This window comes from Corythoichthys intestinalis, chromosome 21 (genome assembly GCF_030265065.1).
Source record: "Corythoichthys intestinalis isolate RoL2023-P3 chromosome 21, ASM3026506v1, whole genome shotgun sequence".
Taxonomy (NCBI): Eukaryota; Metazoa; Chordata; class Actinopteri; order Syngnathiformes; family Syngnathidae; genus Corythoichthys; species Corythoichthys intestinalis.
Genome location: NC_080415.1, coordinates 30,488,994 through 30,560,293, shown reverse-complemented (window position 1 = coordinate 30,560,293; position 71,300 = coordinate 30,488,994). Strand labels below are relative to the sequence as shown.

At 39.5% G+C, this 71,300-nt stretch overlaps 4 protein-coding genes across 9 annotated transcripts; 2 read left to right on the top strand and 2 right to left on the bottom strand.

Annotated features, from left to right (window-relative positions):
• Positions 1-10,890: 10,890 nt before the first annotated feature.
• Positions 10,891-46,914, bottom strand: aldh18a1 (aldehyde dehydrogenase 18 family, member A1). 3 transcript variants are annotated; one of them, XM_057825805.1, is made up of 18 exons: positions 32,956-33,928; positions 32,761-32,876; positions 29,405-29,547; positions 26,460-26,609; positions 26,130-26,387; positions 25,740-25,830; positions 25,454-25,578; positions 23,491-23,635; positions 23,354-23,427; positions 23,070-23,169; positions 22,787-23,007; positions 22,562-22,699; positions 19,347-19,542; positions 19,158-19,279; positions 18,911-19,097; positions 16,239-16,334; positions 15,988-16,176; positions 10,891-11,325 (listed from the first exon to the last, which is right to left on the bottom strand). In XM_057825805.1, the coding sequence occupies exons 2-18, from the start codon at positions 32,840-32,842 to the stop codon at positions 11,294-11,296; spliced, it is 2,349 nt and encodes a 782-aa protein (XP_057681788.1). In that variant the 5' UTR covers positions 32,843-32,876; positions 32,956-33,928; the 3' UTR covers positions 10,891-11,293. The 3 variants fall into 3 exon arrangements, with proteins under 3 accessions (XP_057681788.1, XP_057681789.1, XP_057681791.1); XM_057825806.1 differs by lacking the exons at positions 29,405-29,547; positions 32,761-32,876; positions 32,956-33,928 and adding an exon at positions 46,783-46,914; XM_057825808.1 differs by lacking the exons at positions 29,405-29,547; positions 32,761-32,876; positions 32,956-33,928 and adding an exon at positions 41,085-41,146.
• Positions 41,398-45,356, top strand: LOC130909403 (phenylethanolamine N-methyltransferase). The gene is made up of 3 exons (XM_057825814.1): positions 41,398-41,569; positions 44,628-44,838; positions 44,912-45,356. The coding sequence occupies exons 1-3, from the start codon at positions 41,398-41,400 to the stop codon at positions 45,348-45,350; spliced, it is 822 nt and encodes a 273-aa protein (XP_057681797.1). The 3' UTR covers positions 45,351-45,356.
• Positions 45,955-66,695, bottom strand: LOC130909402 (protein phosphatase 1 regulatory subunit 1B-like). 3 transcript variants are annotated; one of them, XM_057825813.1, is made up of 6 exons: positions 66,677-66,695; positions 60,765-60,901; positions 53,592-53,675; positions 53,435-53,516; positions 52,852-52,968; positions 45,955-46,915 (listed from the first exon to the last, which is right to left on the bottom strand). In XM_057825813.1, exons 2-6 carry the CDS (start codon positions 60,882-60,884, stop codon positions 46,797-46,799), a joined length of 522 nt encoding a protein of 173 aa, XP_057681796.1. In that variant the 5' UTR covers positions 60,885-60,901; positions 66,677-66,695; the 3' UTR covers positions 45,955-46,796. The 3 variants fall into 3 exon arrangements, with proteins under 3 accessions (XP_057681796.1, XP_057681794.1, XP_057681795.1); XM_057825811.1 differs by lacking the exon at positions 66,677-66,695 and adding an exon at positions 62,209-62,270; XM_057825812.1 differs by lacking the exon at positions 66,677-66,695 and adding an exon at positions 62,076-62,212.
• LOC130909401 (neurogenic differentiation factor 2-like) lies at positions 61,452-70,514 on the top strand. 2 transcript variants are annotated; one of them, XM_057825809.1, is made up of 3 exons: positions 61,452-61,587; positions 66,701-67,053; positions 69,148-70,504. In XM_057825809.1, exon 3 carries the CDS (start codon positions 69,154-69,156, stop codon positions 70,240-70,242), a length of 1,089 nt encoding a protein of 362 aa, XP_057681792.1. In that variant the 5' UTR covers positions 61,452-61,587; positions 66,701-67,053; positions 69,148-69,153; the 3' UTR covers positions 70,243-70,504. The 2 variants fall into 2 exon arrangements, with proteins under 2 accessions (XP_057681792.1, XP_057681793.1); XM_057825810.1 differs by lacking the exon at positions 61,452-61,587 and having other exon boundaries at positions 67,033-67,053; positions 69,148-70,514.
• The last annotated feature ends 786 nt before the right edge of the window (positions 70,515-71,300 follow it).

Here is a 71,300-nt window from a genome sequence, read left to right as displayed (position 1 = left end):
GCTCATTTTCAACTTATTATTATAAATATTCTTGTAAGTTAATTTAATTGCTGACACTGCGTTTCAGGGTCATCAACATGTTGTGCCCCCCGTTGCCCCAAAAGTCAAACTCTGCCTATGTTAAATATGTGTACTTTTTTACAATGTGTGAATGTTCCAGTAGAGGTGGTCCATTCAAGCTGAAGCTGTAACCCGTCCGGACATGTCAGGCCAGGCCATGGAGCTGACGGACGACTGTCCCGACCTGTACGAGCGCTTCAACTACAGGGGGGCGTCAGTATTTCCTGCATCCGGGCGAGTACAGGGCTTGCAGCGACTGGGGTTGCCAGCAGCCAGTGGTGGGCTCACTGCGCAGGATGAGGACCCCACTATATCAAGCCAGATGAGCAATAACAACAGAACTTATTGCGCACCATAGATTTTGGTGGATTTTTGCATGAACTCTAAATGAAATGTCCTATCTCTGTGTTTTTACATCAAGTATGATACCAGACGTTTGCCAGTCTGACAACCCTACACACGTGCTCATCCACCTTTTCCAATAAAGGAATGTGTGGCAACCCCTATTGTGGCTCTTTTCCTGCAGCGGCACAGTATTTCACGCAGCGCTTAGCCGAGCAAAAGTAGCGACTGGGCAGGCTTGCTGACATGGCGCCGTTTTGTATGTGGAAACCGTGAAGACAGCGAGGTCTATAAAGAGGCCGCCAGAACCCATCCACCGACAATTCTCATCACTATCACAATGAGCAAGGTGAGAAGCTGATTAGTGAGTGATTTACATCGACACACACAAAAAAAAAAAAAAACATTTTAAAAACGGAAAAAAATAAATGGTGGAGAAAGTTTTTACTTAAAAACAAGTCAAAAGGGAAAATGTATATGCAAATGTTCCCACTGTTTAAAAAAAAAAGAAAAATCTTAAATAAATAAGTAAATACATGAATATATAAAAAACGGACTGTATTTTTCAGACTGTAAGTCGCACCTGAGAATAAGTCGCACAAGCCAAAATATCTGCAATGAAGAGGAAAAAAAACATACAGTGGTATGAAAAAGTATCTGAACCTTTTGGAATTTCTCATATTTCTGCATAAAATCACCATCAAATATGATCTGATCTTTGTCATAATCACACAGATGAAAAAACTGTTTGCTTTAACTAAAACCACCCAAACAGTTGCAGGTTTTCATATTTTAGTGAGGATAGTATGCAAACAATGACAGAAGGGGGGAAAATAAGTAAGTGAACCACACATTTCATCACATTTAATATTTTGTGCCCCTCCCCCACCCGCGGCAGTTAGGGTTAGCATTCCAGGGTCAATTCAAGCAATGGCTTCTTCTATAACATCATAGGTTAGTGAGTTCTTTCAACAGTATACACGCTTATAAGACACCAGTAGTTTTAAATAATAACGTGAATTTTTTTCCCCGCTGTATTCCCTTGTTTTTCGCGGATAAGCGGGGCAATAAGGTGAATTTTTTTTTTCGCTGTATTGCCCCTTTTTTTTAGGTTTTCGCAGTTTTTTTATTTTTTGTGGTTTTCGCGGATGAGCGGGGCAATTAGGTGACTTTTTTTTTTTTTGCTGCATTCCCTTGTTTTTCGCATTTTTCACTGATAAGCGGGGGAATAAGGTGAAATTTCTTTTCGCTGTATTCCTTCGTTTTTCGCGTATAAGCGGGGGAATAAGGTGAATTTTTTTTCTCTGTATTCCCTCGTTTCTCGTGGGTAAGCGGGGGAATAAGGTGATTTTTTTTCGCTGTATTCCCTCGTTTTTTGCAGTTGTCGCGTTTTATTTTTTTGTGGTTTTCGTGGATAAGCGGGGGATTGGGGGGAAAATTTATTTTTCCTGTTTTCCCTTGTTTTTCGCGTTTGTCACGGATAAGCGGGGGAATAAGTTGAAATTTCTTTTCATTGTATTTCCTCGTTTCTCGCGTATAAGCAGGGGAATAAGGAATTTTTTTCCGCTGTATTCCCTCGTTTTTCGCGGATAAGCGGAGGAATAAGGTGATATTTTTTTCGCTGTATTCTCTCGTTTTTTGCATTTTCATGGATAAGCAGGGGAGTTAAGTGAAAAAATGTTTTCGCTGTATGCCCTCGTTTTTCGCGGATAAGCGGGGAAATAAAGTGACTTTTTTTCGCTGTATTCCCTCGTTTTTCGCGGTTTTCGCTTTTTTCGTGGTTTTCGCGGATAATCGGCGGAATAAGGTGAATTTTTTCCCCCCGCTGTATTCCCTTGTTTTTCGCGGTTTTCGCAGTTTTATTTTGTTTTTTGTGGTTTTTGCGGATAAGCGGGGCAATAAGGTGATTTTTTTTTTTCGCTGCATTCCCTTGTTTTCGCATTTTTCACTGATAAGCGGAGGAATAAGGTGAAATTTCTTTTCGTTGTATTCCCTCGTTTTTCACGGATAAGTGGGGGAATAAGGTGAAATGTCTTTTCGCTGTGTTCCCTCGTTTTTCGCGGATAAGCGGAGGAATAAGGTGTTTTTTTTTTCACTGTATTCCCTCGTTTTTCACAGATAAGCAGGGGGATAAGGTGACTTTTTTCCCACTGTATTCCCTCATTTTTCGCGGAAAAGCGGGAAAGTTTAGTGAAAAAAATTTTCGCTGCGTTTCCTCGTTTTGCGCAGGTTTTCATAAAAACTGGTGTTTTAAAACTACTGGTTGTTTATAAGCGTGCATACTGTAGAAAGAATTCGCTAACCTATGTTGAGGGTGTGACTTGCCTGTCAAATCTGACAGTCGGTCACGCCTTCATCCATCAGCTGATAAAGAAGCGTCACAACAACATCAGTGACACTCTGATGAAGGTGGAGGTAGTCGCCGAAACATGTCAGGTAAATAAAACAACCTAAAACAATTGTCTGGGATAAAAGAAAAATTCAACTAATCTACTGAGTGTAGACAAAATTTACTCAATACAACTAAAAACAAAGTTGTTGTTGTTTAACATCTTCAAGACATACTGACCAGAAAAGCCAAGTGGCTCTGCTTTAGACTGACTTTTGTTTTAAGAGGACGCTCGTCATTCTGGAGCTAATGCTACGCTAATGCTAGGAGTTACATTTAGCATCTGATGATCACCCAGCACAGACCTTTTAAAGGCTAAAGTAACATTGCATATTCTCTCTTGCCAAGATAAGAAAATAAATCATTCTGTGCAAGCAAGCAAGAAGGAGTGCAGCCACGTTTTTAGCTCGTCAACGTCACGAAAAAATTGTTTGTCAACAAAATATTTTCATTATCGTCATTATTGACCAAAAACAATACTGGTTAAGAATGATGTAGTATACATGTTTTTTTTTTGTTGGTTTTTTTTTTTTTTTTTTTTGGGGGGGGGGGGGGGGGGGTTACTTTCCTTTTTTTTTAAAAGACAAATATTGCCTTATGACTGATTGTGATTGTTTTTTAAACTGATAAAAACTTTCAATTTTGAAACAAAAAATATATTTAAAAAATTGGGTTTCGTATGAAATATTTCATTTGTGAAAAATATGTATCTTAAAATTATGTGGGAACAAAGATGTATCGACTTTTTATAATGCCCCCCCCCCAAAAAAAAAAAAAAGTTTTTCCGATTTGTTTAAAAATATTTTTTAAATTTAATAATGTTTCTTTTGAAAGGGCAAAAAAAAAAAACTTTGAAATTTACCAAGTGAAAAACCCTCATTGCCAAATTTTGTGTAGATTTTTCATTTTTGTAAATTAAAAAAACTCTACTGTAATTGTTTTAAATCACATTCACTGCAATAGCACATATTTCTGATTCACACGGTACGATTTTCCTTCTTTCTTTTTTTTTTTTTTGTGTGGCGTTTGCTCCCACATTGGCAGCCATTATCATCAAGGCGAGCCGAGGCCTCCACTTTTCTTTTGTAGCATCGCTATTAAAGAGCACTAGAGGCTACGAGCGGATGTACAAGTAAGTGTCTTTAGCAGATCACATGGCGCCATGAAAGACGGCCGTGTTAGATCCACATCACAGACGCGCCGGCCGTCAAAGAGACCCAGTCAAAAGTGTCCTGCTATTAGCCCCAAGCGCCAAACTCTCAGAACCAACACGCACCCCAAAAAAAGAGAAAAATCCAAAACAAAACCCGCCGCTCATGCATTTTACATCAGCCCGAGATCCTCTTTCAGAAATAAATATCAATTATTGAAATTGTTAATTAGGCGCCGCGTAATTGGCCGAGAGACGCATGAATAAATAACTTTAACCATTAATTATTGATTTAGAATGAGAAGAGGAAAAGAATGGAACCCGGCGGGGAGCGCCTTTCGCGGTCTCTTAAGATCAACAGTGAGAGGAAATATGAGTTTTGGCCTCCAGTAATGTCCAATTAAGGGATTTCCGCCTTTTTTCACCGCACCAGTCAAGCGCTTTGACTCGTCGCGTGTGCGAACGATAATTCCCGTAAGACGACGGGGGGTGGCGTCAGATCAAGCGGAAGGTTAACATCCAAATGGCCACGTTCAGAAAATTTCAGGGCTCCGCTGTTTTGTTTTTAAAAATCGGTCGCTTCAAATACTTCAAATTCAAACCCTATTAGCATGTTAATAGCATTTTACATTGTTGGTTAGCATTAAGCTAAACAGACATTCCCAAGCTAGGTGGTTGTTTTATAGACACTTTGAGGGAATTCTTGCTCTAATTCATTGTTGTTTTCGTCAACCATTAAATTTCAGAGTTTGAGCGCCTCCGGTCTGCACGGTCCGCCCCGGAACAGACTGTAATCTATAATTTGGACTGGCATTGTGCTGATCCTGACCGCATCTGGTGCACTTACGTTAAGCGGGAGTCTGAGCCTGTCCAGTCTGCACGGTCTGCCGTGGAACAGTGCGTAACCTGTCATTTGGACTGTCATAGTGCTGATCCGTGCTGCATCTGGCGCACTGACATTAAGCGGGTGTGATTACTACGCGGATCTGGCGAGCTGAGGCCGGATCCGGCACGCAGTTGCCTGCTATTGGGGTAGTCATCAAAAACTCTTACTCAAGTACAAGTAAAAAAGTATTTGGTGAAAATAATAGTCAAGTAACATTGTGACTAACTGCTTACGACGTTTCTTTATATTTTTTTCTTCTTATTTTTACAACGGTATTTTTGTCAAATTTTCAATACAAACTCTCAATATTTATATTTTACAGTCCCTGAAAAACGTCTTGTCGTTTATCCATTTTGTAGAAAAAATTGCTAATAACCTGACTTTAAATTATTCAATTTCAGAAATGGCTCATTTGAAAGCTAAGACTCTCCCAAATGATGTTGAATGTACAAAGATATATATGTTTCACTGAAAAAAGATTGATCATTTAATGAAGACATAAAGGTCAAATTTTGTCAAGACAAAAGTTTTGTCGCCTACAGAAAGTAGTGTGAAAATTGAACAAAAAATGCACTTCAAATACAAAAATGTTACATAACATAAGCGAATTAAGTAGTAGTGCTGCGAGATCGAAATTTAATATTTTCTATGCCGTCCATGGGCTTCGGCAAGGATTCATACAATTTATTGATGAAGTCATCAGGAACATCAAAAAAAGCAGTCTTGCATGCCTCCTAGAGTTCATCAACATTCTTAGATTTCGTCTTCCATACTTCCTCTTTCATCCTACCCAAGACATGCTCAATGATGTTCATGTCTGGTGACTGGGCTGGCCAGTCCTGGAGGATATTGATCTTCTTTGCCCTTGAGAAACTTTGAGGCAGAGAATGAAGTATGCGATGGAGCACAATCCTGCTGTAGAATTTGTCCCTTTTTATGCTTAGGAACGTAAGAGGCAGCTAAGATTTGTTGTTATTTCAGACAATTTATGTTGGCTTCCACCCAGCAGATCTCTCGCACACCCCATACTGGATGCAACCCCAGACCATGATTTTGCCACCACCAAACTTCACAGTTTTCTGAGAGAATCTCGGATCCATGCGTGTTCCAGTAGGTCTCCTGCAATATTTGCAGCAACTGTGGTGTAATTCAATGGAAAATTAATCTAAAAAATCCATCTTTTGCCATTTTTCCGGTGTCCATCCTTTTGACAGGCTGTGGGCCTTGGCAAATGCCACACATTTTTTTTAATTGTCTGCACCCTGAGAGATAAATAGTCTGTTGGGCCGAAATTTGTAGTACATCTGGCCCATGTGCACTCCAGTTATATTTTGCTATTTGGATTAAGCTAAGCAGACATTCCAAACAAGGGCGTAGGTTTACATAGGGACGGTAGGGACATAACACTACCAATTTTCAGAATGCTCAAATTATCCCCACCGACTTTTAAGCAACCTTATTTGCATTATATAATGACTTCAGTTATATACAGTAGGTCATTTAGATTGTCTTCCTATATGTTGTAAGGATAGAATTGATGCTACCATTATTAAACCAATTACAGTACTTTCATTATCTTCACTTACACTGACCCCTTTTCACTTGTTGAAACCCCCCACACACACACCACTCACAGCCCGACAGAAATACAACATGCCGCCTCCCCCGCCTATTTACGAGGGATATTAGAAGTTTTTTTTCCGCCAGCAGCAGCCACTGTCAGTAATGTAAAAAGACGTCAATGTTGTGGAGGTGGGGAACACTCCACTTAATTTTTCTACTGCTACAGTGCTTCAAGTCGATTTTACTCACTGAGATTTCTTGAAATAAGAAAAACAGCAAGCTGAAAATAAGCTTAACAGACTTATTTTAAGCAAAACGTTCATATATTTAATCTTAAAAGGAAAACTTGTTCGTCAGAAATGTTTTTAATTCAAGAATATTGTTCAAAACATTATTTGACAGCAATTTTTTCTTGATTTAGGTGAAAAATGACCAACTTTTAGATGTATGGGCTCAATAAGAATAAATAGTAATATTTACTTAAAGCAAGTGGAAGAATCTGATGTTTCTAATCTGTTAACTAGCCTTTAACACTCAAAAAAGATGGAGAAAATTATTTGACTGGATTTTTAAAAAATTATCAGATTAAGACGTTATCAATTTGCAGTGTGAAAATTAGTATAGGTCAATACAGATTTATTTTTGTGTTAATCAATTAGCCTATCAATTAATTAGGTTCATATTGGTGAGAAATGTAGCTCTGACCCCCATTCACCAAATATGTTTGGTCTTATTAATGTCCCGTCCACAGCAAAAAGTGTTGTTATATCGTCCCTACTAATATTAGGACCAAACCTACGCCTTTGATTCCAAAGCTAGGTAGTAGTTGTTTTATAGACACATGGAGGGAATTGTAGCTCAAATTTTTGAACTATTTTCAATTTTCAAACAGTGATTAGTGTCTCGAAAAAACACGTAAGCTAAAACACTCCGTTTTAAAAATAGTTTGTAACTTACAAAAAATATTTAGTTGATACATATGCAGTGTTGGGAATAACGCCGTTATGTAACAGCGTTATTTTTTCAGTAACGGGGTAATCTAACTAATTATTTTTTTCCGCCGTTAAAGTTACTGACGGTCAAAAGCGGTGCGTTACTTACTCTGAATAAATTGAAGAAACTACCAGCCGTAGCGAGCCTACTCTGCTGTTTATTTTTCATCCAAGACTTGGGGTGCGTTCAAAGATATACCACACAGGACGTGCTGGCACTCTGTTTCTTTAGAGGCCTGGTCTCAACTCACTCCTGCAACATGTGAGCAAAACAATATTGGCGCCGTGTGCACTTTAGGGTGCCTCGGATAATTCTGTATCTGAATATTACAGCACGTACTTCTTATGATTCCAGGCTGTTTGTCCCTGCTCATTCAATTAGACGATGCTTTCCAAAGCTTGCTAACGTTTCTGTGTTTGCTACACCTGAATGCTAGCCTCGTTCCCATCCCCCACTGTCAGCCAGCAAGAATGCTGCTTCCATCTTGAGGACGGCAGACGCTTTGAGGGTGACGGCAGGAGTAGGGGGACGAGGCTACCTGAATGCACCCCCTGGATAGATGCGATGGAAGTGATTGTGATTGGCTGAGGGTTAGAGTCATGTGCAGGCATGCAAACTGGTTAGGGGTGAAAAAGGTGACAAAGTAACATGGACACACGGCATGCGCGGAAAAGTGCATTTCATAGTGCAACCAGAGACATCTCGAATTAAACACAGTACATAAAATTTTAACATATACAAGTCTAAATCTCTCATCCTGAAATCAGAACATATAAGACGCATTAAGTAGCAAATTATACAAAATCTAAATTATAAAATATACAGTATGTTCCATTTGCATTAAGCAGAGAACAGCTGTACAGCATAAAATATGAATTTACAGGTACAAATTCCATTCACTTAACTATTATGTGTGATTCAGATTCAGATTCAGAATATTTATTGTCATTGTTGCAAAAAGCACAACGAAACTTTGTTTGGAGCATCCATACAACTAAGTTGGTAAAGTGCAAAACCCATATAATAAATACCCTTAAGTACCAAGTGTAAACACTGACACAGTATTAGACATAAGTACAAAAAAAGATTCCACAGCAGCATAAAGTCATGTCATGTGAGGTCTGATGGATGGATGGATGGATGGATGGATGGATGGATGGATGGATGGATGGATGGATGGATGGATGGATGGATGGATGGATGGATGGATGGATGGATAGATAGAATAAAAAAATTACAAGTCTTCAAAAGCATTAACTGTAGTGATCATAACTTTATTTACATTCAACCAAAGCAATTAGTCCCACGGTCCTTAACTTCGATTGATAGAGCATCATATTGGATAAACAGAAATACACCTGTAGGCTGTTTTATAAACCGGGGTGTGTACTGTAGGAATATATTTCCATTTATTCACAATAATCATAAGTGGACATTGCATTCTCCATCATAAGACAGTATATGCCATTGAAAAGCAGCACATCTGGAAAATATTAGCTAGTCCTAGCAGATGGGGGTTCACAATGCACATTCCAAGTAATTTTGACCCTGCCCCCAAGTTAGAGGGAAGAAAAAGACTCCAATCAGAGAGGCCGAGGCACTTTTTTCTTTTCTCTACTGGTACCAAGATGTCTTGTCTGTATTTGTTTGTCTTTCCGTGTAAATTCTTTGTTCTTTTTTATTTCCAAATTCTATGTCGTCATCTCCTGTTCTTTATAAGAATAAAACAACCTGTAACAAGGATAAATCGACTATTTTCCTTCAGTACGAAGAGCGCGGGGATGGGGGTACTTTCAAATGCGACCAGTAGTGGAGCTCTCTGGTTTGATAAACTCTCGATGGCGAAACAAATGAAACGACCTCCACAACAAGGCAAAACTCCCTTTCTGTAATTATCGGAGAGTATAGAGGGGCCTTAAATAACTAGTTGTCAAAAATAACTGGTGACCATTCAGAACTTTACTAACAAAGCCCTGAACATGACTTGTATGGAAGGCACTAGTTCATCACTCTAGTTACCTCATTGCTCATGATTTTTTTTTTTTTTCGTTAACAAGCGCTTTACAAAGGGGCCGTAAATAACTCGTCACAATGCCAACTGGCGACAATTCAGATCCCAACTGACGTTCGCTAACGTTACTAGCAAAGCCCTGTGTGAAAGGCGCTAGTTAGCCCCCCGCAGTTAGAGCTACATCGAGTAACTGCGTTCTACGAGGCGGTGAAATATCGAGGACTATCTGAAGGCAGTTATCAAGAAATTAAGCGAATACTTGTGTCATAGACACCATTACAAGCGCAGGAATTGATCGAACGACACGATTGAATGATTTATGAAGACTATTATAGGCCATCACTCAAACTTTTAGCTATAAGAAGTTAACAGTTTTTTACATTAATCCCTTACCTTGCCGCAATTTCCAACGGGTCCGGGCGAGAAACTGGGATGGAGAGGGGTTCCGCCTCCTCATTGCTGATTGGTGATAACTGTGCTCCCGTCTCTCACTATTGTCAGTCTATTGTTGTCACGAGAAGAGAGCGGCGGTGATAAGTCTAGGTCATCGGACTAGAGTGTAGTTTTGAGCATGGACTACGGTTTTGAAGTTAACGGTTTTACTCGCTCGTTGACAGCCCCCCCCACCCCCGCCCCATTTTTTTTCTCCTCGGATCTACGTGATTCAGAAGAATGACCCATTTTGATCTCAAAACGGCGACATTTCGCCGAAATGTGGCAAATTTGCATGCATGTGTCATGGTAAGCCAATCAGAGCTGGTGTTTTCACACACAAACCGGAACAGCGCGTGCGGCAAACACACACACGCAAAACAGATGCAGAGGGATATTATGGCAGAGCATTCAGAGGAAAATTTGTCTTTTACGAGGTGGAGATATAAACACTATTTCAAGTCAAAATACTTGAAGTAGAGTAGGCTATGTCTACTTCACCAGTTGTCTCAGGTTGTGAGAGTTAGATTTAATAGATTAAACTCACTTTACATTGTTTACTGCTAATTGTTATTTTATCATATTGTTTACCGTTTATTTTTGTTGCATTTCAAGTGTAGGATAAATCTGTTGCTGGTGAGGTGCAATAAATATTACAAGGTTCTATAACACAACTACCTGTCTGTTCTTCTCTATTCAACCGACTCGAATACTACTCAGAAAATTTCAAATTCTTTGACAACAACAAATTTTTAAAGTAACGGAAATAGTTACTTTCCCTGGTAACTAGTTACTTTTACTATAGAGTAATTCAGTTACTAACTCAGTTACTTTTTGGAAGAGGTAGAGAGCAACTATAAGTAATTAATTTTTTAAAGTAACGTGCTGTTGGAATTCGCCCCCCCCGGCCAAGAAGCACGCGGGAGCGGTGACAGCCGGACGAAGTGGTGCTCCACTGCTTAACGCTTCTGCGCACCCCCCAGGAGGGCGGATATTCCACGCGTTCTCTTCTTATTTTAACCCTTTGTACTGACTCCATGTTTCAAAAGTATGAAGAAGACTCACCGAAAACAGGTTGACAATTTATTCGTCGACAATGGTCAAATACAAGGCAAAAACAGACGACGGAGGGACCAATGCTGAATCCAAAGCAAGGCTACATAGAAAATGTGTCTGAGCAGCAAAAATCTGTCTTATCTCAGTGTCCAGTGTTTTTTAAGTCCGTGGTGTAGTGGGCCGGCCAAAGGTGTGTCCGGGCGTTGCTTGCATCCCTCTCTGACTGGTTTCGGCTGTTTAGGTTCATGCATGGATGGGACGTGGTTGCCACAGCGACCGACGCTGGTCTTGACGTCACAAGCGCCCGCTATCAACTTTGTTATCTGGCCTGGCGCTACTTGTTTTAGGACAAAGCGCGCTGGTCTGCGTCCTTGTTCGTTGTCGGGAGAACTGATTGCCAGAGTTGGTGCGTCAATCTTGCTCGTGACGCACACGTTGGGCTTCTGTGATGAGATGGCGTTGTGTATCTATTCTGTTTCTTTAAACTATGGTGTGCTATTTATTTTACATTAGGTGTGTTAGAGTAGTGCAGTCCTACAGTAAATATGAGAAATGATACGATTCCGATTGATTATACTACATGTGTTCGAGTAATGCAAACACTTAGACAGTGCCTACGAGAAACGGTACCATTTTTCCTTTTCCCCCTCACGAGCACCGATACGTTGATTCACTTTACTGTGTTCAAGGGCACAGAGTGAAGTCTGCCTAAACTATAGTTAGATGAATGTCTTATACTAATGCAAATAATTATATGGTGTGTGCGAGAACGGTACCTATTGCCTTCAGTGCCCAACACTGTACATATGTTAAGAAAAAAAAAATACATGAAAATATATTTTGAGAGTTTTGACAGTGATGAACAAGCGCTGCCCAGTCAAAACGGATTGGGAGTCCATCACCATCAATGGCAGTGAAACACAATCACTCAATAAAGCCATCGCTGTATTTGATGTCTATGACGTCAATGTCAGTGAATAAATTTATGACTTATGATTACACAGGTACTTTCTAAAATGAAAAGTAATTTGTCATTATTTTGTTTTTATTTAAGAAAAAAAAAAGAAAAGAAAAAAGACATTTTTGAAACTAATTTAAAACATTTATTTTGTTGGATATATCTATAAAAAAAATTAAATGTTTATTGATTTTTCATTGATTTTTCATCTATTAAAAAATGTCAGTATATAAAAATTTATTTCAGATTTTTGTCAGTGTATCTAATTTTGGTGCTTCTGATCTTATCTTCATTATCCGACAAAACTAATGACTTTTGCTTTTTATACATGTTTTAATAGTATTCCAATCAAAACAAGAAGTGTGCTCTACTTTTTTCTGCCTTTTTTTTCAAGAGTAGATTGCGGAGTTTTGTCTGCCTCTCTTTGGAGCTGATTGAAGGGTAAACTAGTGCGTTTTTTGGACTTCTTTAGATGATAACAAGAAGAAAAAAAAAAGAGCGCGAAAGCCTGTGATTCCCATTGTGAAGTCTCCTTCTGGCTCTTTTTTCATTTGTGACGGCCGGATAATTAAACCTCTGTAGTATTGTCTTGCATCTTTTCTCTTTCTCGCCCCACTTCCAGCAACGGGGGGAAATTCCCTGTGGGCGAGACGCTTACAAAGACATCAGTAGCGCTTCTTTCCTTTCCAGCCCTCCGTTAATTTGTGTTCTTTGTGTGAAAAGCAGGACGAGACGCGAGCTAACGTGTCGACCAAATTCATCCGCGTTTGAAACTAAATAGCCAAATATTCTTTTTTTAATGCTATCGCATTATTGTTTGGCGAAAGGCTTCATTTAAAAAGTCGTTATCGTTATCTGGTGACAGGCGGGGGGCTCGTAACGAAGCCCCGGCGGAAATAGACGACGCAATACAAGCGTGGTTCGTATCGTTTAATTGCAATGTAAACTCTGTGATCAGGTTTTGTGAAAGTTGATGTGGAATAACTTTTATTGCAGTAATCGTAAGAGAACATAAAGGGAAAGGACGTACTGTGGAGAAACAAAAAAAGTGTGGCACGTAGTGAAGGCCTTTATCCAACTAAACATTTTTCACTGACCTGCGTTGAAAATTTGTTCTCTATGGAGGTAAATTTGTGTCTTTATTATTCAATCCAAAAAAACGTTGCTTCAATCAAAAAAAGTTGGTTCAATCAAAATGTTTATTTTCAATCAAAGAAAAAGTCACTTCAATCAAAAAAAAAAAAAGTGTTTGAATGCAAAAATAAATTTGAAACTCAAAAAATGTATTTGGAACCTGTTTTTCTTTGATTGACTTTTAAATAAATTTTAATTTAAGTCAAGTTTTTTTTTTGATTGAAACAACTTTTTTGATTGACGTAATGTAATAATCATAAGCTGCGTTTGACTTTTGGGGCAGGGGGGGCACAACATGTTGATGACCCCGAAACGCAGTGTCAGCAATAAAATTAACTTACAAGAATATTTATAATAATAAGTTGACAATGAGTGTTTTATGTTTCCCATCATTCTTGAGGGGAATTTCTAAATCACTCTGCTTAGGCAATACTTTTTGCCAAGATCGTCATCCATTGAATATAGTACGCCCGCCGGTGTCGTGCCAATGTAGTTACCCCAGTCAAAAATTGTATCCCCTGGGTGGAGCCATATGGAGGTAGATTTGTGTCTTTATTATTCAATAAAATTTAAAAAAGTTGCTTCAATCAAAATATATATTTTCAACCCCCCAAAAAGTCGCTTCAATCAAAAAAAAAAAAAAATGTTTGAATGTAAAAATACATTTGAAACAAAAAAAAAATGCATGCGAAAGCTATTTTTCCTTTGATTTTTTTTTTTTTTTTTTTTTTAATTGAAGCAACTTTTTTGATTGAAGTAATGTTGATTTGCGTTTGGACCACATTTTGGCTAGGACATTTGTGTCTTTATTATTCAGTCAAAAAATAAGTTGCTTCAAACAAAAAATATATATATATATATTTTCAAAAGAAAAATCACTTCAATCAAAACATTTTTAAAAATCAATCGTAGAAAAAAGTTTTTGAAAAATTATTTGAGACTCAGATATTCGCATTTGAACACTTCATTTTTCATTGAAATTGTTTTCTTTGATTGAAGCAATCCTATTTGTGTTTGAGCCATATTATGGGTAGGACATTTGTGTCTAAATCATTCAATCCCAATAAAAGTTGCTTCAATCAAAAAAAAAAAACAATTTTTAATCAAAGAAAAAAAATCACTTGCAAAAAAATTTTTTTTTGAAAATATTTTTTATTTCAAATATATATATATATATTTTTTTTATTGAAGTGTCACTTTTTTTGAAAAGCAAAAAGTTTTAAACTTTTTTTTTTTAAGCGGAAAAAGTTTTTTTTGAAGTGGAAAAAATTTTGAAGGCACTATTTTTTTCGATTGAATCATTTTGACACAAAGATCCAACTTCAACGCTACTTCCGACATGTTTGAGTGGCAGGTTCCTTTTTTTTCCTAAACTTCATTTTCTGTGTTGGACGATTAATCACTTAATTATCAACAATTTTTTTGATAATTCATTACTTGCATAGGCATAGGAGCAGAGTACTGTGCTCACATTCAATAGTCCATGAAACATAAGGACAATGATTTCACACTCTTTCCCCCACAATGTATATGATTATATTCAAAATAATTCAAGATAAATATAAACTAGGGCTGTCAAACGATTAAAATTTTTTAATCGAGTTAACCACAGCTTAAAAATGAATTAATCGTAATTGATCGCAATTCAAACCATCTCTAAAATATGCTATATTTTTCAGTAAATTATTGCTGGAATGGAAAGATAAGACACAAGACATAAACATTTAACATACTGTGCATAAGTACTGTATTTGTTTATTATAACAATGAATCCACAAGATGGCATTAACATTATTAACATTCTTTCTGTTAAAGGGATCCACAAATAGAAAGACTTATAGTTCTTAAAAGATAAATTTGAGTGCAAGTTATAGTAATTTTATATTAAAACCCCTGTTAATGTTTTCGTTTTAATATAATTTGTAAAATTTTCAATCAAATAATAAACTAATAGCTCGCCATTGTTGCCGTCGCCGAGCGGTGATGTCACATCGGGCTCCCTGCCGTTCTTCCACAGTGTTTTTAATTACGGAAGGTAGTGATTGAAATACACCACAGGGTGTCAATGGCGAGTTTTAAATTAATTAGAGATCCAGCCAAGGCAAAGTCTGAGTAAGTTTTATGTGTATTTTGCATAGCTATTTTGATTGGGAATGCCAGTTCTATTTGCATTGAGCGCTTTGCTTTTTGTGAACATTATTTTTTTTAGATATAGGAATATTATTTTTATTTGTGCTTTCACTAAATGATAATGTAGCGACTTAACTGTTCCGCCCAAATGCATGATGGGAAGTTGGGCAACCATGACTGTGAGTGGTGGCTGCAAATGGTATACAGTATGTTCTGCGTTGTGTACATTTAGGCGTGTTAAGAAAAAGAACGTCTCCTGCTCCGCCCAAATGCATGATGGGAAGTTGGGCAACCATGTCTGTCAGTGGTGGCTGCAAATGGTATACAGTATGTTCTGCGTTGTGATCAATTAGGCGTGTTAAGAAAAAGAACGTCTCCTGCGGCACCCAAATGCATGATGGGAAGTTGGGCAACCATGGCTGTAAGTGGTGGCTGCAAATGGTATACAGTATGTTCTGCGTTGTGTACATTTAGGCGTGTTAAGAAAAAGAACGTCCCCTGCTCCGCCCAAATGCATGATGGGAAGTTGGGCAACCATGACTGTTAGTAATGGCTGCCAAAGCTTAAGCCAATAACAGGTCCAACGAACGCTTGTGTCCACTCGAATTTCTCTGTCTTTTCGCTCTCAATGTACTAAAACTGCGTTATTGTAAACTGTTTGAAGCAATGCATGAATGGGTCATTCCGTGCATGCGTTATTTGCGTCAAATATTTTAACGTGATTAATTTAAAAAATTAATTACTGCCCATTAACGCGAAAAATTTGACAGCCCTAATATAAACCTATTCAGATTGGACATCTAGCGCTGACAATGTCAGTCAATGTTAAGGCTCCGACTCTATATTTTTGTACATAACGACAGCAATGCTAACGTTTCTCAACTCATCTGCTGCCGTTCGTCGGCCCGACCCGTTCGCAGATCCTCGTGAAGGAACTTAACACCACCGGGTTGGGCGAAATCAGCCGCGGCGTGACCGTCCCCCCTCAGGACCCACTTGGTGGTAAGCAGCCCCTCCAGGCCCACGGGGCCCCGGGCGTGGATGCGCGCTGTGCTGATGCCCACCTCTGCTCCTGCGTGCACATAAAGAAAAAAAAGTAGGAGAGCTCTACAACACAGAAGTCACACTGCTCACCGAGTCCAAAGCGGTAGCCATCGGCGAAACGGGAGCTGGCGTTCCAGAAGACGCAGGCGCTGTCCAGCTGCTGCAGGAACCGCTCGGCTGTGTCCTCTGAGACAAGAAAGGGGAAAAAATGGACGGTATAACATATTTTTCTACATGTTATGGCCACAAGCACTTTTATGGCATTGTAAACTTTCAACTTTCTTGGGAAAATACTTATGTGATTGCAAAACTCTCTGTGTTGGACTTTGTTTTGTGGGTTGCTTTATATACCATAATTTTTGAACTATAAGACATTAGATTTCCCCTCATTTTTAATCCTACAGTTTATTGTCCAGTGCGTCTTATTTGTTGATTTATTTGGGTTAATAGGCAACATTTTATTTGACAGCGGTGTCATAACACTGCCACAAGACCGTAATAATTATGGCATGACACTACCATGGGCATGAATGAATTTTTATGACTGATGTTGTTAAATTTCATCCAGCAAATTATGTCACCAACTCCATTTATGTCCAGCTCCGATCTTTTACATCCATTCAAAAGCGAGATAAATTGCCAGATTATACAAAATGGCATCTGTCATAAGCATTCATTAATGCTCATGGCAGTGTCATGTCATAATTATGATGGTCTTATGACAGTCTTATGACGCCGCTGTCAAATAAAGTGTTACCTATTAACCCAAATAAATTAACAAATAAACCGCACTGGACTATAAGCCGCAGGTTTCAAAATGAGGGAAAAAAGTAGCTGTTTATAGTCCAAAAATTACGGTACAGTGGGGCAAATAAGTATTTAGTCAACCACCAATTGTGCAAGTTCTCCTATTTGAAAAGATTAGAGAGGCCTGTAATTGTCAATATGGGTCAACCTCAACCATGAGAGACAGAATGTGGGGGGGTGGGGTGGGGGGGTGGGGACAGAAAATCACATTGTTTGATTTTTAAATAATTTATTTCCAAATTATAGTGGAAAATAAGTATTTGGTCACCTACAATACAAACAAGCAAGATTTCTGGCTGTCAAAGAGGTCTAACTCCTTCTAACGAGGTCTAACGAGGATCCACTCGTTACGTGTATTAATGGCACCTGTTTTAACTTATAATCGGTATAAAAGACACATGTCCACAACTTCAGTCAGTCACACTCGAAACTCCACTATGGCCAAGACCAAAGAGCTGTCGAAGGACACCAGAGACAAAATTGTAGACCTGCACCAGGCTGGGAAGACTGAATCTGCAATAGGTAAAACGCTTGGTGTAAAGAAATCAACTGTGGAAGCAATTATTTGAAAATGGAAGACATACAAGACCACTGATAATCTCCCTCGATCTGGGGCTCCATGCAAGATCTCACCCCGTGGCGTCAAAATGATAACAAGGACGGTGAGCAAAAATCCCAGAACCACACGGGGGGACCTAGTGAATGACCTACAGAGAGCTGGGACCACAGTAACAAAGGCTACTATCATTAACATAATGCACCGCCAGGGACTCAAATCCTGCACTGCCAGACGTGTCCCCCTGCTGAAGCCAGTACATATCTAGGTCGGTCTGCAGTTCACTAGAGAGCATTTGGATGATCCAGAAGAGGACTGGGAGAATGTGTTACGGTCAGGTGAAACCAAAATAGAACTTTTTTGGTAGAAACACAGGTTCTCGTGTTTGGTGGAGAAAGAATACTGGTTAGCATCCGAAGAACACCATACCCACTGTGAAGCATGGGGGTGGAAACATAATGCTGAGGGGCTGTTTTTCTGCAAAGGGACCAGGACGACTCATCTGTGTAAAGGAAAGAATGAATGGGGCCATGAATCGAGAGATTTTGAGTGAAAATCTCCTTCCGTCAGCAAGGGCGTTGAATATGAGACGTGGCTGGGTCTTTCAGCATGACACACAGCCAGGGCAACAAAGGAGTGGCTTCGTAAGAAGCATTTCAAGGTCCTGGAGTGGCCTAGCCAGTCTCCAGATCTCAACCCCATAGAAAATCTGTGGAGGGAGTTGAAAGTCCGTGTTGCTCAACGACAGCCCCAAAACATCACTGCTCTAGAGGAGATCTGCATGGAGGAATGGGCCAAAATACCAGCAACAGTGTGTGAAAAGCTTGTGAAGAATTACAGAAAACGTTTGGCCTCCATTATTGCCAACACAGGATACATAACAAAGTATTGAGATTAACTTTTGGTATTGACCAAATACTTATTTTCCACAATGATTTGCAAATAAATTCTTTAAAAATCAAACAATGTGATTTTCTGGTTTTTTTTCCCACATTCTGTCTCTCATGGTTGAGGTTTACCTATGTTGACAATTACAGGCCTCTCTAATATTTTCAACTGGGTGAACTTGCACAATTAGTCGTTGACTAAATACTTATTTGCCCCACTGTATATGTGCAATGCATGTGTGTCTGACTGTATCCATCAGGTTTATAAAGGGGGAAAAATATCACACTGCTCATGTTGAGGGCTTAAAAACTCAAGTATCGAATATGATACATTTTGCATTAGATTAGATTTAAAAAGGAGATAAAAACAAGTAAGGTTTTTGTTTGACATTTTCATTATTAACTCATTGACTGCCATTGACAGATTGCTGCTAGGTTCTCCCAGTTCAAAAAATTGGACATCTATCACCATCAATGGCATTCAATTAAGGCCACAATTGCTTTAAACTCACCATTTTCAGTGACGATGACATCAGTGTGCGAGCTGCCATATTTGTGTATGTGTTCAACGGCCGCCTGCATGCTGTCGACCACCTCAATGCAACATTCCAGGTCGCCGTACTCTGTGCGCATGGACTTCGCTTCCAGTGGGCTAAAGGTCAGGTAGGACGCAAACCTCGGCCCGGCGTGGATTTTCACCTGATCACAACAAATATGAATAACAAACATGCATCTCCAGATATTGTGTGTTTTCATTACTCGCTCAGTGCGCAGCATTTCAATGATTTGGTCAAAAAACGGCATCGCCAGGACGTCCCGGTGGATCAGCAGCGTTTCCATAGAATTGCACGCCGCCGGGTAGTCACACTTGGAATCTCTGACTGCAACAACATCACGGCACTGCTTCATTTCGTTTCATTCCAATGGAAAAAAATTTTAAATTCTCACTGATTTTTATGGCTTTCTCAGGGCTGGCTTGGGCGTCCACATAGACGTGGCAGATGCCGTCACTGTGGCCCAAAACGGGGACGCCCCTGGCGGCGCGGCGGATGTCTCGCAGAAGTTCGGCCGAGCCGCGAGGGACGATCAGGTCGATCATTTTGTCCAGTCGGCAGAGGTCCCACACCTCCTCGCGGGTGCTCACCTGAGGGGAAAAATGGAGTTGGAGGAGTTTCTGTGACGAGATCCATGTCAAAATTGGCTTGGTGTAAAATTAGATCACATCATTGATAAACATAAAATAACTAATTTTTTATCATAGGGGTGGAATTGCTGGGTGTGTGACCGCACCTGGGTCTGGGCCTGTAAGGGGCCCAGTTTGTGGGTGTAAAGTGGGCGTGGTTGGGCGATGGAAGGGTCAAACAGAAAGGTTAGAGAATGTGCGAAACTGTAATATAGTATTTTCAGTGTCAAACATACAAAAATACATTGAACACCTACACTAACTATGAATATGTTGGTGTTATCATTAACTAGTTGTTTTTCATGGGGGGCCTGATGACCAAGGAGAAAGAGGTTGGGTGGAGGGAGTCGGAAATATAAGTGATTGAGAGGGGTGAGGTGTACACAAATCAGCCATGTGAGGTGTAAAACCCAGGATTTGTGTGAAACCCTTATGACTGTGGATATTTTGGCATCCTATTCTATGCTGCCTGATCGCTAATTATGACATCGAGTTTCTCTACTTGAGTGTGTCAAATTGCACATAGTCATGCGCAAGGGTTAATTTGTGCTGGATCCTGCCGGAACAGGATCCGGCACCTCTTGATTTTAGCCTCCCTGTGTTCCGGGACTTATTTGGGCAGATCCGGCACCTCTCGTGTGTCATAATTAAAAAAAAAAATTTTTAACTTGGCATCTGGGGAACAAGCAGCCAGGATCAAACGGTAGTTTAACATGCCAAAAAGACAGTTGCATTTACTGTCTTTTTTCAGTTAAAGGAAGATGGTTCAAAACGAGTCAGAAAAGCTACAACCAGTGATGAGGGCAGCTGCAGCGATCACGCTAATGGGCTAATGGACGCAAAGATCCGCACGCATGTGCACATCGGTTGAAAGCAGGGAAAATTCACTATTTTTGACTTTATTGAGTTTTTTTATTACCTTTTCATTGCCATAAAAATACTTTTCGCATGTATTTCCCTCTCATACTTTTAACCATTGTGCTTTTTGGTAGTAGCTTTAAAGCAGTTGGCCACATTAGTCACATAGCGTTTAGGTATTTTCTTAAGGCATTTTTTTAGTACGTTCTTCCTGTATGCATCTAAACAAAACAAGTTGACAACACACAGTATTACTTTGGGTGTCAAATTTGCCTCATGTAGGACGTTTCGCCGATGTAAAACATTTTGGCAGAAACCGGATGCAGCAGGAGGCTAGCGCCACCCCAGCTAGCCAGGTTCACGGACAGCCAGCCAAGCCGGGGCAGGAGGCTGCTACCGTGGCAGCAGCTGGTCAGGTTCAGCGCCACTCGGAGCGGGGGCCAGCTACAACGCCAGCAGTCAGCCAGGTGGACCACCAACAGCCGGAGCAACAGGCCAGTACCCTAATGAGAAATTTGGGTTTGGGCTGCACAATTTGTAAGGCGGTGGGAACTTTGGGGCCAAAGAAGACGGGGGGATGAAACTCGCAAAAGAATGGGTTTGTGTTATTTATTGTAATCTCTGATTTTCTTTTATGTTTTAGAAGTTAGACCTGTCGAGAAACTTATTGCTGACTGTGTACTGTAAGTCCCACCTGTGGTTATGTGGACAATTGCCCATGCTGTGCAGAGTATAGCCTAAATAATTGTAAATTGTTGTCATAACATTTATACTCTGGATATTATCTGAAATTGAGGCTTGTAAGTCCCACAGAATGGCAAGTGGGCATTTGCGTGTTGTTTTTAGCACCATTGTCTGCGTATGTTCAGGGACCTGTGCCCCGTCTCGTCATCCCCTGCGCTGTCTTATATACTTTGCGTTCCGGCACCTTATGATTTACAAATTAAGCACTGGTCAAGTGTGAATCCCATCAGACACGTGATGGTTCTAGAAATGGAAATTCCTTGCGGGAGCCGCCCCAGGGCCACAGCTCTTCCCCAGCCAATCGGTGGGGCAAGCCAACGCAGCCCATCCCTCCTCCTGCAGCGCCAGCCAAGTTTTGAATTAGTTCTGTTTTAAGTTTACTAGGGCTGCAGCTATCGAATATTTTAATAGTCGATTAATTGATGGAATAGTCAGTTCGAATAATCGAGTAATCGGATAAGGAACATGAAAATTTTAAATACCTGAGCTGAACCTCAAACGGTGTAAAAAAAAAAAAGTTAAAAAATGAGGATCTATGTACAACAAAATAACAATTGGCTAACCTACATAGAAAAAGTCCGCTAGCTTAAATGCTATAAAATGCTAAAGTTTCTTTTACAGTGCTCTTAACAAATGTTTCAGACACATATTCTCGCAAAAAACGACTGAATATACCTATAAACTAAATTATGAATGCATTAAAAAAAACATTAGCTCAAACAAAAACTTAGCTTACGTTGGTCTTAACAGGGAGCAGTTGGATTCAGCCATGTGAAAAGAGGCAGACCAGAGGGCCGTGTATTCACCCTAATCAATTCATCAATCACCATTACAACGCCACTTTGATTAAACAAATACTCAAAGCAACAAAATTTAATTTGAATATTTTTTTTCTTATCGAATACTCGAGTTAATCGATTAATCGTTGCACTAAAGTATACCAACAATCCCTACACAAGGTCTGATATAAATATTTAAATGTTTTGAAAGCACCCTGCAATTGACTGGCAAGCAATTCAAGGTGTAACCCGCATACTGCCCATAGTTAGTTGGGCAAGGCTCCAGCACCCCCACGACCCTCATGAGGATAAGCAACTCAGAAGTTGAATGAATGTTTTGAAAGCAAGTTGGAAATATGAATTTTATTTTAGAGAAAAAACCCAGTATACAGAAATTTCTTCAAAATTATTAATCATAGCTGTAACAGTAGAAGGAATAAAAGTAGACTAGATGGGGGGGATGGGAAAAGAATTCTGAGAGCGATTTGAAAAAGCTGTCCAATTAAAAACATGCATTTTCCATTTCAGTCCGTTTTTTTATCTTAAGAATATTTTATGGTTTTGAAATTCGTAACATTTTTGAAAGTGTGTCTCATTACCATCTGCACGGCTTCTGTGACGTCATGCACGGCGAGGGCCTCTTGGGTGATCCCGTAGAGGACTCGGTTGGTATTGGCCATCTCTTTGCCACCCTTCAGCAGGCTGGCATTGCCGCTGGCAATAGCCAAAGCTGACACCTGCATGGAGGTGAAATCACGTCAAATTTTAAAGTACTTTTGTTATTTAAAAAGGCCCAAAATAATCAATAATATATAAAAACTAACCTGTGGCAGGCAGTCCGGCCGGCCCTCGAAGATGACCAAAATTACCCCGATGGGCACGGTGATCTGCTCTAGCTCCAACTTATGGGCCACCCTGGTTTTGCGCATGACGCGACCCACAGAGTCAAGGGCGGCCAAGGCCACCTGGCGGAGGCCAGCAACCAGGTTGTCAAGTTTGGCCGGACACAGACTCAGACGAGTCAGAAGGGCGGTTGGAAGTTGACCTTTATTAGGAATGGACAAGCGCATGTCAACAAAAATCGACAAACTGATTCTTGTTCCTTACCTGAGCTGACGGCAAGATCCACATCCATCTTGTTTGCAGACAAGATATCATCTTTCCTTTCAATCAAAAGATCTGCAAGGCGGCAAATGATCTCGCTCCTCTACTTACAGTAATACAAAATATTGTAATTAACATTATAAGAAGGCCCTGCAGTACCACATATAACCACAAGATGTCAGTGTTGATAAGGATATCATAAAGTGGACATGAAGCGATGAGGGATGAGATGAAATAAAAGTTGCATTTGGACAAAAGTATAGGGACACATAAATTGTAATTCTTGCCTGCTCCGGTCGCAATGCTGCTAGTTTTCTCCCAACATTGCGTGCCATTTCAGTCTGCTGCTCAACAGTAGGGCCTACACAAAATCAGAGAAGCTAGCAGTACTGGTCTAAGCAGTGAGATGGAATGGGACAGTTACCTGCCGGTTTGGTCTCCGAGAAGAACGTGCCCACTTTCTTGCCCTCCACAATGTCAGTGATGACGTGGCCCGTTACTTTAGGATGCGTGCCATTGGCAATGACCACCGAGGTGCCACCTTGAAGCGCCCAAATGGACGACTGGACCTATGTGAGGAGCATGGAAACTAGCTAGGAGAGCTAACTGGGCATGGGCAGAGGCGTTGTGTCCTATTAGGCAAACCAGGCAATTGCCTAAGGCCCCCAGCCAACACATCTAGCACACGCAGCTTTACTGCACTGTCGCAGCGACAAATGCGACAGTGCCAGTGAAAGCCTTGTGTCTGAGTTCCCTGAAGGGGCCCCTTCACTCGCTCTACACTACGGGTGCGACAAAATATCGAAATAGTGATATATCGTGATACTTTGTATTCCAAAAGGTTATCGATATGCTCTTACCAAGAATCGAGATATCGTTTTAAAAAGGTGTCAATGTTTAGAAGAAAACAAAAAGCAACCAACAAGTTGCTGCCGAAATCTTCCACCATAATAGTGTCTCAGTTAACTCTAAGGCTGCCATTGACGGTGCTCGACGCCCAATCCATTTAGACTGGGAACGTTCGTTCATTCATTCAACCACAGCATTCACAGTCATTCGGTACGATTTTCGGGGCATTTACACTTGCTGTTCATTTTAGGGCATTTACAGGTCATTGTCTGTTGAGCTAGAGTCACTGCCTATTCATTTAAATGATTCCCAGGTCACTTCCTGTTCTGTCACTCAAAATAAACAGGAAGTGACCCATAAAATACCCGAATATCTACAGGAAGTAACTGAAAATCAACAGGTAAATGATCTTAAATGGCCCAAAATTACCTCATTGGCTGTCACTGACGGCCATAGACGTTCAATCCGTGGGAGGGAGGGATGGCAGCGAATGAACATTCGTTCATTCGCTGCCACCCTCCCAGTTCAAATAGATTGGACGTCTACTAGTGATAAACTCATTCCAATTCACAACAGAAGCTTGTTTTTCTGTTTATTAGTTGTTTGTAAAATATCCTAGAATGATTTCCATACCAATGTATCGATAAGCGTTGTATCGCCATATCGTCAGATCATCGTATCGTGAGTTTTGTACTGCAAATCGTATCGTATCGCGAGGTACCAAGAGGTTCCCACTCCTACACTACACTACCCCTCCTCCTCCCTGACGTGACTCAGAGTGAGAGTGAGCGGCAATTTTTTTTTTTTTAATTGGCGTATATCCAAAATGAAGAGAAGTTATCCTTCTGGAAGCGACAAAAGAAAGAAAGAAAAAAGCAGAAGAGAGAAAAGGAAGCAAGGCAGTGGTGAGTGTACTATGTTACTGTAGGTTTATGTCCTAATGTAGTAGAAGCCGGGCACTTTGAGTGTCCTAAAAAGCGCTCTATGAGACCGAGGTGTTATTATACTTTTATTAAATAATCTATTGCTCCAAGTCCAACTGTCCCCCTTACTTGCACACGCTCGAAGGGCCCCATGTTGCTTGTTGCCTGGGTCCTCGGGGACCCTTGCTATGCCATTTGGCATGGGTGTGAATTGTGAAACCATTTCAATATTCTAAGATTTAGGATCAATTCTTCCACTGCAGGTTGCGCCAAGGCTTTACAAAATTTGTCAGAAGGATAACATTATTGTCATCCAGCTGAACAACTCAAAGAAATCGGCAACCAAATGTTATCTCTCATCTAGGCATGTACCAATTACCGGTTTCAAGGTATACCGTGATATGAAAACGTCAAGGTTTCAAAACCGCAGAAATTTTCTGTCATACCATCGTACTATTCTGTTTGACCTTCCCCTCGCCCAACCACGCCTCCTAGAGGCCTGGGCCCAGAAGCCGCCTCACCCCTCTATGCTCCGCCTTTGAGCAATGACATTTATTCTTTCTTTTCCTGTTAAAATGTGATGCCAGGCTTGTTCAGAAGCATGTTTCCACCAACCTTAGCCTCCATGCCACCAATACCAACTCTGGACTTTGTCCCATAGGTAATAGACTGCTGATCTCCAGGATAAAAAATGTCGATGAGCTTAGCATCGTCTGTTCCGGGGGGGCGGTTGTAGAGTCCTAATAATAAAAATATATTTGTCAGACAAAACCGCAAACACGCTGCTTGTGTCAACACCATCAATCGGTGTTTGTCCCTCCAAAACGCATCATTGGACAGACCAATCCTGCCACAACTTATTAACGAAGGCAGATGGTGTTGTTGACGCGGCGGCACATACCTTCCACGTCGGAGAGCACGATGAGCAGGTCAGCCTCCATCTCCACGGCGAGTCGTGCCGCCAGGCTGTCGTTGTCCTTAATGCTGATCACCTAGAGTGAAAATACAAAACAGCTGATGTCAGCAAACATCTGTCACTGAGGTGCCTTGGCGGCGATATAATGTTTGCCTATGTGCAAGGAAAACTCTAATGCCAAGCTGTCACCTTCTGTCTTTTGAGCCACAAAATCTGCACACTATAATCAGAACCCATAAAAGAGCTGAATCAAAAAGTCAGTTTTTACAAATACTTGCTAGTGGCCAGATGTGGCTTATTTTTCCACCTCCACGCCCCGCCACCAGCCAGCCGTGCCCCTACTGACCACCCCTTGACGTCGGTACCCACGTTTACCCCCTGCAGGTCGCTGTCAGGCTGCGGCGGGGGCACCACGGCGTCATTGGTGTTAACAATTGGCACGATGTTCATGCGTAGTAGCTCCTTCAACGTGCTGTTCAAGTTCTTGCGTTTTTGGTCATCATAGAAGTCCAGATTAGTCACCAGAACCTGCGCAGTGCAGGTGCTGTATTGTGAGAACATGGCTTCATACAGCGCCATCAGACCGCTCTGCCCGGCGGCCGCACATGCTCGAGCCTCCAAAACGGGCATCGACTGCAAGAGCGATGGAGAAAAAATATATAGTATAGAATTTTACAGGTAGCACATGTAGGTGATTCCAGCAACCATGTCTTTGAGTTGACTGTGACCCGAATGAAGCGCCTGCCGAACACTCTGGGACAGCAAAATCTCGTGCCGCAGCCTTTGTTTGCCAAAGGCCACAGCGCCGCTGGTGACGATCATCATCTCCCGGCCTTGGTTTTGCAGTACCGCCACCTGTGGATGACATACCACGTCAGATGAAAGCGGAGATGCTGCTGTTTTGGTTATCAAGCGAGTTTAAAATGTAACTCCTAATGATTGTTTTTAGGAGCTGAGACCATTTTTTGATAAAGTTTAACTTCCATCATCAAACCCATAACTTATTTTACACAAATATCACATTGTTATTTGAAAATACAGTACTACATTTAAATAATTCAGCTTCATTTGAATGCGTTTCATTATGTCAAAAACGTTTAGAAATGGTATGGAGTAACCAAAGATTTTTAAAAGTTTAATAATAACTGTTGAAAGCGTCAAAATTTTTTAAATATACGGGGCTGACTAGCTGTGAATGCTCATCCTTCATTCATTCGTGCCCTCCTTGTCAAAATTAATTGGACAATAGCAGCTGTCAGTAGCAGCCAATGCGATAATGAAAAAACACAAAATATTTTTTGAAATAGTTTTTAAATTATAAGGAATAAAACTAGAATGTTGCTCGCAACATTAAAAAAATGACACTTTTTAAATAAAAGAAAAATAACAAAATTTGTATGTTGCATAAAAAACTATTTACAAGACAAAGTTCGGCCTCTTCCCAAACATTTCGAGCTACTTACTGTATATATGTTCAGTATATATATTTTGTATCATTATCTCTATTATTATCAATGTTTTCCTTTTCTTATTGTTGTATTTCATTTATAACTGCTCGAAAAAAAATCAATCAATCATATACAATGACAGCGTCATCCTGATGGATACCATCCCACAGAAACATTTTTATATCCATAACCCTAACCCTCGGCAGGGTCCTCGAGGGGGCATGGAAGTTCGCCCAACCAGTCTACATGTGTTTTGTAGATTTGGAGAAGGCGTTTGACCATGTACGGGGTACTGAGCCCCTTGGTAAGGGCTAGGGATGGGAATTGATACGATTTTTACGATTCCGATTCCATTATCGATATTGCTTAACGATTCGATTCTTTATCGATTCTCTTATCGATTGTAATTTCGGGAAAAAGAAGAACAAACATTTTGATTGGCATCGAGTTTGTTTAATCAGAAGTCACAACCTTACAAACTCACAACGAGGTCAAAAGAGGCCCAAAGCCTCATTGTTAACTGTGGCAATAAGTGGCAAATGCACAAGAATGTGTAACATTTTACTGAAACATTTTTCTAATAGAAATAAAAAATATTGGTATATTTTGGCATATAGGTCGTTGTTCTGCCTTTGGCAATGTGCCCAAACTTTTTCCTGTGAGGGCCAAATAACTTTTCCATTCTCTGATGAGAGGCCGGGGTCAGTTTGTAACAGAAAGAGTGTGACGATTGCAGGAGTGCGTAAATGTAAAAAAATTATTGTTTTTCAGAAAGCCACAATCAAATAACCCTCTGTGGATTCTTCACGGAACAAAAGTAAATAAAATAAAAATAATAATATAATATAATAATAATATATAGTAATAGCACTATTAATTAAATAGATAATAACCAAATAACCCTCTCTGAGCTATTCACTGAAAAAGGCCAGGAAATAAATAACACTACTGAGGGAGAAAAAAACAAAAAAAATTCTAAATGCTCTCTGGAATTGTTCAGGGGGCCGGACCAAATATGGAGCCGCGGGCCGTAGTTTGGGGACCCCTGTTTTTATTTACCAGTATATTGAAATGCATGCCTTTTAGTTTTTGTGGTGCTTTCACGCTCAAGTGGTGGCGCCCTTGCGCTTCCTCACGCGAAGAAGAGCGCGCTCACGTGAAGAAGAGCGCGCTTACACGCGAAGGGGAAGAAATGCCGCATCCAAGCGAGTGAGCGAGTTAGTGAGAAAGGCAAACACTGCCACGAGCCTACGTTCATTGTTAATGTTTGTAAAATATCTACAGCGCCAACGCCTGTATGTATCTTCTGTGTTGTTGTTGTTGTTTCCACTCGCGATTGGACACTTAAATCCAGTTGTGTAGTGGTTTAAACGATGTGCTAATGCTAGCGAACGCATGCTGTTTGTTGTTACTGTGTTAGCAGCTAATCATCGCTGATTTACGTTGATGCAAACCTGTTTGTTATTGGGGACGAAATTGATTTCATTTCTATTTTTAGTTTCAAGTGATGATTGAATAAAGTCAGCAAATTATACCAACGTCTTCTGCATCGTCATTTGGGAGTTTAGCTAGCTGTATAGCCAGGACTGAGCCTTAGCGTCTCGGTGAGGACAGTGCAGTGTATTCCCTCCCGATGCAGTTATTTCCATCTCGCAATGACTGCAAGTCGCTTTGTTGTAATTTTTCCTCGTGAAGTGAAGACACACTTTCGAGCGTTCGAACCTACGTGCTGTCATTGTTATGTTTATGGCGGCAATGCTCGTGCTAAACTATCGTAACCTTTCATTTTCACCCTTTTTCCTGGTGAAGTGTAGCCAAACTTTGGAGCGAGTGGTTCTTGGCGCCATGCTAGTTTGATGCGTCTGGACAACAAGACACGTCAGGACGCAATATGCGTCTTTAGGGATCATTAAAGGGATCGTTAAGGCTTTTTCATTGTGATGTCGAGGCCTCGAAACACTCGGAACCAGTTCCGAATTGGAATCGGATTTCGATTCCCATTCCCAGTAAGGGCTGTTCGGTCCTTGTACGACCGGTGTCAGAGTTTGGTCCGCATTTTTATATCTGGTTTTATAAAAATAAAACACGAATGTCGTAGTTCATCACGTCTTCTAGCCAGAGGCAGTCATCTTCTACGACTACATATAAAAGTCATACACTGCGGGATATGCCCTTTATGACTTCCTTCAGCAAAAATATCACCTGTTCTACAATGGACGCCAGCCGTCCCAGCGCCAAGCCGCACTCGTCGCCCCGCGTGACAACGGCGCTCCCCAGCTTCACCACGATCCTTTTGGCGTGGCGCAGCTCGCCACGGTGGGCAAAAGGGCCACCACCACGTTGACCTAAGTCGAGGTCGACACTGTAAATTAGTACTCACTCTCTGTGACTTAAGACAAGTATAACAACTTGTATTAAAAGTTCATATGAGGTGAAAACAGGTGACGCCTGTGCAAACAATATAAGGCATCACAAATTACGACAGTTTATTCAAAAAGAGTAGATAATGAGTTTGCCTCCAGGTAGCAATGTACAAGTACACTCGTATACAGTCAAGAGAAAAATCTATTTTGTCAGGATGATGCTAATCTCTTATTAAGACTCATGTAGTTAATACAGTCCCTGACAAGTCTTGTCGCTTATCCATTTTGTAGAAACAATTGCTAATAACCTGACTTTGAATTATTCAATTGGTTTCAGAAATGGCTCATATGAAAGCTAAGACCCTCCTAAATGATGTTGAATTTACAAAAATATATTTGTTTCACTGAAAAAAGATTGATCATTTAATGAAGACATAAAGGTCGAATTTTGGCATGACAAAAGTTTTGTCGCCTACAGAAAGTAGTGTGAAAACTGAACAAAAAATGTAGTTCAAATACAAAAATATGTTACATAACATAAGAGAATTAAGTAGTGGTGCTGTGAGATTGAAATGTAATATTTTGTATGACTTCCATGGGCTTTGGCAAGGATTCATGCAATTTATTGATGAAGACATCAGTAACATCAAAGAAAGCAGTCTTACATGCCTCCCAGAGTTCATCAACATTCTTGGGTTTCATCTTCCATGCTTCCTCTTTCATCCTACCCCAGACATGCTCAATGATGTTCATGTCTGGTGACTGGGCTATCCAGTCCTGGAGGATCTTGATCTTCTTTGCCTTGAGGAACTTTCAGGTAGAGATTGAAGTATGCGATGGAGCTCCGTCCTGCTGCAGAATTTGTCCCTTTTTATGGTTAGGAATGTAAGAGGCAGCTAAGATTTGTTGATATTTCAGGCTATTTATGTTGCCTTCCACCCTGCAGATCTCTTGCACACACTATACTGGATGTAACCCTAGACCATGATTTTGCCACTACCAAACTTCACAGTTTTCTGAGTGAATCTCAGATCCATGCGGGCTCCAGTAGGTCTCCTGCAATATTTGCGGCGACTGTGGTGTAATTGAATGGAAGATTCATCTGAAAAATCCACCTTTTGACACTTTTCCAGCAACTATCCTTTTGACAGGCTGTGGGTCTTGGCAAATGCCACACAGTTTTTTAATTGTCTGCACACTGAGAGATAAATAGTCTGAAAAAAAAAAAAACTTCACTGTTTTTGTGTCAAAAGGTGGATTTTTCAGAGGAATCTTCCACTGAATTACACCATAGTCGCCACAAATATTGCAGGAGACCTACTTGAGCCCGCATGGATCCGAGATTCACTCAGAAAACAGTGAAGTTTGGTGGTGGCAAAATCATGGTCTGGGGTTAGATCCAGTATGGGGGTGCACAAGAGATCTGCAGGGTGGAAGGCAACATAAATAGTCTGAAATATCAACAAATCTTAGTTGCCGCTTACATTCCTAACTATAAAAAGGGACAAATTATGCAGCAGGATGGTGCTCCATCGCCAGCCCAGTCACTAGAAATGAACGTCACTGTGCATGTCTGGGGTAGGATGAAAGAGGAAGCATGGAAGACGAAACCCAAGAAAGTTGATGAACTCTGCGAGGCATGCAAGACTGCTTTCTTTGATGTTCCTGATGACTTCATCAATAAATTGTATGAATCCTTGCCGAAGCCCATGGAAGTCATACAAAATATTAAATTTGGATCTCACAGCACCACTACTTAATTCTCTTATTTAACATGTTTTTGTATTTGAAGTACATTTTTTGTTCAATTTTCACACTACTTTCTGTAGGCGACAAAACTTTTGTCTTGCCAAAATTTGACCTTCATGTCTTCATGAAATGATAAATCTTTTTTCAGTGAAACATATATATTTTTGTACATTCAACATCATTTGAGAGGGTCTTAGCTTTCATTTGAGCCATTTCTGAAACCAACTGAATAATTAAAAGACAGGTTATTAGCAATTGTTTCTACAAAATGGATTAGCAACAAAACCTTTGTCAGGGACTGTATATTTGAGTCAAATACGACTCATTTTAACATTTACCAGCAAGAAAAATACCAGGAATTACATTCTTATAACCTGCAATTTGCTGACTTTTTCTAAACTGACTCAAAATGCACAAACATTCCCTTAAATGCTCTCAATGTATACTGTAAAGATCATTTAAAGTGTATATCCAGATAGGACAAACTCTACATTGCCATAAGAGAAGCCTGCCACATCAGCACGAAAAATGCTGACATCATCCTCACCCAATGAACAATGAGGTATGCAACAGGCGGAAAAAGTTCACCACAAGCATTTTATTTACCGAGTGGGAATACACTCAATTTCAGTGACAACCTTTTACAATAAACTTAACTGATAAAAGTTATTTCGCGAATTAAAACAAGAATATTAGCCAACGGGGATGGAAGAAATCGACCTTTGGGCTGACTTTGAGAGACGTGATACAGACAGGTCGACATATGCGTCATGGATTGGATTTGGGAATCAGCACAGTTTTTTAGTAGAAAATAAAGATTGGGCACTCCATCTGTTTTGTTTAGTTTTGGCAACTTCATTTAAAAGTTTCTCCAAAAAATCTAGAATGTTGTTGAAATTACATGTTATTTTACTGATTCCTTAAAGAACAGATTTTTTCAGATGTAATTAAAAAAAATCTGTTTTTTTTTTTTTTTTTTTGGTAGGTAGGGCCGCTGGCTAAATTGTATTTATTTATATATTTGATAGGGACAGTGCACTTTTTTGGAGTGTAGTGCACATTGATGAACATCTATTTAGATACATCTAAAAGATGTAAATGTGCCGGATTATAGCAAAAATGCTCATTTGCACCCACAGTCCCAAGGCAGGTAACGGAACAGCAAGACACAAAAAGACTGAAGGATTGTTGGTCTTTAAAGATGCCCATGAAGCTAAAAAATGACTGGCAATAGAGGAACTTTTTAAAATGGCTTGCAGTGAAAAAGTTAAGGAGCAAAATCTTTTTTTCAAAGAGACAATTGTAACCAAATAAAATACATTTGAAGCACATACACACTACAAAGCAGATGTGGCAACTGTGTATTACTGGCATATATTACTCAAAGCAATTTCCTAAAATAATTACTGTAGAATCACAAACTAAATCAGGAAGGGCCTGGCTTGCCTTGTGAGAGGGTTCGGGTAGTCCTCCAGTAGTGTTTCGGGGGGTCCAGCTGAATCCTGGAGCACAGCCTCTGGAGCAGCATACTCACTTTGACTCACTTTCATACAGATTTACCTCTGAGAGCATCCATAGCAACACATTTAGTCACAGACATCACTTAGAATAGCACAAGGTGAATACTATGTCCTTACTTACAGTGTTAATGATGATCCAATTTGCCAGTGACACTTTAATGACAACTAGTGTTTATTGGTGAATGGAGGCTGAGGTTAGTTGATCAGGCCCTCCCTCATCATCACTCCCTCCCTCCCTCCCTCCCTCATCATCCTCACACCCCTTCCTGACACAATGATTAAGTAAAAATGTTACTTTTTCGGATTTTGTGCTCATATAATTCAAGGGCGTATCTTTGCATAGGGACGGTAGGGACATAACACTAGCAACTTTTCAGGATGCTGAAATTGTCCCCACCAACATTTAAGCAAGCTTATTTTCATTAAATAATGACTTCAGGTATATACGTAGGTAATTTAGATTGGATTGAATTGAAAGTGAATTACAGTACTTTCATTATGGTCAGACTTACATCGACCCCTTTTCACTTGCTAAATGTTTTACCCTCAAACGCATGTTTGATTGGCTGATGACTTGACCACCCCCCCCCCCACACACACACACACACATTCACAGCCCTGACAGAAATACAACTTGCCGCTGCCTCCTCCGCCCCCTTTGAAGACGACAGATATTAGAAGTTTTTTCCCGCCAGCAGCAGCCACTGCAAGTAATCTGAGTAATCTATAAGACGTCAATGTTGTGGAGGTAGGGAACACACCACTAATTTTGCTACTAAAAGTCCAACATGCATCAGAGTTAGCATAGCATAAGAATAATCCATATGAATTTTTTGAGCTCTAGAAGGAAGCTGCTTTGACAGAAATATCCTCCTGTATGTTTTCTACTGTTAATGTTTTTAAACTGTAAGAAACGTAGCAAACCAAGGTTTACTCACTTCTCCCCAGTTTTCATTTTTATTTTATTTATCTGATCTTAAAGCAGCCCAAAGGAGCTTTCGTTTTTTGTTGAGTTTGGCTGTGCTTGTGGACAAAAGCAGTACAGTCCCTGACAAAAGTCTTGTCGCTTATCCATTTTGTCGAAACAATTGCTAATAACCTGACTTTTAATTATTCAATTGGTTTCAGAAATGGCTTATATGAAAACTAAGACCCTCCCAAATGACGTTGAATGTAGAAAAATTAGGGCTGTCAAACGATTAAAATTTTTAATCGAGTTAATTACAGCTTAAAAATTAATTAATCGTAATTAATCGCAATTAATCGCAATTCAAACCATCTATAAAATATGCCATATTTTTCTGTAAATTATATATATATTCTGTAAAATAAATTGTTGGAATGGAAAGATAAGACACAAGATGGATATATACATTCAACATACGGTACAAAAGGACTGTAGTGGGTATTTCACTCTACTGTCATTTAAATCTGTCTATGCTGTCCTCACTCCGAAGCGTCTACTTTTTCCAAAGCTAGACAGCTAGTGAACGACGACTTAATAATTAGACTTCTTCCTTTTTTCATCTAATTTATTAATAAAATGGCCTCAAACCATTGTCCTCTTTAGACCGTCGTAAAACTACAAAAAAAAAGTACACAAACATTGCATTAGCAACAACGTTAGCTTAGCAGGCTATACAGGTTCACTAAACAAACAAAAAAGCGTCTCATCCAAAAAATATAACATTTCGCTTACTAACATAATATGTACATCCTTTACAACAACCATACTTACGGACAAATCTTGTCCAAGGATCATATAAGCACAACATTATCAGCCCGAGACGTCGTGCAGCCATAATGAACTGGAAAGAAAACAATAAACCATGTCGCAAAGTGACCACAAGAGTTCACTGTTGGACAGCACAAAAAGTCTTGCTGTAAAACTTACCAAAAGGCAGAATACTTTCTGAGCGGGACATGTGCGTTAATTGCGTCAAATATTTTAACGTGATTAATTAAAAAAATTAATCACCGCGCGTTAACGCGATAATTTTGACAGCCCTAAGAAAAATATATTGGTTTCACTGAAAAAAATATTTATCATTTAATGAAGACATAAAGGTCAAATTTTGGCAAGACAAAAGTTTTGTCGCCTACTAAAATATTAAATTTGGATCTCACAGCACCACTATTTCATCCGCTTATGTTATGTAACATATTTTTGTATTTGAAGTACATTTTTTGTTCAATTTTCACACTACATTCTGTAGGTGACAAAACTTTTGTCTTGCCAAAATTTGACCTTTATGTCTTTATTAAATAATAAATATTTTTCAGTGAAACAAATATATTTTTGTACATTCAACATCATTTGAGAGGGTCTTAGCTTTCATATGAGCCATTTCTGAAACCAATTGAATAATTAAAAGTCAGGTTATTGGCAATTTTTTCTACAAAATGGATAAGCAACAAGAATTTTGTCAGGGACTGTAGTGTTTTACTTGAAGGAAGGCTCAATTTTTATTTATTTTTGTTAGGGTTATTGTCCCTATCAATATTGAGACCAAACCTACGCCCTTGATACAATTACAAAAATGGTGCATAACAGTTAACGTAAAGGCAAGTTCGTGACTACTTCAAGCCCCAAGCACAGTCGACCGCTAACACACAACTCGCCACCCACCACCTGCCCCTCAGCGCCCAACATAACTCAATCGCCTCAGTGCTTAAATGTGTGTTATTCCATTATTCCGGCCCTGTTTTCTCTCAAGTGCGCTTTTTCCGCTTTATCTGTGCCTCGTCCTCATCTGTTTCGTGTCCATTTGACTTGCGGGGATCAAGCTGAACCTTACTTACCTGAATACTCCGGGCGCCATTCTAATAAACCCACTGTATGTGTGTTTAATACTTTTTCAATTGTGAGGCTTAGTAGAAAGTACGAGTAGAGGTGCTGACTCTATCCCTTGCCATAAACAAGGGCTCACTGTCCAATTGAGTCATACTGGAGACCAGTGATAGAGAATGTACGCCTTACCGTGCTTTTGTGTTTCACATCGGCATGTAACCAAAATAACTGCAGACGAACAACTATGTAAACACCGCGTTAATCCGCCTTCCACCAGCCCTACCCCAACACTTGTACCACATTTTGACAAGCTCACTCTGTGGAAGCAGTAGAAAGAGTCTTTCACAGTTGTAACAAATTTAAGGGTTCTGACTCTATGAAGATGAGCAGTGTTGGAAGAGCACTGGACTGTAGTGTGATGGAGGAGGACTGGCAGAGAGGACAGAGCTATTCGGCTCACTGGCATAGCCTTGATGTGTCTCAAGTGCAAAGGTTAGTGACCAGTTCTTCATATTTTAGGTTAGGTTGGGTTGGATTTCAGTTTAAATTAGGATTAGTTTCTACGACTGAAGGTTAGGGCTAGGAAAGTTTGGGTTTAGAGTTTTATGTGCTTGGGTTTTATTTGGAATTTGTGTTTAGGTGTCATGTTTCAAGTGGTTTAGGTTTCAGATTAGGTGTCATGCTAATGGTAGGGGTTTTATTTCTGAGTCAGTTTTAGGGATTTTTGGTTCAGGTTTGGGAAAGGTTTAGGTTGAAGGTAGAGAACTGCTTCAGGGCTTGAATAAGAGTTAGATTTGGGGTGGATTAAATATGATCAAGGTTAGGTTGAGGGCAGGGGTCCCCAAACTACGGCCCGCGGGCCGAATACGGCCCGCATCCACATTTGGTCCAGCTCCTTGAACAACAAAAAAAAAAATTTTTTTTCTCCTTCAATAGTGTTATTTATTTCCCGGCTTATTTTCTGTAAAGAACCCAGAGAGAGTTATTTGGTTATTATCGATTTAATTAATCGTGTTATTATTTATTATATTATATTATTAATAGTGTTATTATTATATTATGTTATATTATAATTTATTATTAGGGCTGTCAAATGATTAAAAATTTTAATCGAGTTAATCACAGCTTAAAAATGAATTAATCGTAATTAATCGCAATTCAAACCATCTATAAAATATGCCATATTTTTCTGTAAATTATTGTTGGAATGGAAAGATAAGACAGAAGACGGATATATATATTCAACATACAGTACATAAGTACTGTATGTGTTTATTATAACAATAAATCAACAAGATAGCAATAACATTATTAACTGTTCAAGCGATCCATGGATAGAAAGACTTGTAGTTCTTAAAAGATAAATGTTAGTACAAGTTATAGAAATTGTATATAAAAACCAATGTTTTCGTTTTAATAAAATTTGTAAAACTTTCAATCAAAAAATAAACTAGTAGCTCGCCATTGTTGATGTCAATAATTGCACCATGGTGCTGAAATCCATAAAATCAGTCGCACCCAAGCGCCAGCAGAGGGTGACAAAACACACAAAAACACAAGTAACAAGTGCACATGACACTGTGCTGTCATTTTAATCTGTTTGAGCGGGGCATGTGCGTTAAATGCGTCAAATATTTTAACGTGATTAATTTTAATCACACCCGTTAACGCTATAATTTTGACAGCCCTATATATTAAATTATATTGTATTATATTGTTATTATTTTTTATTTTTATTTTATTTACTTTTGTTCCGTGACGAATCCAGAAAGGGTTATTTGATTGTGGCTTTCTGAAAAACAATACATTTTTACATTTAGGCACTCCTGCAATCGTCACACCTTTTCTGTTGCAAACTGACCCCGGCCCCTCATCAGAGAAGGGAAAAGTTATGTGACCCTCACAGGAAAAAGTATGGGGACCCCTGGTTTAGGGAGTTAATTTTACAGTCAGTGTGCAGGATTAGGATTCAGTTTAGGGTCTTATTTTTAGGTTTTGTGGATATGAAACGGTCATGTGAAGGAGGAACAATACATTCTACGACTGTTTTGTTGCGTCTACTTCCAGGGCCACAGTGACAGAGTTGGATCACTCAGAGAAATATTGTGAAGCCAGGCGACTCCTGCAGCGCTTCCTCTCGGGGGCCATCAGTCAGAGGCAGCCACCAAAGTCTACAGAGGGACCCACCAGAAAGGTTGAGCCTCAAACTCCACTTCACATCCATGAAGTGTTCAACATCAGTCCAAAGAGTCTTGTGTTAGAAACGAAGACCACCATGAAGATGACGTTGCCGAGGTTCCTTGGTTGAACCATTTGCCATCAGCGGAGTGAAATGTGTGTGTTTCCCAAACATAGGGTTTTTAATAAAATACAAAGTAGGAGTGACCTATTTGTCCCGATTGCTTTCATTTGAAAATACGGAAATTTCTCACTCATTTTATCACAAAATTGGCAAAGTGTAGCCAAAAGCGATGCCAGGGAAGTGATCACATAACCCAATTTTATCACTATCGTGTGGCAAAACTCCATTCAAAAATTCTGAGACTGCAAGACTGTGCGTGTGTCCATCTGCCAGCAATGAGCGAGGTGTCAGAGGACCCCTGTGGAGAGCAGTTTGATGACAACGTGGCAATTTTCCACAGCAGCTCAGCTGCTGCTTACGCTGGGAATAGGTGGTAAATTAATCGAATCAGCGGCTCAAACTCTGTGTTTTGTCAGCTGGCCTGTGTTGCTTTCGCTGTGCAAAGTCTAACATGTCCCTTTAACCCCGCAATAAATAGGACTTGACCTACCAAAATGGAATAATATTGGACAGCTTTGACACTGCAAAAGACAAACACAACTCAGGTGACGTACTGAAGTACGTTTGGGGGAGTTGGTACTTCGATCTGTCATCAATTGGTTTGAGGAACTGTGAGGGAGCAATGTGGAGAAAATATTAATCTAATATGGCCTTGAGCAAGGGGTCGCATCCTTCAAACTGTTTGATAGTGAACTGAAGTCTTGCCATAGTACCAAAGAGTTGTAGGTAGGGTTGTTCCGATCATGTTTTTTGCTTCCGATCTGATCCCGATCGTTTGAGTATCTGCCGATCCCGATATTTCCCGATCTGATTGCTTTTTTTTGCTTTTTCAATTCCAATCATTCCCGATAATTTTTCCCGATCATAGACATTTTGGCAATGCATTAAGAAAAAAATGAATAAAACTCGGACGAATATATACATTCAACATACAGTACATAAGTACTGTATTTGTTTATTGTGACAATAAATCCTCAAGATGGCATTTACATTATTAACATTCTTTCTGTGAGAGGGATCCACGGATAGAAAGACTTGTGACTTTGTATATTGTGACTAAATATTGCCATCTAGTGTATTTGTTCAGCTTTCAGTAAATGATACTGTAGTCAGGCCCAAATGCATGATGGGAAGTGGAACCATTACTGTGCGTAGTGCTACCAATTGATATATCTTCTCTGCGTTGGCAAATAAATTTAGGTGTTAAGATAAAGATCAATTGCTACCTTGCTTCCCATGATATTTCTAATCGTAGGGAAAGGGTTGAAAGGTTTTAGCCAATTAAAAATAGGCTGCAAAGGCAGCCAAAATTCACTCTACTCATTTTACGCTGCCTTTTAAAACGACGCCATTACAGATTGAGCGCTACAATGCGTGAGTGGGTTGTGCAGCGCATGCATTAATTGCATTAAATATTTTAATGAGATACATTGTTTTTTAAATTACTTACCGCTGTTATTAGGATAAATTTGATAACCCTACCTGAAGCCTAAACTAAAGACTCTGGAAGAGTGAAACATATTATGTCTGTAACGTTAAATACAATTAGAAAACGATTTAATAAAAAAAAAAAATATATATATATATATATATATATATATATTAAAAAAAGGCATGGCCGATATTTTTTTGCCGACTCCGATACTTTGAAAATGACGTGATCCCGATCGATCGGGACATCTCTAGTTGTAGGTTCAACAGCCAGCAACAGAACCACTGCGAACTGCTGACACTGCTTCTCCAAACTGCAGTAGTCATCTGAGGGTAGGGTTTCAATCCTACCACCAGAAAACAGACCGCATGATCCCACAAAGAAAGGGATAACGCTAGGGGTGTAACGGTACACAAAAATCTCGGTTCGGTACGTACTTCGGTTTGAGGTCACGGTTTGGTTCATTTTCGGTACAGTATGAAAACAAAATAAAAAATATAAATGAGCTAGTTGTTTATTACACACCTTTGTGCTTTCAACAATAGGAACATTAGCCTATACAAAGCTAGAATTCTGCTCAAAATGTAGAGGGTATTTAAAGATAATCCAACAACAATTTGCCTTTCAGACCCCGCGTATTGGTCAGCTTTCTTTCTGAAAGAACGAAGAAAAAAGAAGTCCTGTGCTAAAGAGAAAAGCAATCCCAATGACAAAGATTTTAACATGTATTTTACAAATGAAATGCCTCAAAGAATCTTTTTTTTTTTCTTCTTATGAACGGTTTTCAAAAGCTTTATCCGTGGATTTTCTCAAGGTAAAGCGCCACACAGAAAATAATAAATTTAATTGTGTAAGCAGGATTTGTGTATTATTCTTATTATTTAAGTACAGGTGTTTTAGCTCATTTCAATTTATTTTATTTAGATGGGCTATTATTTATTATGTGTTTTTATTTTCAAATGTGATGTAGTATTAATTTATATTATATATTTTATGTTGTATAACTTTAGTTCCTATGTGAATATTAGTTCCTACTTATTTTGTTGTGGTAGGAGGGTTTTGTATTGAACACGGGGCCGTGTTGGTTATTATTATAGCAGAGAAGACAGCAGTAAATCAACAAAGACAAGTCAACTGTGCCCCGACCTCAAGAGATCTTGATGGATTCAAAAAGTGGGTTACGATTGCATATTAGTTTGAAAATCGACTGGATCCACCATATTTTTAAACGAGTGACTTCCGGTCTGCCCGATCCTAGCTACGTAGTATTGATGCAGGAGGGTCGCGTCTCGCGTCAAATAATAAACTCTGCCGTTCTTTTCGCGTGTGTCGTGTTGAGCCGCTTCTGGGACGCGTCTAACACGCGGCCGCACTGCGACTGGTGTGCATTGGCTGACTGACTTAAACACCCACGTTTCACTGCGTTCTCGCAGCGGCCACGTTGTCCCGCCGTTGACGTTTCTGGGTTATACTGTCCTACCGTGTTGGTCGTCATTATAGTAGAGAAGACGGAGGAAATATAATCTACACAAAGAAACTGTAACCCGATCGACTCACAGCCTCGAAAAGTAAGGGTTACATTATGTCAGAAACTCGTTCGGTACGGCTCCGTTCCGAACCGAGCCTCACGTAACGAAACGGTTCAATACAAATACATGTGCCGTTACACCCTTACAACGCTGTGGTCTTTGAGAAGAACCTTTTTACCGGCAAGCAAAGGCAAACCTGGACTGATGGTGAAGATAGAGGGCTGCTGAGAGGTGGTTGCAAGACCTGGAAACAATGATACGTCCATTACTGTTGCTGAAAGCCTCTAATCTGATGGCATCAGTGCTAGAGGGCAAAGAAAGAAAGCACAAACAAACGCTATCAGGATTCAACACTATCGCCCCTAAAACTCAATGAACGCCCAAAGCAAAACACACTGATTGTGACCTGGGTACACCCACGCAAGTATGACTATTTAAGAAGGCTCCATAGAGGAAAGCCGTGCTCATCGTAACGTACAAACTAACTGACGTTAACCCGCAAAAGAAGAATGGAGCAATCGTCGATAGAAAATGGAGTGGCAGCCATGGCTGCCCGCTACCAGGAATTTGATCCGGTGGCATATCTGCAGTACAACTACACGCCACCGCGGGCTGATTTTGACAGGAAGGATAGCATCGTGCCATGGAAACTGGCATGCCTGCATAGAGCCTTCACAGAAGGTAAGTGGCTTAGAGTTGTTGCCAAGCTCTCATTTGTTTTCAAAGCAGAGTTACCCATATTGCCAGACATTTTGGAGTATTTTCACCTATCTGAAAGAATACTACGTTCTGTGCTCATAACAGTGTTCTCTTCAGTTACTAGAAAAACGTTTCTATCTAGCTTTCCCATTCTCTATTAGAGTTGTAGGGGACAGAAAGAGAGGAAGCAGACAGAAAAGGAGACGAACAACAAGGGGCTGTATTGAGGTCATATTTTAGATCAGGGATCCCCAAACGTTTTCCTGTGAGGGCCACATAACTTTTCCCTTCTCTGATGAGGGGCTGGGTCAGTTTGTAGCAGAAAAAGTGTGACGATTGCAGCAGTGCCTAAATGTAAAAATGTATTGTTTTTCAAAGAGCCACAATCAAATAACCCATTCTGGATTCATCACGGAACATAAGTAAATAAAATTAAAACAAATATTATATTATATTTTAATATTATTAGGGCTGTCAAAATTATCGCGTTAAATGGGCGGTAATTAATTTTTTAAATTAATCACGTTAAAATATTTGACGCAATTAACGCACATGCCCGCTCAGATTAAAATGACAGCAGTATAATGTCCGCTTGTTACTTGTTTTTTTTGTGTTTGGCGCCCTCTGCTGGCGCTTGGGTCCAAATGATTTTATTTTACAATGAGTGAGCATGGTGTAATTATTGACATCAACAATGGCGAGCAACTAGTTTATTTTTTTGATTGAAAATTTCACAAATTTTAATAAAACAAAAACATCAAGAGGGGTTTTAATATAAAATTTCTATAACTTGTACTAACATTTATCTTTTAAGAACTACAAGTCTTTCTATCCATGGATCGCTTTAAGCGAATGTTAATAATGTTAATGCCATCTTGTTGATTTATTGTTATAGTAAACAAATACAGTACTTATGTACCGTATGTTGAATGTATATATCCGTCTTGTGTCTTATCTTTCCATTCCAACAACAATTTACAGAAAAATATGGCATATTTTATTTGTGGTTTGAATTGTGATTAATTGCGATTAATTAATTTTTAAGCTGTAATTAACTCGTTTAAAAATTTTAATAGTTTGACAGCCCTAAGTATTATATAATAATAAATAATAATAACACTATTAATTAAATAGATAATAACCAAATAACCCTCTCTGCGTTCTTCACAGAAAAAAGCCAGAAAATAAATAACACTATTGAAAAAAAAATATATTGTTCAGGGGGCCGGACCAAATGTGGAGGCGGGCCGTATCCGGCCCACGGGCCGGCTATTTGGGGACCACTGTTTTAGATTATACAGCAAAGATAGAAACCGAGCCGTGCTGTGAATCGTGAAAATCTCAAAGAAATAGCCACACCAAAGGTGCTTATAGATTTCACAAATAAAATGGCGGCAAAACCCTTTTTCCAATAAACAACGATACATCATGGTTCCCCGAGTGAGACACTAGGCATGTGCTGGTATGAGATTCTGACGGTATGTCAACCCTAAGCCAAAATATCCCGATTTACGGTATCACGGTATTGCAATTACAGCTCTAAAATGTGTTACTTTGAGATACCTGGGTTAATTTTAGGGCTGTCAAACAATTAAAATTTTCAATCGAGTTAATCACAGCTTAAAAATTAATTAATCGTAATTAATCGCAATTCAAACCATCTATAAAATATGCCATATTTTTCTGTAAATTATTGTTGGAATGGAAAGATAAGGCACAAGATGGATATATACATTCAACATACTGTACATAAGCACTGTATTTGTTTATTATAACAATAAATCAACAAGATGGCATTAACATTAACATTCTGTTAAAGCGATCCATGGATAGAAAGACTTGTAGTTCTTAAAAGATAAATGTTAGTACAAGTTATAGAAATTTTATAATAAAGCCCCTCTTAATGTTTTTGTTTTAATAAAATTTGTAAAATTTTCAATCAAAAAATAAACTAGTAGCTCGCCATTGTTGATGTCAATAATTACAAAATCAGTCGCATTGTTGATGTCAATAATTACAAAATCAGTCGCACCCAAGCGCCAGCAGAGGGCGACACAACACAAAAAAACACACGTAACAAGTGGACATGTCACTGTGCTGTCATTTTAAACTGTTTGAGCGGGGCATGTGCGTTAATTGCGTCAAATATTTTACCATGATTAATTTAAAAAAATAATAATGCGATAATTTTGACAGCCCTAAAAAAACTTTTTTCCATTGAACAGGATTTTTATTTTTCAAAACATTAGCAAATGGAAACATAAGTATGTTAATTTAAAATAAATAGCAAAAAATAACTGACATATTCTGAACACAATTAAAATAAATGTAGTCCTTCAGGTGAGCCTAAACCCACAACCACAGCTCACCATTATTACCATCAGTACAAAAATAATTGAATTATTTTCCATAAAAAGCATGTGTGTATGACTCGTATCATGTTTACAATATACACACACACTCTCATTCTCAACACAGACAGTTGCGAAAGAGAAAAAAAGACCACGTTTTACCACCACTAGACACACTAAACACGCTGGAGTTAATTCTCGTAGCTGGTGGGAGACTTTCATGACAGTGTTTACTAATATTTAATTTTGTGTAAATCCGAAATCATATTGGCGGTATTACGTCCTCAGCAGCCACCTTCCGCAAACATGTTTTACATGTCAGTTGGCCCTCCTTCTCTAAGCTGCAGCCGTCTGTAATTTTTCTGTAGCTGAAGTATTCCCATACCAGCAATTTTGTTTTCTTCGATGGGGTGGGGGGAGTTCAGGAGTTTCACCTCCTCCAGCCATCATGTAGCACAGCTGACTCACTGACACAGAGCAACAACCGGTGAGGGAGGGTTGAGCCTAGCAGCTGCAAGCGAGGGGATTTCTCCCTGCATTTTTGGGACATAAAAAATAGCTAATACCTTCGGGAAGGTGTAACGGAAAATATTTGCTGTTTTGAAACCGTGACGTTTTCATACCAAAGTACAGCTTGAAACCGGTAATCGGCACATGTCTAATAGACACACTTCTGATCTTGCGTTGAGGTGACGTCAGTGGCAAGCTGCTGGTGGACATTGGCTCGGGACCAACTCTCTACCAAGTTCTGAGCGGTTGTGAAGTGTTCAACCAGGTGGTTCTGACTGACTTCCTGGAGGTTAACCGTAAGGAACTGAGGCGTTGGCTGCAGAATGAAAAGGGCTGCGGTCTGGACTGGACGCCCTACCTGCAGCACGTCTGCAAGTTGGAAGGGCGGCGGTATTGAGTAACACCTTTTATTATCACCTGCATATTCGTGGTCCATGACAATAACAGTTTTTGTCACTTTCAGGGCCTCGGCGTGGACAGAGAAGGCAGCCAAGCTCCGTAGGGCAATTATCGATATCCTCCCCATTGACGTGCACCAACCCCAGCCTATGGACACTCGCGCCCTCCCTGCGGCAGGGGCGGACTGCCTGGTGTCCTGCTTCTGCCTGGAGAGCGTCAGTCCTGACCTGGCTGCATTCACAAGAGCCCTAGGCCACATCAAGAAGCTGCTCCGGCCCGGCGGACACCTACTCCTCATCGGCGCCCTGGGGGAGAGCTTCTACTTCGGGGGGCCAGGGGTGAGAATCCCTGTGGTGCCACTGGGCGAGGCGGAGGTGTGCGCCAGTCTGAAAGAGAGTGGCTACACCTTGATCCGGCTTGAGGTTTACACGCTGCCTCAGGACATGAGAGTAGGGGTGGATGACGTTACTGGGGTGTTTTTTGCAAAGGCGAGGAAGGAATAAACGTAGTGCCAGTGTCCAGAAAAGTGATGGTTTACTTATCTCTGTGCCTTGAATTCATCTGTAATTTGAATTTCAGATGAGCAAGGACAAAACAATTATTTTTGTGTGGTTACACATCGCCTCCTGCAGTCCAAATATAGCTATTACAGAAACCCAGTCTAAGTCAATTCATATCTTTTAAAATGATTCCTTAGGTATAATAATGTAATTTATTTATTCTAGATATTACAAAATATATGAACATTAAAACTGTTTAATGTAAAAGTTTATAAATATGAACAGATATTTAATGACATGAAAAGTAAAAGCAAATGCCTTTTATTTTACGAAGTTTTATTTTAATGGAAAGTGAATTATGTTGTTTATTGAAAATTATAGCAAATGAAACATTTATACCCTTTCTAAATCTGTTATGTTCTTGAACACAAATAAAATCATAATTAAAGAAGTGAATGACCACTCCATTTATTAACATATCAATTAGGGCTGTCAAAAGTATCGCGTTAACGGGCGTTAATTAATTTTTAAATTAATGACGTTAAAATATTTGACGCAATTAACGCACATGCCCCGCTCAAACAGATTAAAATGACAGCACAGTGCAATGTCCACTTGTTACTTGTGTTTTTTTGGAGTTTTGTCGCCCTCTGCTGGTGCTTCGGTGCGACTGATTTTATGGGCTTCAGCACTCATGAGCATTGTGTAATTAATGACATCATCAGTGGCGGGCTACTAGTTTATTTTTTGATTGAAAATGTTACAAATTTTATTGAAACGAAAACATTAAGAGGGGTTTTAATATAAAATTTCTATAACTTGTACTAACATTTATCTTTTAATAAACTACAGGTCTTTCTATCCATGGATGGCTTTAACAGAATGTTAATAATGTTAATGCCATCTTGTTGATTTATTGTTATAATAAACAACTACAGTACTTATGTACCGTATGTTGAATGTATATATCCATCTTGTGTCTTATCTCTCAATTCCAACAATAATTTACAGAAAAATATGGCATATTTTATAGATGGTTTGAATTGCGATTAATTACGATTAATTAATTTTGAAGCTGTAATTAACTCGATTAAAAATTTTAATCGTTTGACAGCCCTAATATCAATAAGAAAATCTGTTGCATGTCTTTAAATAAACACACCCGATTATACACTTTAAAAGCCATTATGAAGCTTTTATTTGCAACCAACACAAAGCATAAATGGAATACTGTTATACAGTAGACAGTCATTGAAAGCCTTGCTTGTTTCATGATTTGTATACAAATGTACAACACCCTGTACAAAACATTCATTATCCTCATGAAAACCTATGAATACTCTTTTGTGGATGCTTTTAGCACCACCCTGTGGTCTCGACATAGATGTTCTCACGCATACTGTATTTACACTTACAAGTAAACACGCGCACAAACCTTCGTCTATGCTTTTACGCAAAAGAGACCTTCCGCCGATCTTCTTTCTCTTCTTCTCCAGCCTCCTCTGTTGCTCTCAACACGTCCGGCAATGGATAACGATCCCTCTGCGCGTTGTTTTGAATTTGAGTATCTGCAGAAATGAAGGCATGGAGAACAATAATTACCTTAAATCGTGTTAATTTTTAATTCCAACAAAATGACCTTTCTATAGCCCCCACCCCCTACCCATTTTTATGCTGCTTTACTCTTTGTTTCAAGCTTCTCCAATGACATTCATGTAAAACAGCAGTTTTCAAACATTTTACAGCATGTACCGCCTCTAAGAATACTTAGAGTACCACCATCAGGGCCGACATGAACTCATTTGCTGCCATTGACGGCCCTAGACATCCAATCCATCTGGACTGGCCGTCTACCGCCTTCAATGGCACTGAAACATGACAACAATTTTGTCCTGCTCATTTTTTGCATTCTGTTTAAAATTGTGTACATTTTGGCTGTTCTTTTCAGCTTTTTTGTGTTTTTGAAATGCAAAAAAAGTAAACACATTTACACATTCATACTGAAAACATTTGTAATTGCGAACTTGTAATAGTTTCAGCTCCAGCGTGATGACAGTAATTGACACTATTGCCCCAATTAAGACAAAAACTTTGTCAAGAAAGAAGAGGTCACCCTGGAGAAATGCCACACTAGCTTTAAAACAAAAGCAAGATTGCAGACGAGCAGAACGCAGGTGGTGAAAAAACAAACTCCTGGTTTTTTATTATATCTACAAAGAGAGTCTTTGCAAATACAATCAGGACCTGAAAAATGCTCGTCATATTTTTCAGAGATCATTAGTGAAAACACCAACAATACTCGCACACTATTTTCTGTTGTTGACAAACTGGCAAACCCAAAAGCATCAGTACCTCAGGAATTGGTATCTGAGGTGTCCTGTAATGATCTTGCAGCATTCTTTACACACTAAGTACTAAAGATAAGACGGACTGTGTGCAACTCCGGATTAACAATCGTTACACTAAATGCCTCCCAAAATGTCCCCCAGGTCAATCTTAGACAGTTTACCCTCTTGGACTATGCCACTGTAATAGAAATTGTGTCAAAATTAAAGCCCACAACATGCTGCCTTGACATCCTTCCTTCAAACTTTTTCAAAACTGTTTTCAATTGCATAGCCCCAGACATACTTCAGATTATTAACACTTCTCTCCAAACAACCGTTAGTAATTATAGGCCAATATCAAATCTGTCATTCCTGGGGAACATTATCAAAAGGGTTGTGTTTGAACAGATTCAGGTTTTTATGATGCAAAACAATCTTTTTAACTCATTTCAGTCTGAATTTCGGCCACAACACAGCACCGAGACCGTGCTTATCAAAGTCCTAAATGATATTCGTCGGAATACCGATGCAGGCAAATCATTTGTTCTGCTGCTATTGGATCTCAGTGCCGCATTCGACATGGTTGATCACAACATACTATTCAGCAGATTGGAACAGTGGGTAGGGCTTACTGACACTGTTCTTCAGTGGTTCGCATCTTATTTACATGATAGGGATTTCTTTGTGTCAGTCGGAAACAATCAGTCAGAACGAACCAAATTCATGTGTGGAGTCCGTCAAGGGTCAATCCTTGGACCACTCTTATTTAACATCTAAATGCTTCCCCGAGCTCAGATTATGGAACAGTATGACATCTCCTATCGCACCTATGCAGATGACACACAACTCTACATTTCTGTGTTCCCACATGATTATAGTCCCTTAGTCTCCCTGAGTAAATGGGTAAATGGTGATTCTCCAGTTAAATGTGGAGAAGACAGAAGTGATCATTTTTGGGCAAAAAAAGGGAAGGTCAAAGATAAGCAGGCGCCTTAGCACAATGTCACAGCTACAAATCAAGTCAGAAACCTTGGCGTAATTATTGACTCAGACCTAAAATTTGATAGCCATCTAAAGCCCGTCATTTAATCTTCTTTTTACCACCAAAAAATATAGCCAAAAATAAGGGGCTTCTGGCTCAACAAGACATGGAAAAACTTATGCATGCATTCATTTTCAGCAGATTGGACTATTTCAATGGTATATTTACAGGTCTTGATAAAAAAATCAGTCAGGAAGCTGCAGCTAGTACAGAATGCTGCAGCCAGAGTCCTCACAAATACAAGAAAACTGGACCACATTACACCGGTTTTGAAATCGTTACGCTGGCTTCCAGTGAGTCAAAGGATAGACTATAAAATACTAATGCTCGTCTACCAAACACTTAATGGCCTTGGACCAAAATACATGCTTGATTTGTTAGATTCCTATGATCTAGGGTCGTCTGGAACCGGTCTCCTGTATGTTCCAAGAACAATAACCAAGCAGGGTGAAGCAGCATTTAGTTATTATGCTCCTCACCTCTGGAACAAGTTACCTGAAGGTCTGAAGTATGCTCAAACTGTTAGCTCCTTTAAATCAGGGCTAAAAACGCTTTTGTTTAGCACTGCATAGCCATAACTGTCTATATATTTCTTTTTTTTTTTTTTTTTTTTTTTTTTTTTTTTTTTTTTAAACCTGTCCTGTTCAGCTGTTTGACACAGAGAATGGAAGTCTAAGTGCCCGGATTCTGAACAGTTTTAATGTTTCACATTGAGAGTCTGACATACTCCCATTGTGATCATTCAAAATACCTTTTTATTATGACAAAGCAGCGAACAGGAAGGGATTATGGGGGGACAGAAGAAAAGAAATACAAGAGAAGAAAGAAAAGAAACACATACACAAACAACAACAAGAAATACATTGAACATCTAAACTAGTTACTAATATGCTGGTGCTATCGTCAGCGAGATGTATTTCCGGTTTACACCATGTGGGGGCCTATTGGCCAGTGAAAGAGGAGAATGGGGGTGGGGGTGTCTATAAGACTATAAACTAAGTGATTGAAAGGGGTAGAGTGTCTACTGTCTATATATTTCAATCTATTTGCTTTCTATTCCTCTTGCGCTTATCTCCATTGCTGATCTCAATTATTATTAGTAGTAGTATTTGATTTATTTATTTATTATTATTATATATTTTATTTTATTCTATTCGTGATTAAATGCGATTTTTATGTAGAATTTTATTTCCTATTTCGATTGTCTTTGTTTTTACGTTCTGTTGATTTTAATGTGATTTCTATGAGCTTCATGTGATGTAAAGCACTTTGAATTGCCTTGTGTTGAATTGTGCTATATAAATAAATTTGCCTTGCGTTAATGTCTGGGAGGTACTGTGTATTTTCTGGAAAAATTCCAGGGGTGCCAGTAATTTTGTCCATGATTGTATATGTATATATTAGGGCTGTCAAACGATTAAAATTTTTAATCGAGTTAATTACAGCTTAAAAATTAATTAATCGTAATTAATCGCAATTAATCGCAATTCAAACCATCTATAAAATATGCCATATTTTTCTCTTAAATTATATATATATTCTATAAAATAATTTGTTGGAATGGAAAGATAAGACACAAGATGGATATATACATTCAACATACGGTACATAAGGACTGTAGTGGGCATTTCACTCTACTGTCATTTAAATCTGTCTATGCTGTCCTCACTCCGAAGTGTCTACTTTTTCCAAAGCTAGACAGCTAGTGAACGACGCCTTAATAATCAGACTTCTTCCTTTTTCATCTGATTTATTAATAAAATGGATTCAAACCATTGTCCTCTTTAGACCGTAGTGAAACTACAAAAAAAAGTACACTAGCATTGCATTAGCAACAACGTTAGCTTAGCACGCTATACAGGTTCACTAAACATAAACAAAAAGCGTCTCATACAAAAAATATAACATTTTGCTTACTAACATAATATGTACATTCTTTACAACAACCATACTTACGGACAAATCTTGTCCAAGGATCATATAAGCACAACATTACAATGGAGGCGTCAGCCATGTCGCAAAGCGACCACAAGAGTTCGCTGTTAGACAGCATTAAAAACCTTGCTGTAAAACTTACCAAAAGGCAGAATACTCTCTGAGCGGGACATGTGCGTTAATTGCGTCAAATATTTTAACGTGATTAATTTAAAAAATTAATTACCGCGCGTTAACGCGATAATTTTGACAGCCCTAGTATATGTATGTATATATGTATATATATATATATATATATACAGTGCCTTGCAAAAGTATTCGGCCCCCTTGAACCTTGCAACCTTTCGCCACATTTCAGGCTTCAAACATAAAGGTATGAAATTTAAATTTTTGTCAAGAATCAACAACAAGTGGGACACAATCGTGAAGTGGAACAACATTTATTGGATAATTTAAACTTTTTTAACAAATAAAAAACTGAAAAGTGGGGCGTGCAATATTGTTCGGCCCCTTTACTTTCAGTGCAGCAAACTCACTCCAGAAGTTCAGTGAGGATCTCTGAATGATCCAATGTTGTCCTAAATGACCGATGATGATAAATAGAATCCAAATGTGTGTAATCAAGTCTCCGTATAAATGCACCTGCTCTGTGATAGTCTCAGGGTTCTGTTTAAAGTGCAGAGAGCATTATGAAAACCAAGGAACACACCAGGCAGGTCCGAGATACTGTTGTGGAGAAGTTTAAAGCCGGATTTGGATACTGTGATAGTCTCAGGGTTCTGTTTAAAGTGCAGAGAGCATTATGAAAACCAAGGAACACACCAGGCAGGTCCGAGATACTGTTGTGGAGAAGTTTAAAGCCGGATTTGGATACAAAAAGATTTCCCAAGCTTTAAACATCTCAAGGAGCACTGTGCAAGCCATCATATTGAAATGGAAGGAGCATCAGACCACTGCAAATCTACCAAGACCCGGCCGTCCTTCCAAATTTTCTTCTCAAACAAGGATAAAACTGATCAGAGATGCAGCCAAGAGGCCCATGATCACTCTGGATGAACTGCAGAGATCTACAGCTGAGGTGGGAGAGTCTGTCCATAGGACAACAATCAGTCGTACACTGCACAAATCTGGCCTTTATGGAAGAGTGGCAAGAAGAAAGCCATTTCTCAAAGATATCCATAAAAAGTCTCGTTTAAAGTTTGCCACAAGCCACCTGGGAGACACACCAAACATGTGGAAGAAGGTGCTCTGGACAGATGAAACCAAAATTGAACTTTTTGGCCACAATGCAAAACGATATGTTTGGCGTAAAAGCAACACAGCTCATCACCCTGAACACACCATCCCCACTGTCAAACATGGTGGTGGCAGCATCATGGTTTGGGCCTGCTTTTCTTCAGCAGGGACAGGGAAGATGGTTAAAATTGACGGGAAGATGGATGCAGCCAAATACAGGAACATTCTGGAAGAAAACCTGTTGGTATCTGCACAAGACCTGAGACTGGGACGGAGATTTATCTTCCAACAGGACAATGATCCGAAACATAAAGCCAAATCTACAATGGAATGGTTAAAAAATAAACGTATCCAGGTGTTAGAATGGCCAAGTTAAAGTCCAGACCTGAATCCAATGGAGAATCTGTGGAAAGAGCTGAAGACTGCTGTTCACAAACACTCTCCATCCAACCTCACTGAGCTGGAGCTGTTTTGCAAGGAAGAATGGGCAAGAATGTCAGTCTCTCGATGTGCAAAACTCATAGAAACATACCCCAAGCGACTTGCAGCTGTAATTGGAGCAAAAGGTGGCGCTACAAAGTATTAACGCAAGGGGGCCGAATAATATTGCACGCCCCACTTTTCAGTTTTTTATTTGTTAAAAAAGTTTAAATTATCCAATAAATTTTGTTCCACTTCACGATTGTGTCCCACTTGTTGTTGATTCTTGACAAAAAATTAAAATTTTATATCTTTATGTTTGAAGCCTGAAATGTGGCGAAAGGTTGCAAGGTTCAAGGGGGCTGAATACTTTTGCAAGGCACTGTATATATGTATATGTATATATATATATATATATATATATATATATATATATATATATATATATATATATATATATATATATATATATATATATATATATATAAATAAATATAAATACATACATACATATATATATATATGTACTTTTTTTTTTTTTCACCTGAATCTAACTGCGGGCTCTTGACGTCCTCTTCTTCCTCTCCAGATGGTGGATCATCCTGGTCCACGGAGTTCATGTCTATAGAAGATAGGTGCGCTTGGGCCATTCTCTGCACGGCTGAAATGTGGAGAAAAAAAAAGTTAATTCATGCATTTATGCACCTCAAAAATAAACAACCATTTCATAGCATTACATAACATAGAGTAGAATTATAATGTTTTGCACTCCATAATATTGTTTAAAGAAGAATAGTCATAGATTATTTGACAAAAAGTAGTAGTGTAACAGTATGATAAAGCACTTTAAACTATGTTATTATAATATTTTTCATTCTGAGAGTAGGTATGTGTGGAGCGTGGGGTGGGTGGGGGCATGTTGCTGTGTGTCTATCCCATAATCCAGGATGATCCAGAGTAGACTCACAGCTGCCTCTGCTTCTAATCTCACAATCACACAGATACCCACACACACACAACAGGCTTTTTTGGACAGATGTAGACCACATGTCAGTTTTGGAAAGTCCAATTGTTACATAATTGTACAGGACAAATGTGGAGCACGCGGGCTTTGAGAGCCCACTGACCTTTGAGCGAAGGTGGCTGGTAGGTGCTTGACGTGTTGTTGACTGTTTTGGTTTTAAGGACTCGGTTTTCTCCAGCAAGCCACTGCGGTGGGCAAGGGAAATTGTAAGTAATATAGTCGAGAGAGTTGCATTTCAAATCGAGGTGTGAACGGCATACCTGATGACATCCGCTATCGTCTTCTGGCGACGGCGGGTCCGTCAGTCGGAAGAGGGTGGCAGGCGTGGGCCTTCTACGTCGAATCTAGACACAAAGAGAAAGCTTTTATTCAGTTTGTGTTTGAATAAACAACACAATATGTGCAGATATTATAAGTATCTATATATACAGTGCTATGAAAAAGTATCTGAACCTTTTGGAATTTCTAACATTTCTGCATAAAAATCACCATCAAATGTAATCTTTGTCAAAATCACACAGAAAAAAATACAGTGTCTGCTTTAACTAAAAGCACCCTAACATTTATAGGTTTTCGTACTTTAATGAGGATAGAGTATGCAAACAATGACAGAAGGGGGAAAAATAAGGAAGTGAACCATAACATTTGATATTTTGTGCCCCCCCCCCCCCTTTGGCAGCAATAACTTCAACCAGACTCTTCCTGCAGCTGCAGATCAGTCTGGCACATTGATCAAGACTAATCTTGGCCCCTTCTTCTCTATAAAAACTGCTGTAGTTTAGTCAGATTCCTCGGATGTCTGGCATGAATCGCTATCTTAAGGTCATGCCACAGCATCTCAATGGGGTTCAAGTCTGGACTTTGACTTGGCCACTCCAGAATGTGTATTTCGTTCTTCTGAAATCATTCTGAAGTTGATTTACTTCAGTGTTTTGGATCATTGTCTTCTTGCAGCATTCACCCTCTTTTTAGCTTCAACTGTCTGACAGATGGCCTCAGGTTTTCCTGCAAAACATCCTGATAAACTTTTGAATTTGTTCTTCCATTAATGATTGCAAGTTGTCCAGGCCCTGGGGCAGCAAATCAGCCCCAAACAATGATGCTCCCTCACGTCATGCTTCATGGTGGGGATGAAGTGTTGATGTTGGTAAGCTGTTCCATTTTTCCTCCACTCATGATGTTGTGTGTTACTCCCAAACAATTCAACTTTGGTTTCATCAGTCCACAAAATATTTTACCAAAACTTCTGTGGAGTGTCCAAGTGCCTTTTTGCCAACATTAAATGAGCAACAATGTTTTTTTTAGACAGCAGTGGCTTCCTCTGTGGAGTCCTCCATGAACACAATTCTTGGCCATAGTTTTACATATAGTTGATGTGTGCACATAGATATTGGACTGTGCCAGTGACTTTAGCAGACACTCTAGGGTTCTTTTTTACTACTCTGAGTATTCTGTGCTAAACTCTTGGCGTCATCTTTGGTGGACGGCCACTCCTTGGGAGAGAAGCAACAGTGCCAAACTCTCTCCATTTGTAGACAACTTTTCTGACTGTCGATTGATAAACATCCAGAGTTTGAGATGGTTTTGCATGCTTTCTCAGCTTTATACAAATCAACAAGCCTTGATCGCAGGTCTTCAGACAGCTCTTTTGACCTAGCAATGACACACATGAGACAATGTTTCTCATCAAGACATTTCTTACCAGGTGTGTGTTTTATAGCGGGCAGGGCAGCTTTAAACTTCTCATCAGTGTTTGGGCAAACACCTGACTTAAAATGTTTGGTAAAAATTGGTTTCAATTGCTCTTAAAGTCTCCTCAGGCAGAGGCGTCACTTATTTACTTTTCCCCCTTCTCTCATTGTTTGCATGCTATCATCATTAAAATATGAAAATCTATAAATGTTTGGGTGGTTTTAATTAAAGCAGACACTGTATTTTCATCTGTGTGATTTTGACAACGATCAGATCACCTTTGATGGTGAATTTATGCAGAAATGTGAGAAATTCCAAAGGTTCAGATACTTTTTCATACCACTGTATACTCATATAAAAATGGAACTTTGTGTGTGTGGGTGTGTGTGTTCGTTCTCTTTGGACACCAAAACGGCTGGGCGGATTTTGACGAAATTTTACAGTTGTACTTTATGTGTCTGGGAGTGTTATTAGATGGGTTTGATCTCTGTAGGCATCCATGTAGTGCGGAAAATTAATTTGAAACTCCAAAAATTAGCATAGAAAATGCGACTGGATTGTGGAGGCGACAGCCCCATCTTTTGAGCCAGTGCTTCGCAATTATTTTCTGTTAGCCCCCCCACAAACACACGCACACAGAAGGACGTAAACATTTTTGCATCCCCCCAACTCTCTGCCGCCACTTTAAATAGTATAATTTGCCAATAAAATCTTATCATTACAAGTACACTTCTGCATAACAGCGTGTCCTTTTGAGTAGCATAGATGAGCTTGGAATAAAGTATAACTTCATTAAAATTGTTTTGTTTGAGTGCATCAATTTGCCTGAATTAATAAAAAAGTCAAATCCAAACTGTAAAAATCCACTCAAGGTATATTTTTTGACCATTTGATACTGAAAATGCAATCTAATAAATCATTAACTAAATTTAAATTGATTAGCAACATTAACTCATGAGGACAACATGCCAAACAATTTGACAAAAAAACAAAAATTATTAGAACAAAAACAACAGTGTCATTGGACACAGGGACAGTTTTAATTTTGCTGCAGCCAGTATCAGCTCCTTTGCTATGGCATGGGTTGATTTTGCAGTGAGCAACTTGATATGCCACCTTATATGATGCTAACAGTGCTCGTTGATTTACTACTGTAACACTGACAAAGCGGGATGATTGTTGGCAATATTCGACAGTTTTCGCCGGAAAAAAAAAAAAAAAATCAAGCGGCTTATCAATGTGATTGGGGTCTAATGTCCTTAAGTGACATCCTAATGTATTTGGCTTCCTGCTGTCCCGCTGCCCACATTTTTGGACACAGTAAACAGACTGGTCTTTCCTCATCTCCCGCTGTATTAAAAGTCAAAGCCAGAAGCCAAACGTTACATACGCTTCGTTTTATTTCCTTGTCTTAGCTCTTTTTATCTCCAGTGCTCTTTACTGTGCGCTCTTGTTTGGTTCAAAAATAATGCAAACACTCTGAAAATGAGAGTGTCACTGCCATCCACTGAGCGGACGTGCAATTACAATTTATTTTATCACGGCAAAAATGTATGTTCTCTATGGTCACATGCGTCATCCCTGGCTTTGTCTGTGCCCGTCTGAGGGGGGCTCACCCCACTATTTGAGAAGTACTTTTATAGGCAAAACGCGCATCTCTTGTGATTTCAATGTAGCAGTTGGCTTTCAAAAGCCCCTTTCAGACTTACTGTATATCCAAGTAAATTCCTGTGCAAGGTGACGCGGGCTTTATCCGTGTCATGGCTTTCACACATGGAGAGATGTCCTGGGAATAACCCGGTGGACACTTTCACAGACTTGTCCCGTGTTGGCGACTCGGCGCTCTCTGTGCGGGGAGGGCAGCCGGCGCGATTTTCTAAGCCGGACTTTATGTCATTTTTGGTCAGCATCGGCAACAAAATAAACCACAAATTTCCAACGATGGACTCTCTTCCTCAGCTCTACGATCAAGTAGTAGTTTAATTCTGTGATGTTTTCAGTTTAATTTTGCTATTCCCAGGCATGTTGATAATTATGATGTTTTTTTACCGCTTTTCGTAATGCGAAGAAAAAGGAAAAAAGATTAACCCAACATGATATTTGCGTCATTAGCCTTCTGCTAGGACCTTCACACATGCTTCGCCCTGGGAAAGTCCCGGACATAATACTAGGACACGTCCCATTAAATGTCCGCATAATCTCCATGTCAGTCGACCCAGGAAATTGCTTTCACACATAAGGGCTACCCGTTTAAATCCCTTGGATTTAAAAAGTGTTCAGGTATGTGTGAAAGGGGCTAAATTTTACAGTTTCAAGTACAAATTTTAAATGTGCTATGATGATACGTTGTGGCTTTAAGTACTCCACAACAAGACAATGGATAAAAAAAGGACAATTTTCCTGAATATTAAGAAGGGATTCATTTCGGCTGGATATCTTAATCCCAATAAAGGACAGTTTGTCTGTGTGTTTGTGTTTTATGAATGCCGAAACGGCTGGGTGGATTTTAGAGAAATTTTACAGTTGTACTTCTTGTGCCTGGGAGTGTTCTTAGATGGGTTTGATCTCTGTAGGCCTCCATTTAGTGTGGAAAATTAATTCGAAACTGCAAAAATTACCATAGAAAATGCCAATTTTCACTTTTTTATCCTAGCAACACCCGGCCATACTGCTCGATTAATCCATCCAGCATACTTTTAAAAAATCACGGGGAAACCCTAATTTCTAGGTTTCTTATTTGCCGATTTAACAAACCTTGGTCCCAACAACCCAGCAATTGTAATATGCCAGACTGCAAAATATAAGATATAGAAAGGTTTGATAGATGTCACAAAAAGGGAGCAAAATACCCTTTTCCCAGTACAGTAGACGAATCTATGGTTTGACTAATGTTCTTCACACAGTAGTTGCTTGGTTACTTAGTTTGAATACATAACACTAGCGTAAATGTGTCCCAAGGCTACAGGAATGGCGTTACTATTGATTGTCATGTGCAAAAGAGGGGGAGTCATAACCACTGAGAGTTATGCAACTCAGTAAATACAAAATGGACAGGTCTTCTCGGTAAATGGCCTGAATACATTACATTGGCAGCGTGGTTGGTTGGCCAAGCCGAAAAGTGTGAAAGCATGTAGTACAGTTATCAGCACCTCTATTTTGTAACATTATGGAAATAAAGCAGTCCGGTGCGATATGGGAGTGCTTGTCAGCCTATCACAGTGGAGAGCGTGGGTTTGAAACGTGGGCGGTATCTTGGCTTGTCCGCTTTGGCTTCCCTCGCATGTTGGATTTGTGCTCGTTAACTGTGTGGAAGTGAGGGCAGTGGGGACAATATGTAGATTCGAAAGTTAGTTTCAAAACCTTATTCTGAAAGCCTATAAATAGGCTGAAACGCTAAACCTCTTTTCAAACACTAACCTTAGCTTAACACCCTAATTTCATATAATGTTTCAAAAAGCCTTAACTGACCTATTTTTACTTTGTGTCAGAAATTATTGTGATGTCGCTTAATCTCAATTTTAATATGACTGGGTGTGATGCAGGGTTTATCCCTAATGTCAGCTCCTCCTCCACTCCTTTTAAAACCTCATCACTTTGAAGAGATGCAAAAAGTCAGCCTTGCACGGCTCAATCTAATCCCAGCACTGTCCATACTCGGCTGCCAACAGACGCTGGTACATCAAAAAACCAGAGTTCTGTTGCGCCGCCAGTTACGTAAGGGCTGGTCAGTTTGTCACGGGAGGGGCGAAGCTACATGATGTTAACAAAAAAACTGTAGAAGGTTAATCAAAGTTCAGTTAAGAGCCCTTTGAAGGACTTTGGTCGAAATAAGATCACGTTTTGCTTGACATGAAGTGATAATATCCACCAACACACAGATGGGTTGTTAGGTCAAACTGACAAAATTAAACACTATTCCTCAAAGTTTAGCTCATTGGCTGCTATTGGTGGTGTGAGACGTCCTATCAAGTTTGACTGAGAGAGGGTGGTGGCGAATGATCGCTGTCAACCCTCCCAGACAAAATGGATTGGACATCTAGTGCCGTCAATAGCAATGAAAAAATTCACAGTCAGTCCTTCCATTTTAAATTAACTGGATGCCTATTTTTGTCAATGGCAGCCAATTAACAAGAAGTGCTGTTGCAATTTCTTGGTAAAGGACTAATTATGTTCCTTCGCATTCCTTCCTCGAATGAACAATTTTTCTCACAGAAAATGTAATCACGTCATGTGACACACATAGGCGGAGTTTGATTTTTGGGGCGGGGGGGCACAATTTGTTGATGACCCCAAAACGCAGTGTCAGCAATAAAATTAACTTACAAGAATATCTAACATAATAAGTTGACAATGAGCGTTTTTTTGTTTCCCATCATTCTTGAGGGGAATTCTAAATCAGGCTGCTTAGGCAATACTTTTCGCCAAGATCGTCATCCATTGAATATGGTACGCCCGCCGGTGTGGTGCCAATGTAGTTACCCCGGTCAAAAATTGTACCCCCTGGGTGGAGCCATATGGAGGTAGATTTGTGTGTGTTTTGTATTCAATCACAAAAAAAGTTGCTTCAATAAAAAAAAAGTCACTTCAATCAAAAAAAAAAAAAAATGTGTTTGAATGCAAAAATAAATTTGAAACTCAGAAAAATAACCCCTAACCCTCATGTGAAAGCTATTTTTCTTTGAATATTATTTTTACTATTATTATTTTTGATTGAAGTCAAGTTTTTTTTTTTTTTTTATTGAAGCAACTCTATGATTGAAGTAATGTTGATTTGTGTTTGGGCCACATTTTGGCTAGGACATTTTTCTCTTTACTATTCAATCAGAAATTCATTTGCTTCAAAAATATATATAGATTTTCAAAAGTAAAAATCACTTAAATCAAAAAAAGAAAATTTTCAATCATAGAAAAAAGTTTTTGAATGAGAAAAAATATTTCAGATTGAAAAATTTGCATTTGAACACTTAATTTTTCATTGAAAAAGTTTTTGATTGAAGCAATCCTTTTTGGGTTTGGGCCATATTATGATTAGGACATTTGTGTCTTAATCATTCAATCCCCAAAAAAGTTGCTTCAATCAAAAAAATAAATCATTAAAAAAAATTCTCTGATATATATATATATATATATATATATATATATATGTAGATATGGATGTATATATATACTTTTTTAAATTATATGCAAAGCAAGTGACTTTCTAAGGTGCTCGAAAAATAATTTCAACCCATTATAAAAATATGGGTTTTTTTTGTTCATTTCATTCATTTTTGTTGCAGTTTTATTGCTTTACAACTTATATATATATATATATAAAAGTCAATTACATGCAATGACACTTTTCGGCCACCAAGGGGGCCTGGCCCCCGCCCCCCCCCTTAAAATCCGCTTATGGTGACACACACATTAAAAGTTATACAGTACTATATTAACAATGTAAAGTTTGGTGGCACTGTAAGCTCAACTGAATAGATGATTGACAGCACCATAGCACATACAGCACACCACCTGTGGAGGCGGTATGGCACCTGTTAAGATGAAATTTACATAAGGATTAAAAAAAAAAAAAAAAGAGGATCGTCATTGCTATCCTAAAACGTGACGTCATTTAACTGATTTCAATGAAGGAATATGATTTTATTTTCATTCTTTGTTTTCATATCAAATCATTGAAGACGTCCTTATGTCTGACCTAATATGATATATCAGAGATGGTTTTTATTCAAACGCGTGATTCTCACCAGTTCTACTTGTCGCGGGTCCAACTGTATGGGTACCGCCGAAGGCACCGAGAACTGGATCTTCCTCTTGGCATCGTTATCCTCAGCCTCTCGCTCAACCGCAGGCAGAAGGGGCTCCATGGTTACACGTCTCTAACCTAGTGAAATAGTCCAATGTTAAACTCTTTCAGTCTGTTACACTCCCACGTAGGTACACTCGGTCACGAAGCAAAGGGTCCGACAGCGCGTGTCTGTGTAGGGGGCTTATGACGAATCCTGATGTTGCCGGAAACATCGCGATATCACATCGAATTCGTCAAAATGTCAGGATTGTAGTGGCTGTCTAACATAGAAGGTTTTAGGACCCTGAGGAGCAATTCGCACTCAAGGATAGAAATCAATGTAATATTTGATATTGAATTAAGATAGAAAGCTAGATGTCTAATGCACGAAGTTAGCTAATGGGGCCGGTAATACGGTACATAATATTAAAATCAATGGAGCGTGTACGTTGAAATAAAGTATTGCTCAGTTTTCAACCGATTTTCAATTAAATTGATTTCTCATAAGTTCAGTCATTCAGTAAATTCACAGTGCACTTAAAAATAATTATAACATTTAAAAAAAATCAATATCCATCCTGAATCGTAGCCAAATTTTCTATAAACGACAAATTCTCAATATTTTATGAGTATTTTTTCCGACGCAAGATGGCCGCCAGTAAATTTACGCCGCCGACAACAGTTCAAAACATCTAGCCTCAGAAGGGTCTCAAATTAAAAGTAGACGTCAAAGATGCAGCAAACATTTTGTGACAAACACAGAATTCGCCGTGGCAAACAAGGTAAGAGGGATTTATGTAAGTCACCAAAAGTCTTGATAATACAAGCAACAACTCATAAAGAATTAACAAAATTAATGAGGTACTACTACTACTACAATTTGTAGGCCACTTTACTCTCCTTAAGCATTTTATGTGCTTATTTTCCTCATAGAAAGTGTACGCAATTGCGGAAGATGACACACAAAAACCCCAACATCTTTCAGCGTATAAATTCACGCAGAAAATAATTTAAAAGTTGGTTAACTGGACTCGTTAACAATGTCCCTCCGTTTCCGGGTCACGTGACAAGTTTGGGGCGCTAATTATTAGCTTGGCAAAATTCGGGTTTAATTAAATTTAAAATCTGAAACCACGCTTGAAACCATAATTTTAAGCTCCAAGGCTGGTTAAAGATGCTAACCCACGCTTGATATGATAGCAAATATTTGCCACGGCTTTAAATTCTCCTTGCAAACCTTAATTGTTTGAAACCTTTTCATGGTAGCTACCTTAAAAAACCCTGACCAAGGCTCATCCCTTGTTTTAAAACCCAAACTAGTGAAAAGCCTTCACATGAGAGTAACTCTCTGTCTTTAAAATAGGACTCGTCCTCCCTGAATAACAATGAAATCCAAACTTCACCATTTCAAATACTGCCGAATATGGTTCCCATAATTTCGCTGGTTTAACAGCCACCGGAGCTGCACTAATATTTTGCATCCGCTAGATGTCAGCCACGACTAAATCGCGGATACACAACAAGGAGACCAACCAAAATGAAGTGAACCTTTTAATTATCTGTATCATAACTAAAAATAAATAAAATACTTCGGGTGCCAGAAAAGATGGTAACTGACCTAAACTGAAAACTATGACAAAAACATGTTGTGTTTGGAGTAACACCGCCAGATACACTTTAAGAAGGTAAATCTAAATTAAAGAAAATCAGTGTGAGGATGATTCATGATGACAAGGAAAGAGAAATACAAGGAAATAATCATCCACCACCACCGGCTTTCTGAAAGGTATTTTCTCACAGCAGGTACGTAAAAAATGTTCAGTCTGTTTTTTTTTTGTTTTTTTTGGGGGGGGGGGTCTAGTCTCCAACCGTCAGTTCTGCAACGCACTTTCCAATTCAGAATCAAATGAGCACATCTGTGCCATTAAACCAAGGCACAGAAAAGTCTATTAATTTGCCAGTTTCTAAACAATTATGTTAACTGTCTACATTTCCAACAGGGCTGTTTTTTGAGTTAATTTACTGATATGGCACTGATAAAGAATTATGAAAGTATTTGTATAGCATCCTGTATTTTCTTGCCATGATGAAATAAGCTCATTTTCAGTCAAATGGGAGATCATCGTGGTATCTTCACCTACGTTGTACAAACATGTCCTACAATGTTCTGCACTTTTTGAAATATCCCGTTTTTGGGAAGAAAAAATATCTCATTTAGCAATTACTAAATCCGTTATTAGTTTCAGCCCTGAAAAATATGCTTAATTGTTTTATATTTACCTTGAATACAATTTTTTAAAAATCAATTTTGTATAAATACAACTTAAAATATTACAAGATTTTATGTTGTATTCTCATTATATCACAATTCTTCTCTCCAATATGACACTTTCCATCTTAGATGATTATAACATTTCCTCACACAAAATAAAAAATATCTATTATTCCAAAAATACATCATTCTGAAAATGTTTTTTTCTTCTTTAAAATGTCTTCAAAGCTCCCTAAGTAAGATTTCATGGTAATGGTAAATGGTGTTATACTTATATAGCGCTTTTCCACCTTGCGTTTTGTGTGTTTTTATTCAGGACTGATCAATTCTTAGTAGTCGAGAAGGTTAAAAGCTAACATTTGGTTGCAGTATATTTGAACTTTTCAAGTTTTCCAATGTTCGTCGAACTGAAATATTAATCTTTCACTTATCTTTTAAGTTCAAACAAAATAATTCTTCTTTCCATCAATATTCTTCTCCCTCTCTCGTTGGTTGGCCCACGCGGGCAGTCCGCGTGCCCGCCCGTGCCAAGCTTGGCAAGTGGTCACATCGGCGAGGGCGCCGCTTTAGCTCGGTTCAATTGACTCGTTTAGGCAATGGTGCCCCGACACTGCGGCTTTAGGGCGGCCGCCATATTGTGTCCTTCTGTCTGGTGCAGTTCCTTCCCCATGTGGGAACTCGGGGATTGTTCCGGAATCATTTCAGCGATAAATCGTTTAGCAGTGATAAACTCTCATTAGCGAGGTGTTTGTTTGACCTGAATGTTTATTATCGCTGTGCTGCATCTACCTGCACCCTGACTAACTGTTTAAAACCCTCAGCAAGGGTTAGTACCCTTATTTGAAAGCATGAACTTGGCCTTAAACTGAAGTTTGAAACCTAAATCTTTGCTTCAAGCCCAAACATGACATGCCAAATTTCTAATGTCTGCATCAAACCCCAATTTGAAACCCTACCTCAGGCTCAAAATATTAGCATAACTCGATCGACTTGATTAACTCAAGTAATTTTTATGAGTTAAAAAGTTTCTTGTGGCAACAGTCAATATGACAAAAGTTGTCAAACATGGCTGGATCCCAGCTGTTCCAGTTTTTTGTTTGAGCAAATATGATTGTTTATGCATTCGTAATTTATTTTTGAGGTATATCTAGCAATTTTTTGTGGGAATATGTATTTGAACGATTTGTTAAGAGCAGTGTTAAATTTTTTTTTTTTTTTAAAGTTAGCATTTTATAGCATTTAAGCTAGCAGAATGTTGCTATACAAGTTAGCCAATTGTTATTTTGTTGTACTCCAATCCTCATTTTTAAATTTTGTGATACTGTTAGTGAAATGAAATGCAATTCTGCAGTTTTGAGAAAAAAAAAAAACACTTGCGACCCCCCCCCCCCCGCATTTAATGCTCTTTTAAAAGTGCAATCTTAGCAAACCATTGTTTTACATCTCCTAAAATATATTCTGCATAGCATTAAATGTTCCTAATCCGATTACTCAATTATTCAAACTAACTTTTTGATAGATTAATCAATTACTTTAATAATCGATAGCCACGGCCTTACTTAAAACCTTAGTTTGAAACACTAATCCTGGCTTTAAATCTTGAAACCATAACCCTTGTTTAGAACCTTAGCATGCCAGCAATTCTAATCTTAAAAACCTTCTCAAAACCCTAATTTCAAGACCTATCTCTGCCTTGAAACACAGATTTAAACCCTAAATGTAACACTATCTCTGGCTTGAAAACACTAAATTTAGCGTAAAACTTTCATTTAAAACCTGAGTCCCAGCTTAATCTTAACATAAACATTTAGGTTCACCCATAGACTTCACAGTGATATTGATGGGACACAATCCCCAGGCACTGCGCCACGCCTTCAAGTAGGGGGCCGTTGTCCCACACTCCGCTTCACTCGGTCGAAGTCAGTCGCAGTTATTCTCACACACAGCAGCGATCCAACGCCAGATTGAAAAAGTATGAAAGCTGTACCGCATACAAACAGGAAGGATTGTCTCAGGAGTGATTTGTTCGAGGATTTAAAATGATATTTTTTGTACCATGAATGCATTTTGAAACATTGTGAAAAAAATCAATAGGAGAAATTAACCGGTACGGCATTGGCGTCATAATTCACAATATTTACGTAAAATAAATGCTAACTGCCTGGTTTTTTTGCTTTTAACCAAGAATCAAGACTGTTTCACGTTCATATCTATGAAGAATTCAGGGATTTGAGCATTTATTCACAAGAATTTTCAACGTAAAAAGCTCTTTGTGGTGATAAGGCGGCACTACAGTGGCTTAAAGACTAGCAACACATTCGACATATTTACGGGGGGAAAAAATGCTAACTGCCCGTTTTTTTTTTTTTTTTTTTTTTTTTTTTTTTTTGCTCTTAACCAAGAATCGAGACTGTTTTACCTCCATATCCATAAAGAATTCAGGGATTTACGCATTTCTTCACAAGAATTTTCACCGTAAAAAGCTCTTCGTGGTGTTAAGGCCGCGCTACAGTGGCTTAAAGACTAGCAACACATTCAACATATTTACTGGGGGGAAAAAAATGCTAACTGCCCGTTTTTCTTTTTTGTTTTTTTTTGTTTGGCTCTTAACCAAGAATTGAGACTGTTTTACCTCGATATCCATAAAGAATTCAGGGATTTACGCATTTCTTCACAATAATTTTCAATGTAAAAAGCTCTTTGTGGTAATAAGGCCGCGCTACAGTGGCTTAAAGACGAGCAGCATATTCGACATAATTACGTAAAAAAGATGCTAACTGCCCGCTACAGTGGCTTAAAGACTAGCAGCACATGTGACATATTTACTGAAAATAAATGCCAACTGCCCTTTTTTTGCTTTTAACCAAGAATCGAGACTGTTTTACATCCATATCTATAAAGAATTCATGGATTTAAGCATTTATCTACAACAATTTTCAACGTAAAAAGCTCTTTGTGGTGATAAGGCGGCGCCAGAGTGGTTTAAAGACTAGCAGCACATTCGACATATTTACGTAAAATAGATGCTAACTGCCTGTTTTTTGTTTTTTGTTTATTTTTGCTTTTAACCAAGAATCGAGACTGTTTTACGACTATACTTAAAGGATTCAGGGATTAAAGCATTTATTCACTATAATTTTAATCGTAAAAAGCTCTGTGTTTCCACTCGGTCAGCGCTGACGGAGATAGGCCCCCTATTAATCGGCCCCGCGCCCCATGTCCCAACGAATATATAATGGAATCTATGGTTCACCCTAGTTTGAAATCATAACTCATTGAAAGTGATAGACGTCCAATCCATTTAAACTCTGCGGGGCTGGCAGCAATCGTTCTCCATGTTCAAACGGATTAGATACTTATCACCCTCAATGGCGGCCATTGAGTTGAGATCCCACCTGAACCTCGTCATAAAACCCTGTTTTGGAACCCCTAATTTGAAACTCCAACCTTTATTGACATCCAAATCAGGTGCAACTCTCCTACAGCGTGATCGCCCCGCTTTAAAATGGCCGCCTCTGATCACGATTACACGTCTAACCTTTTTGCGACTGACCCCGTTTTTCCTCCAAAACAGAACCAGTGTGAACCCACTCACTTACCGCTTATTTCATTTTGCCTTTCAGCGCTGGGCGACAGATGGCGAGTTCTTCTCAACCGGCCCCCCCTCCGCCACCCGCCCCCAGGGGGGGCGAAGCCAGTCTCTGCGAATGCGGCCGCATGTCAATCAGCGGCTCTCATGTGATGGCTCTTGCCAATGACGTGCCAGCCATATGGGCCTGGCATCACACAGCCCCGCCACGCAAGTCACCCGTGCGCTTCCTCCCCTCGCGCGCGTCTGGGCTGCAGACAGAGGCAGGGTGGCCGCAGAAGAAGAGGAGGAGGAGGAAGAAGAAGGTAGGCGCACGAGCGGGGAACACACGGTAGAACCTTCTTCGCCCGCGCGACGCCAAGGCGACATGGTGTAAACAAACACCAGGTAGGTTCTATGAAAATCACCATTTTAACTTCTTTGTTATCTCGCATCATCCCATCATTAACTGCATTTGTCATTCGTGGAGCCTCATCGCAAGCAAGAATGAAATTGTGTGTCAGCATTCTCCTTTGGGATACACTCGCATGATAATTGACAAGATATTGATTGCGTGTGCTTATCGTATTAGGGCTAATGCTTTTGAGTGTTTACGGATTTTCAATTCAAATCAGTGAATTACATTATTGCTTGACTGACCGATACAGTATGAAGTCAAGTCATTAAAAAAAAAAAAAAAATCCTTTCTGCTCATAATTCAGAATATTTAGAAGTTGAACAGTGATTTTCCTCAAAAACTCTTTTATGCTAAAATTGGATGTTTACATCAACTCCGAACAAATTGTCTTGTAACGTTATCTACTGGAAACAGCTTTAAAATATTTGGATTATCATATTTAAATTGATTCATTCTTAATTACACATAAGTGATATGTTGTACTTTACTGTCAATATTTAATTGATGCTGAATATTTGGCCTGTAAATCTGCTCACTTGTCAACCGATAAGGTACACCTGCAAGCCACGCCCTGGGAAAATATGATTGTTTTCATGCCAGTTTTGACTTCCTGATATGCTGCAATGACAGGCAGAATATTAGGAACATGTACGCGTACCTATTAATGTGACCCAGCCATTTTTTTCACACTTATTTAGTTGGTTTTCCTATTATAGTATGACCTGACACGTCCATTCGCCGACATTTTGTTTTGTTTATTGCAGGTGTATCTAATACGGCGACCCGACATATCGTTTTTATTTTCCATGTTGAAGGTCTACCAAATAGTGTGACCTGACCAATCCACTCCCATTCATTTAGTCTCATCATGTTACAGGTGTGCCTAATAATATGACCTGATGCATGGCAGCCATTTTGTCGCATTCCGCGTTGTCGACTTCCCAAATATTACAACTTGAACATTCGTGTTCATCCGTTTGTCCTCATCCTTAATTGCAGGTGTCCTTAAAATATCCTCTGAGACATGTTCCAGGTGTACCTAATAAAGTGACTGGACACCTCCACATGCGTTACCCATGTTGTGGATGTCCTTTGTATGTCCGTAACCCTTTATAGCAGGGTCATTTATATATTTATATTTAATACTCAACTCAATGGGTACCACTGACGGCGCTAGACTTCAAGAGGTTGGCAACGAATCATCAGTTACAGCCCTTCCTGTCAAAATGGATTGGACGTCTAATGCCGTCAATGGCGCTGAAACAGGAGCGTTAGAAGCCAGCCCTCTCAGTTGAATGGAATTGGACATCTATCGCCATCATTGGCAGGCAATGAGTGAAATACTGAACCCTCATTCATCCTGAAAAATCTACTTTAAGGGTGTTATGGTGGGCCATAACTACATATTTTATTCTGTTTATTCATTTTACTTTGCTTAATTTAGATTTTATTCACATTTCATGTATAATTTTATAGGTGAAATTGATTAAAAAATGCAATTAGAATTAAGAATAAAAAAAATTCCCCCCAAACGATTTAATAATTGATAAGGTTTTTTTTAACAATTACCAAAAATAATTGCTTGCCCTTTAAAGGGTCGAACTTCCAATTTCCAGCCATTTTGAATCTTGTGCTATATGTAACAGGTGCACCTAAAAATGTGACATTTCATCAGTTCTCCTAGTCAACCTGCACCCCCGGATCACTTTTTTGGGGTCTCATCCCATGATGTAGGTGTCTCTATGTGATTTAGGTCATTTATTTACAGTATCATTTCATCTTTTAGGTGTTCCTAATAATATGCCCTGGCTCAGAGCCTTTATTGTCGTCACAAGCAAGTGTGCCTATAATACCTTGCTCATGCATCTATTTCCAGCTATTTAGGTTTACCTAATAATTAGGATAACTCGTCCATATAGCCTTCCATTGTGCATGGTCACCTGTTGCGGGTGTACCTAATATTGTGATCCGTTACCTCCCTTTCCAGCCATTTTTTCATGCTCAAGCTTTACCCATCCAATCATAAAGATGACATCATCGACTCCATTTAAACACCGCGCGGGACCCGCCTCCTCTTGTTGCAGGTGACAATGTTGAGCCGTCTCTTCAGTGAGGTTCTGCCGGACGTCCAGCGGCTCGCGGCGGACTGGGCCGACGATCCGGACACCGAGCTGGCCTGCAAGGTGAAGCCCGAGCGTGAGACCCACCTCGGCGGGGAGGACGAGCTGGACGAGGCGCGCGGGGGGGACAGCAGCAGCCGGGCAGAGTCCGAAATGGCAGACGACGACGACGAGGATGAGGAGGAGGACTGCGGCGGCGATGAGGACGGTTCCGGGGATAAAGTGGGCAAAAAGCGCGGTCCGAAGAAGCGTAAAACGAGCGCCGCCCGCCTGGAGCGCTCCAAAGTGCGGCGGGTGAAGGCCAACGCTCGCGAGCGCACGCGCATGCACGACCTAAACTCGGCGCTGGATAACCTGCGCAAGGTGGTGCCCTGCTACTCCAAGACCCAGAAGCTGTCCAAGATCGAGACGCTGCGCCTGGCCAAGAATTACATCCTGGCGTTGGGCGAGATCCTGCGCAACGGCAAGCGTCCGGACGTGGTGAGCTACGTGCAAATGCTGTGCAAGGGCCTGTCGCAGCCCACCACCAACCTGGTGGCCGGATGCCTGCAGCTCAACACGCGCAACTTCCTCACAGAACCGGACGCGGCGCGCTTCCACATGCCCGGTTCGCCCTTCTCCTTGCATCCGTATTCTTCGTCGTCGTCTGCGGCGGCGGCGTCCTACCGGTGCCGCCTCGCCAGCCCCAACTACCAAGCCCCGGGCGGCGGGCCCTTGAACATGCGGGGGCACTCATACGCCTCCGGATACGACGCCGCGTACCCCCCGGGCGGGGCGTCCCCGGAGTACCTGAGCCCGGACTACGAGAGCCAACACAGTCCGCCGGGGTGCTTGGGCGTCGGAGTCGGCGCCTCCGCCAAGCAGCAGGATCTCGACGCCGAGCGGAACTATCACTACTCGTCTATGCATTACTCCAGAGCCGGACGCGCTTTGACGTTTGGCCCCTCGGGACCGCGCGGCGGGGGCGCGCACTCAGAGAACATTCCCCCCTTCCACGAGGGCCACCACGAGCGCGCGCTGGGCCCTTACGAGGACATCAGCGCCTTTTTCCACAACTGACCTTTGAGTGACAATCCGTCTGGTCTCCTCCTGTAATCTGATTACAAACATGTTGTTGTTCGTTGTGAGTTTTTGTGTGTGCAAAATGACGAGACCCGTGTAATAATTACGAAATACACAAATAAAAATGTTTTATAATTGCCTGATATATCATATATGCGTTCCTCCCACCACATTAAACTCAATTTTATGTTTTTCCACATTACAATTGACTCTTCTGCAAGCCTCCTTAATTAATAACTATTGCATAGATTAAAAAATATAGTCCACGATTGTTGTGTATATGCAAACTTGTATAAGGTGGAAAGACGCTATACAAGTGTAACACCATATATATATATATAATATGTTTGGGCTTAATCTATATTAATGGTTTTTTTAATTATCAAAACAAAATACTTAAAACCCATTAAAGCTGAATAACCACCTTATTTTTGAAATACTCTTTATACTGCATCTTGCTACACTGCATGGAAACCTTTATTATTGTTATGCTATGGCAGAAATACAATTTTCATAATGTTAAGGCCAAAAGGCGATCACTGATTTCTCAAAACGATATTTATATTAATAATATCTGGGAACATGCAGACGCCATGTTGGGCAACCGCCTGCAGGTCCCATATGTTGCTTTGGTGCTCAAATGTGCATGCAGAGCGCTGATTATAATTTTTTTTTTTTTTTTGTGAACATGCATGTGTTGCCCATGAGGAAATTATTAAAACTAAAATAGAGAAATATGAAAATTTAGACGTTTTTAATAACTTGATATTCCAACTCTGAACGCTGAATTTTCAAAATGAAAAAAATATTTCACAGAACCGAATGAAATTTAAGAGTAAAACAGTTCCCTTGAATTTATAATGCAAATACTCCTAATATGCACGGCTCAAAGTTTAATAATAACCACAAATAGTGTATTTCCTTTTTTAAACATATTTCTTTACATTTTGAATAAATTGCTGCTAAATAAATTTACTATAAAAAAAAAAGGTGCTGAAGTGTTATTTGTAGTATCATGACAACATAAAACTACAAAAAATGAAAATTGAAAATCA

What these genes read in the sequence shown, in the direction of transcription:
- LOC130909401 (XM_057825810.1), top strand. Translation starts at nt 69,154, where the DNA reads ATGTTGAGCCGTCTCTTCAGTGAGGTTCTGCCGGACGTCCAGCGGCTC.
- LOC130909402 (XM_057825813.1), bottom strand. Translation starts at nt 60,884, where the DNA reads ATGGAGCCCCTTCTGCCTGCGGTTGAGCGAGAGGCTGAGGATAACGAT. An exon ending in ACCCGCGACAAGTAGAACTG is followed by an intron (nt 53,676 to 60,764) that starts GTGAGAATCACG and finishes CTTTGTGTCTAG; the next exon opens with ATTCGACGTAGAAGGCCCAC. An exon ending in GAGCCCGCAGTTAGATTCAG is followed by an intron (nt 46,916 to 52,851) that starts GTGAAAAAAAAA and finishes TCATTTCTGCAG; the next exon opens with ATACTCAAATTCAAAACAAC.
- LOC130909403 (XM_057825814.1), top strand. Translation starts at nt 41,398, where the DNA reads ATGGAGCAATCGTCGATAGAAAATGGAGTGGCAGCCATGGCTGCCCGC. An exon ending in GCATAGAGCCTTCACAGAAG is followed by an intron (nt 41,570 to 44,627) that starts GTAAGTGGCTTA and finishes TCTTGCGTTGAG; the next exon opens with GTGACGTCAGTGGCAAGCTG. An exon ending in TGCAAGTTGGAAGGGCGGCG is followed by an intron (nt 44,839 to 44,911) that starts GTATTGAGTAAC and finishes TGTCACTTTCAG; the next exon opens with GGCCTCGGCGTGGACAGAGA.
- aldh18a1 (XM_057825805.1), bottom strand. Translation starts at nt 32,842, where the DNA reads ATGCTGCTCCAGAGGCTGTGCTCCAGGATTCAGCTGGACCCCCCGAAA. An exon ending in TACCCGAACCCTCTCACAAG is followed by an intron (nt 29,548 to 32,760) that starts GCAAGCCAGGCC and finishes ACCTCGACTTAG; the next exon opens with GTCAACGTGGTGGTGGCCCT. An exon ending in TCACAGAAGCCGTGCAGATG is followed by an intron (nt 19,543 to 22,561) that starts GTAATGAGACAC and finishes TTTTCCCCTCAG; the next exon opens with GTGAGCACCCGCGAGGAGGT.